Raw genomic sequence first — 72089 nt, 5'->3', positions numbered from 1 at the left:
AGTCAGCCCCTGCCATAGAGATAATGGCACAAGCTATCGCGGGCTTCGCCCGTGGAGGCCACAGGGGCAATGGTGGGAACAAGGGTGGTGCCCACCATCCTGAGGGACCCTCCTCATACTAGGACTTCCTCAAGACCCACCCACCCACCTTCACACCGACAGATGAGCCCCTAGATGTGGAGCACTGGCTACGCATCCTAGAGCAAAAGTTTTTGTTGCTCAATGTGGCCGACGAGCAGAAAGTGTGCTTTGCAGCGTAGCTGTTATTGGGGTCCGCAAGTGCATGGTGGGATACCTTCCATGCCATGCAGTAGCCTGATCATCTAGCAACCTAGCAGGAGTTTACCACAACATTTAGAGAGTTCTATATCCCTGCTGGTGTCATCAACCAGAAGCTGACTGAGTTCCTAGAGTTACGTCAGGGGAGTATGATAGTGCTGGATTATGTTAATAAGTTCAATCACCTATCCTATTATGTTGGCATTCATGTGGACACTGACGACAAGAAGAAGGACCGCTTCTTTTGTGACCTCTCTTCTATCCTTTAGGAGAAGCTGTACACGGTGAACTATCAGACCTTTGGGGCACTAATGAATGCTGCCATCGCCATGGAGGGATTTCAGTAGGAGTCCTAGGCAGAGTGGAAGAGGAAGCGAGTGGCTATAGGGACTTCTAGCCACCCTCACACTCAGAAGGTATAGGTTGTCCGGCAGGGGCCCTATCAATCATCAGGCAGGCCTTCATTTCGGCAGCCCCAGTAAACTTCTTAGACTTCTTCCACACAGTACCATGCTCCCACGCATCAGGTGCAGCCCCTATAGCCTCAGGGACAGCAGGTCCCACCTCGATAGGGATTTGGAAACAAGCCTGGTGCTTGCTTCAAGTGTGGCAAAGATGGCCACTATGCCTGAGCTTGTCCCTAGAACTAGCTAGCTTAGTCTACTCAACCATCAATGAACTCTAGGCTTGTCAGGAGGACCGTAATCAAGAAGAAAGTGCCCAGCAAATCTGGATAGGTGAATTTCATAGATGCGGAGCAGATATTGCAGCAGGAACCAGTGATGGCTGGTATGTTTACCATCAATTCCCATTCAGCTTATGTGTTGTTTGATTCTGATGCATCACATTCATTTATGAGCATGTGATTTGTAGACCGACATAACTTACCACTTATGGCTATGTTGTATGCCTATATAATCTGTACTGCGGGTTCGCAAATGTTCATCAATACCCAAACAGACATAGTAAGCTTGGTATTAGCCACCCACACTTACTGCCTACAGTTCATGGTAATGCCTAGGCAAGGCATTGATGCTATTCTTGGAATGAACTGGTTGCGGGTGTATGGGGTAGTCTTGGATTGGAAGTGAAGTGTTGAGTTACGGCTTCCTTCTTCTGAGGATAGGATGTCTCTTTTGGTACCCTCAGATCCAGTCTTACCTGTTGCTACCCATGCTGAAGCCTCTCCAGATCTTACCCCCATCCCTGTGGTATGTGAGTTCCTAGATGTTTTTTCTGAAGATCTTCCTAGGTTGCCACCAGATAGAGAGGTAGAATTCTCCATTAAGCTAGAGCCTGGTACTGCCCCTATCTCTAGACGCCCGTACCGCATGACTCTAAGGGAATTGGTAGAAATGAAGAAGCAACTAGAAGAGTTGATGGAAAAAGGTTTCATCCATCCTAGTTCTTCACTGTGGGGTTGCCCAGCCATTTTTGTGAAGAAGACGGATGGTACTCTATGGATGTGTGTGGATTACCACCCTCTTAATGCAATAACAGTTAAGAATAAGTATCATTTGCCCCACATAGATACTTTGTTTGATCAGCTAGCTGGTGCCAAGGTATTCTCGAAGATTGATCTCTGATCAGGCTATCATCAGATCAAGATCAGGCCACATGATATACCAAAGACAGCTTTCTCTACTAGGTATGGGCTATATGAGTACCTAGTGATATCTTTTGGTCTCACCAATGCTCCTGCCTTCTTCATGTATTTAATGAATTCAGTCTTTATGCTGGAGCTGGACAAGTTTGTGGTAGTATTCATTGATGATATATTGATTTATTCCAAGAATGATAAAGAGCATGCCCAACACTTTCAGATAGTACTGATTCGACTAAGGGAACACAAGCTTTATACCAAATTTAGCAAGTATGAATTTTGGTTAGATCGAGTGCAGTTTTTGGGGCATGTGTTGACACCTGACGGCGTTTTAGTAGATCCTAGCAAGGTGCAAGATGTGTTGGATTAGAAGTCTCCCAAATCTATGCACTAGATTCATCAATTCCTTGGTCTCCCTAGGTACTATCGGCGTTTCATTCTAGATTTCTCCAAGATAGCCTAGCCAATGACCAAACTGCTCCAAAAAAATAGCTAACTTTGATTAGAGTCTAGCCTATGAAGAAGCATTCCAAGCTCTAAAGACATTTCTGACCACTACTCCTGTGTTGGCCCAACCAGATATTGATCGACCCTTTGATGTATATTTTGATGCCTCAAAGATAGGGCTAGGGTGTGTGCTGATGCAAGATGGGCATGTGATAGCTTATGCTTCCCGCCAACTGAAGAAGAATGAAGTAAATTACCTCACTCATGACTTAGAGCTGGCTGCTGTGGTCCACACTCTGAAGATTGGAGGCACTATCTGTTGGGCAACAAAGTGCACATTTTTACAGATCACAAGAGTCTTAAGTATATTTTCACTCAGATAGAGCTGAATATAAGGCAAAGGAGATGGTTAGAATGGATAAAGGATTACAGCATGGAAATCCATTATCATCCAGGAAAGGCTAATGTAGTAGCCGATGCTTTGAGCCAAAAGTCACACCAGGTTGAGGAAACACCTTTGTCTCTCAACCACGCAAAGGTGTTGGCTCACATTGCATTGACCTTAGAATTGCTAGAGCAGATTATGCGGGAGCAAAAGGAAGACCCTAAAGAAATTCCCCACATCAGGAAGTTGATTGCCGAAGGGCGTGGCCCTCACTTTAGTGTTGATGAGCATGGTGTAGTAAGATACAAGGATAGGTTGGTGGTTCCATTCCATGAGAAGCTGAGAAGAAAGATTTTGAATGAAGCTCACCGTTCAAAGCTATCTATTCATCCTGGCAGCAACAAGATGTGTCATGATATGTGTCACTTGTACTGGTGGTCCAACATGAAGCAAGACATCACTCGGCACGTCATAGAGTGCAACATTTGTGGTAGGGTTAAAGCAGATCATATGCGCACCCTAGGATATTTGCAGCCCTTGCCCATTCCTATTTGGAAGTGGGAAGATATTTCCATGGATTTCATTGTGGGTTTACCCCGCACAACCAATGGCTATAACTCTATCTGGGTCATTATGGATCACCTCACCAAGTCCGCTCATTTCCTTCTAGTGAATTCTAAAGATTCTGCCAGACAGTATGCCAAGTTGTACCTGGACCGGATTGTGACTCTACACGGAGTTCCCCTCACTATCATCTCTGATAGGGGATCAGTTTTTATCTCTAGTTTCTAGGAGCAACTCCAGGAGTGTCTTGGAACTAGTCTCCTCCACAGTTTAGCCTATCACCCCTAGACTGATGGCCAAATTGAAAGGGTGAATCAAGTGCTCGAAGATATGTTGAGAGCTTATGCCATTTCTTTTCCTAGGAAGTAGGATGGATGCCCGAAGTTGGCTGAATTTTCTTACAATAATAGCTACTAGTAAAGTATCTGCATGGCACTATTTGAAGCTCTATATGGAAGAAAGTATAGGACACCCCTCAACTGGGTTGAAGTTGGAGACCATGGGTATTTTGGGCCAAGATTCATCAAGGAGGCTCATGAGTAAGTCATTCTTATTCAGAGTCATTTGAAGGTAGCCCAGAGTCGACAGAAAGCCTATGCCGACAAGCGAAGAAGGCCTTTGGAGTTTGAAGTTGGGGATTATGTATACCTCAAGGTGTCTCCTATGAGAGGAGTGCATCAGTTTGGTATCCATGGCAAGCTATCTCCCCAATATGTGGGCCCTTACAAAATCTTGAAGCAATGTAGCCCAGTTGCTTACCGTCTACAGCTTTCGGATATTCTATCTGTGGTACACAATGTGTTCCATGTATCACAACTAAAGAAATGTTTGCGGGTTCCTGATGAAGCTGTGGAAATTGAAGGACTTCCTCTCTAGCTAGATTTGACTTATGTTGAGCACCCTATAAAAATCCTGGATGAGAAAGAAAGAGTAACCAGGAACAGTGTGGTAAAATTTTACAAAGTGCAGTGGCAAAACCATTCCGAGGATGAAGCCACCTAGGAACAAGAGAGTTACCTATTGCAGCATTACCCCCACCTCCTCACCGGTTCTAATAGTTAGTTGATGTGCCAAAATATATTTCCTATCTCTTTCTCACACTAGGCACATGAAATCATGGGTCGAGATTTTATTTTAGGGGGGGTAGATTTGTAACACCCTCGGTGTTACATTGTACAGTTTTGCTAAAACACTGCATGAGCATCATACTTGTGTGTAAATGTGTGTAACATAAAGTATAAATAAATGTACGGCACTTGAAACGTTCATCCGAAACAAGAAACAAATGTTACGCCTCATGTCGCTTAATATCTTTTAGTATTCTAAGCGAATTTTTATCGAACAAAAATGCTATAGAACGTTTATGCGAACTTTGATAAAGTTTGTAGTATGAACTTCGTAGGTGACGATGAAATGCGTATGGTCGAGGACGAGGTTCGCTAGTTAATTAATCAAGGAGCTCAGAAAAGGAATTCGACGTGAAACCGTTCGAAGTTTAAGTCAGTTCGCGTAAGTTTGAAAATTGGTCGACGAAGCCATGTTCGACAATTTTTGTAGAGCGATTGGCTTAAGAAGTGGCAAGATGTCGTGGCTTAGGTCGATAACCATACGTACGCTCTTGAGTATAGAAGAATCGGTTTGGCGTTTGGACCATCGAGTAGGATTTTTCAATAGCTTTAAAAAGCATGCAAGTCGCATAGTTTAAACGAATCCAGCGCTGGTTGCGATCACTGCCTCTACTCGGCTAGCACCGCTACGGGCCACCAGCTAGCACTGCCACGCCGGCCGCGTCGCACTGTCGTGCATGTGCGGGCGCACCATGCGCCGGCCGTCGCACTGGCCGTCCCCGCCACTGTCCTCGCCCTACTGGCCACGTCGCGTTGCTGCCCTAGCACGTCACGAATGCTCCTACACAGATCGTCATTGTGCCTGCACGCGCACACACCATGTGTTGGCCCTGCACTACTGGCCAGGGTCCCCTACTGCCTTGCTCTGGCACCTGGCATGCGCACGCGCTGGGCCTGGCCATGTCTGGCTGCTCTGCCCTCCTCCAGCGTGTCCGCCCATGGCTACTGCTCGTGTCACATCATGTCACGTTGCTCGCACTGCATGCCGTCTGGCGCTGTCGTCCAGTTACTGCTCTCGTTGACATCAGCTATGCACGCGCGTGGGCTCGTCCTGCTTGTCGCGCTCTCACACTTGCGCGTGAGGCCACGCCAGAAGTGCCCATCACGTCACCTTGCAGGTCATCGATCGGCCAAGCCACGCCAAAGCCTAACTGATGCGCTGGCCCTTTTTCTTTGTATCATGCATGTGTGGTGGTCGAGTGGAAGGATGGCGTCATGCCTAACCGGCCACTGTGGTGATGGAACAAAGGGGGTGCCCATTTGAAATTCTGTTGTCATCGGCCGCCATAAGTCCTTAGGCATCGCCACTGCAATTGGCCTCACTCACTCCACTATTTTCCAAATAAATGTGCCCATTAGGAGCTCAGATAGTTAGCTTTCGAGTGAAGTCATCCCGGCATTCGTTCGGCCTACAGTGAGGTGAGGCGGGGCGTTTCCCTCATGGTGGTCCGCATTGGTCGCTAGAGCGGGCACACAGCTAGGGCATCATGTGGTGCTTTGCCGTTTCAATTAGGTTGTGCATTGCGTAATGGTTGACTTGGTGACCGTGCTCGTGTAGTGGTTTCACCGGTGGAGCCACGGGTCATCGGAGATGCCGTCGCCATGCTCGCTGGGAAACAGAGTCACCCCATTTTCGTGGTCGGCCATCTTGTCGAGCCTCGTGCCTTCACCAAGTCTATCTATCACATCGCTGGTGAGGTCTTCTTGCTTCTAGAGTAGCTAGTGGACTCAATTAGGGCCGAGGCATGCCGTAGCACGGGGCGGCCACCGGTGAGCTGGCTTTGATGCCGCTCCTATGGTCAGCTTAGTTGGGCACCATAGCTATTCAATTAGGGCTTCAAGGTGGTTGCTTTTAGGCTGCTGATGGTCACCGAGTAGCAGTAGTGGTGTTTGGGTAGATGGTTTCGCCAGCGTCGAGCTACCGTGGCCAGACCCCGCCGTGGCCACGCCTACATGGTGCGTTGTTCTATGCATTTGTTACCTCAATCGGTCATGCATGGTACGTAGATGCTCATGGGGGTGCTGGTGTGTGCCGGAGGGGGGCTGTGTCGCCGGTGTTTGGCCGGTGAGGCCGCGGCCCTGTTTGTCCGGCCAGGGGCCACGTAAAACACGAATTCAAAGAGGAGTAGGGGCCTTGATGCAAACTCTATGACTCAGTGAAATAGTACTCGATTGGGTTGTGCGAATAGGGTAAAGAACGGTGGCTTTTTCGCTAAAAGGGCCAGCCACGCGGCTCCGCTATGGGCCGGTGGAGTTGGGCCACGTCATGTGCCCTTGCGTGGGCCACGCTACACATGCGCGCGCGTCACGCCGTTGTTGGCCGAGCCGAAGCGCGTGGGCCGCGTGATAGAATTGCGTTTTCCAATTTCCAGTAAAATAGGAAGTGTTTATTCAATAAAGTTTTTAGCTAAACTTTGATAAATTGTAGTAAATTGTGTAGTTGTCCAAAAATAGTGAAACCAATTTTGTTAGGTTCACAAAAATACCATCTACTTGTTAGTGTAGTTAGATTACAGTTAGTTGTGATGATGGTAGATTCATAAATTTCAAACTAAAGAGCTTACTATTATGTAGATTAATATTTGTAGGAATATTTGTGGAAAATTGGTGATAGCTATAGATATGAAAATTTTACAGTAGGCTCACTAGATTATTAGGCACTTGCTGTAAATTTTGTAGCCCTAGAGTAAGTTGATAGGTAGAGTAGCTATTATCCTTGCTTTATCATATATAGCATAAATCAGCAATTGGAGTAAGAATACCTGTCTAGCATCGTAGTAAGAACTGAAAGAAGGAAGATGATGAAAAGGAACTGATTGCTCAACTCTTACTTGAAAGTAGAATAGGTGTTTATATAGACTGGATAGCTAATAACTTAATGCGACTAATAATAATAACATAAGTAAGGATTCACTATTAGTATTGCTTTCTGCCAAAAGAAACTAGCAAACCATAAAGCTTATCATATTCCTTGGAGTCAGGAAATTATTCCCACTAGTTGGATAAGTCTTGCGAGTATATTATGTACTCAGAGTTTATTTACCCCTGTTGCAGGTGATGCATGAGAAGTACCTTTGTGTGGAGGATTCTTCTAGTGGACACATATGGATTCTCGTTCTTATCGCTAGATATTTATTTTAAATTCTGTTATTTATTATTCCGCACTATGATATTTGGTAATGTAATAATGTACTTTTTATGAAACTCTGATATATGAAATGGACCAGTATTGTAACTCGTTCTCATTATTGGATACTTGGGAAAATGTGGATCTTTCGGGTTCTCCCTTGGGGTGTGCCCGACGGATACCGCCTGATGTAGCCTGCTTTCGGGGTGCTTAGTGTCTGGTGGAAGACGAGCATCTCTGTCAGTGTGCTATTTTGAGTGGTTCTACCACAACTATACAGTGTCCATCTGACATGGCCCAACAGCACCATCCTATAGGTGCGCAGGGCATGGTAGGGTATGGTCCTCGGTATTACGGTTGACTTAAGCACCTTACCTTATCCGCTTCGCCTGCTCTTCGGGCCCACATCGAGTGGGCATCCCTGGTCAATCGTTCATAGTCGGTCCTGGTCGTGTCGGTCGAAAAAGAGCAGCGAGCAGAGGTCCAGCGTATCCTCAGTCAAAGAAAGGGGGTCAGAGTCAGACTATGGTCCCACCACGGCCAGGCCTTCTGGTCGAGGCTCTGACCAGATCTCCTGGCCAAAGGTGCCAGTCACGGATCGGATCATGGTCTTGGCCTGTCATTATGTATCTAGGCTGGCCTAGGCGCGTGCTGTCGCTGCGCCGCCTGCTTGGCCGAGTTTTGTAGGAAAGCGGATCCATTAGGGACCCTAGGTTTATGAACCCGACACTATATGAAACGGCAAGACCAGCAATGCAGTTTCAAAGAGGTAATTTCTTGGTGGACGAGGGGGAGTATAAAAATTTGACAACATATATGCGTGACTTGCATGATTATTACATGGACCAAGCACTTGAGACGGGGCAGGCGGGTTTCGAATATATTATCCGTCCGCCGTATGTTTTCCATTATCCTAATGAAGAGAAGCACTTTATCAGTTGGGATCACTTGTTTCAGTTATTCCAGAGACACGATCTCGATACACAAATGTTGACGCTATGGACTATGTAAATACCCTACTCGCACGATATTATAATTAACTACTCTCTCGATACACAAATAGTTAACGACTGCACATTCCCCATGAATTATGCAGGTGTGTAGCAAAACATAGCTTTAAAACAAAGTATGCTCATATGTCTTTCCTGGACCCCGAGCTAGTCAATGAGAGAACAGGCGAAGGCATGCATGGAAATAAAGTGGAAGATCTGACGGAGACCATTTTCAAAAATTTCAAAATGAGTAATAAAACCAAAATACTTCTAGCCTACAACTGCGAGTATGTGTTCTCTGCTCTTATTTTTATACTTGTTTTTTGTAGTTACGATTATTCGTTAACTAGGGTTTTGTGATTGCAGCAACCATTCCGTCTTCATTGTTGTCGATATTAAAAGAAATCGTATCAAGGTGTGGGACTTGAAGAAAAAGCCACTTTCTTTGCTCGATCCCCTAGTTGAAGTGCTTAATGCGTAAACGAACCTAATAACATATTATTTTCTAATCGCACATAGCATATTCTAATGTTGCCCGTTTTCACACTTTATAATATGGCACAGTATCTGGGCAAGAACGGTCGGTGGGACGAAGGTCCCATTCTAGGTTGCACCAATGCAATTGGAGACCCTAGACCAGCCAGCGGAAAACAATGAATGTGGGTTCTACGTAACATGGGTAATGCTTCGCTACCTCGGTGTAAAATCAGAGGCAGCAGATGCTTTGGTGTGTATCATCCCCATTTCAATTATATCTGTTAATTCAACAAAACAATCTACTTATTTCTCTAACATTTCTACCTTTCGAAACTGGTTTTTTTGAATGACAGTGCAAGAAATTTAAACACAATAGGCTGTTAGAAATGGAGGTCATAGCACTGTCATCGGAGCTAGCAGCCTTCATCGTATCGGAGTGCTTAGAAAAAAAGAAACATTCTCCATTGCACAGTCCATGAAGTACAAGGCGTAGTACGGGCCAGAGCGGCTCACTGGGCTATTGTAATTTCTTTTTTATTTCAAGGGATCGAGAGCTTCATAAGTACATTTGAACTATAACCGTAACATTTGTAATGCTTAATATTGAAGGACTTGTCGTCTACGTAGCGAATATAAAGCGAAACCTGATTCCACCAAAAAAATTATAAAACAGTAAAATGTTAAAAGGAGATCACTGCCGGTTAGCACAAAACCGGTAGTTATGGTAAAGAGGGCACTGTTGGTTTATGGCACAAGCCGGCAGTGTTGGTTGAGCCATCACTGTCGGCTTGAAATCCAAACCGGCAGTGTTGCTGAAGACTACCAGCTGGCAGTGATGGCTCAACCAACACAGCCGGCTTGAGCCATGAACCGACAGTGATGGCTTGCTCAATACTGTCGGCTTGAGACACAAGCCAACAGTGTAGGCTTGCTCAACACTGTCGGCTTGAGCCAAGAACCGACACTCTTGAAGCAAATATCACTATATGTTGGGTCTACAAACCGGTAGTGTTGTTTAACTGTAGATTGCCGGGTGGAGCCAGGAACCAACACTGTTGCCTGTAGATCAGTGTCAGCTTTTAGGAACCGACAGTGATGTCAACCCTCCATCACTGTTGGTATGCCACTGTCGGTTCAAAATCCGGCAATGAAGGGGTAGTGTTGGTTCCAATGGCTATGCAGTCATGGGCCCCAAGCTTTTTCATTTTCCAAAATTAAGTTTCACATTGACACACATTTTTGTCAATAGATAAATCTATTGTCGATGATTTTAACTGTCGGTTGGTAATATGAACCGTTGTGAAAATGACCATCCATCAAATCAATGCACGCGAACACTTGGTCAATTCACTGCAATAATGTATGGTGTAGACTCTAGTTCTTCCAAATGAATAGCCAACCATTAAGATGTATCTTAGTGATCTCAAGATCTTCCAATGCCCAATGGAAGTGGATTGTGGCCTGAAATTTAAGTCTATTGTTGTTCAAGACTTGAACCTAATAAATCATGTTGAAATCCCAACAGATCAATCAAGGCCAATGCAGCCCAAATGTTGGTATCTGTAGACTTAATTAGATCAAAACTAGATAAGTTTGGCTTAGTACATAACCTAAGTCACTTAAAATATGAAATGAGAAGTAATCATTAGGAATGTGGATGACCACTAGTAATGTTATTAGATGCGGGTGGAGTAAACACTGACCTACAAAACATACTGATAACGGATAAAATTTCTCACCCTTACATGCAGGTTGAATTGATATCCCCCATTACTTAGGTCTTGTTTGGATGTCGTCGAATTCACCTCAATCCATATGTATTGAGTGGATTAGGGTAGAATTTAGTTTAAGTTCTACTCTAATCCATTCCAACACATATGGATTGATGTGAATCTACAACCAAACAAGGCCTTAGAATATAAATAAATACCCTTTGATTTTGAGCACCCACGGGTGAAATCGAAGACCTGCACCTGCACCAGCGAGAGGAATTTTGTAATTGCAACTACACCAAATCATGTTGGTTAAATTTCCATCCCTACTTCCCTTGCAATCTTAGTGCAAGTAGTATATCTTTTTTGTTTATTGTAAGTGTGTGATCTCCTAGGGTCAATCAAACTTCTATGTTGCTTCTTTGTTAATGAAATGGACATGGTCACAGGTCACATCCTCGGTTGGTTAGATTTCTTAGGGTGAAACTTGTGCACCAAGGTTTGAGTCCTTGACTCAGCACATGTGCTCACATCTTTGGGAAATTATTCTTTTAGTGGTATAGGTGGCGTGCTTGTCAACTATAAGACAATTTTCCTTGTTGATTTTAAGGTTTATATCATAGCATAGTCCTTCAAAGCCCTCACACCAATGTATGAGCATATTTATAGTATATAAGTATATCCGTATGTCTACATCTATATTATCTTTCTTTCTCATTACTTTGTTGCATGTAACTACACTATAAAAGAGCAAGTTTTTTAGGTGCTATGATCGTACTAGGATTTATTTTCCGGACTTGCAAGCGCCCGTACGTCCAATCTGGGGTGCTTGCGTCAGATGGTGCTCCCGTGGCCACGCCTGACGCACCCAGCTCCCTCATCCCACCCCCACCCCGCTCCAGAGGCCGTGCGGGCCCACGCATGCACGGGGACCACCCCAAGCCTACTCCGTTTCATGCGCCTACATGCACGCAGCAGCAGCAGCAGTACCACCGCTAGCAGGCGCGCGCGGTGGCCCATGGTGGCGCACTAGCAGCAGCAGCATATGCTTCCCCAAGATCTACTTTTGAAACATTCAAATGGAGCACTTGCAACATACGTCTGAAACAGATGAAACGCTTAAAACATGTGTGTATAGTTATAGCAACATATGCAACACCCGATCCATTTTGAAACATCTAGATGCAACACTTGCAACAAACAAAAGAGGACAGATGAAACACTTGAAACATGTGTCTGAAACACTTGCAAAAAACACGTTACAAACACTTGAAAACCATTGCAAAATATACGCAACATCAAGACAAAACACTTACAACAGATGTGTGAAACATATGCAACATCCAAATAAACACTCTTGCAACACGCGTCTGAAAACAGATGAAATATTGGGAACAGACGCTTGCAACATACATGTACAAACCATTGCAACATATGTAACATCCTGATCTACTTTTGCAACATCCGTATGAAACACTTGCAACATACCTCTGAAACATCCGAAACACTTGAAATATACGCTTGCAACATGCGTTTTCAGCAAAATCTGGCAGGCGGGGAGCACCGCAGGGCGACATCCAGCGCTAGGTCACGGTGGAGAAGGAGGATAGTAGTGGGCGAGCGACTGGGCGGCGCCCGGTAAGCGACGGTGGAGCGCAGCAACGGCAGTCGGGCTAGTGCGGCCTCACGCGGTGAGGCGCCCCTGCGCCGGAGAAGGTCGTAGCGAGCGGGTGCTGTACCCGCAGTGAGGCGCTCCGGAGCTGGAGAAGGCCGCGGCGAGCAGCAACCGCGATGGAGAAGGCGAGTGGTGGGGAACGCCGCGACAGCTGTGCGAGTTGGGAAATGACGTTTTTTTTAAGAAGCCGTGAAGGAAGGTAGAAAGGAGCAGGCTCGTTGGACTGGTAGCGCGCAGGCCCAGAAAGCGCGGTGTCCGAACGGACGGACGGACACCCGCACCTCAGCATTTCCGTTTATTTTCTCTGGCTACAGCGCATACCAGTCCTTATAAATGACATTAACTGTTTTTTCAGCAAATATAAATGACATTAAGTCAGGCAAGCTGATGTGAATTGGGCCTATATGGGCTGCCAAACGAAGATGGTCAGGTTCTGGGCCGGAGTGAGCCTTGCCACAGGGAAAGATCTTAAATGGATATCCGCAGGCGCAACATCATAGCCTGATCATGTCTTCTTAGGACTGGGAAACTGGTAATGGAGTAGACAGTTTGCTCTCTGCTCCATTGAGACCTTGTTTAGTTGTAGACGAATTTTTTTGAGAAATAGTACTGTAGCACTTTCGTTGTTATTTGATAATTAGTGTCCAATCATAGTCTAATTAGGTTTAAAAGATTCGTCTCGTAAATTTCGTCTAAACTGTGTAATTAGTTTTATTTTTTATTTATATTTAATGTTTCATGTATGTGTCCAAAGATTCGATGTGACAGGAAATCTTGAAAAATTTTGGGAACTAAACAGGCACCGAGACGGTGTCTACTTGCTGTAAAAATTTGGCACTGAACACCATCATCTTTCATTTCCATCAGACCATCACTTTGCCCCTTCTTTTTATGATTTGTCTTCGTCAACCTATCAGCATTGTTGAGTACTAGTAGCTTCCATGTATAAAGTTGGAATGCATCGGAATTTCCATTGTTGCTGTGCGGTTGCCTTTGCCTTGATTTCCATTGTTGCTAGAGGGGCGTTCTAGATTTATATTTACCTCCATGGCAAAGATTTTTACTTGCCATAGTTGAGCCTACGATTCACCATGATCTTTGGCGTGTCTGTAGTCTGCACTGACCCATCCACTGCAGCAAGTAAATTGTGAGGTGGGTGAAGGTGAATGGTGGGTGGGTGTGTACCTTTGCTTACTGCAACATTTGTAAGGCTGTATTTAGGCCCTGATTCAAAAAATTTCAACCCAAAGTATCACATCGAATCTTGCAGCACATGGAGTACTAAATATAGACGAAAAATAAAACTAATTGCACAATTAGGTAAGAAATCACGAGACGAAACTTTCGAACCTAATTAGTCCATAATTAGATACTAATTACCAAATACAAACAAAAGTGCTACAGTAGCCAAATCCAAAAAAAATGGGAACTAAACGCGCCCTTAGTTGGGTAAAATTTGAGAATTTGACTAATGTAGCACTTTTGATTTTATTTGGCAATTAATATTCAATCCTGGACTAATTAGGCTCAAAACGTTTGTCTCGCGATTTCCAACCAAACTGTGCAATTAATTTTTTTTCATCTATATTTAATGCTCTATACACGTATCGTAAGATTCGATTTAATAGCTACTGTAGCACTTTTTAATTTTTTTTTAAGCTAAACAAGACCTAAATAATGCTGCGTTTTCACCGATCAACGCATCCACCGAATGATGTGAAGGCTCTATCTATATCTATACACCAAAATGGAACTAGTCTATTTATTTGCATGGAGCTGAGCACGGCAGGGGCGGTCGCAGTGCGAATGCGACTGCGCGAGGTCAGAGAACTTGGCGTGCCGCGTGCGGCGCGTGCCTGTCCGCTGTCCGGTGCTTGACGCCTTTCGTCCGCGTCTCGGCGATCTCGTGTGGCCCTACGACTACGACGCGTACGCGTGACGGGTCCTACCGCGACGCTGCGGACCACCAGCGCCGGTGTCCGGAGCCTGGGTGCGCCTTCCGTGGCCATTTCCACCGACTGTTTCGAAATGTGGACAAAGGGGAACTGAGGCCTGTTTAGATGTGAAAATTTTTGGCTTTCAACTACTGTAGTATTTTCGTTTGTATTTAGTAAAAATTGTCTAATTATAGACTATTTAGGCTTAAAAGATTCGTCTCGTCAATTACGGGCCAACTGTGCAATTAGTTATTCTTTTTACCTACATTTAATGCAACATGCATGTGCCGCAAGATTTGATATGACGAAAAATCTTGAAAAATTTTGGATTTTGGGTAGGATCTAAACAGAGCCTCAATAAAAAGAAACATGCATGTGATCCAGAAGTCTGCAATGTGGTGTTTGGTTGTTACTCCTAAATTTCAGTCGTTGTTCCATTGAATACTTGACACATATATAGAATATTAAATAGAGACTAATTACGAAACTAATTGCATAGTTTACGACTAATTTACCAGACGAATCTTTTTAAACCTAATTAGCCCATGATTTGATAATATGGTGCTACAGTAAACATGTGCTAATGACGAGTTAATTAGACTTAAAAATTCATCTCGTAGACTACTGACAAATTATGTAATTTATTTTTTATTAATATCTAAATACTCCATACAATATTCTTCCGACACACCTTCTAAATTTTAGTCATAAAATTCAAACACGATCTTACTAAATCAAACTACTCATTACCCTCCATTAGTCCATTTCTCCCCGCATCGATCTCTAATTAAACGCGACACAAGCTCATTAATACTACTATTACTACTAGTAGTAAGAGATAATTTGGGACACTCAATCAGTCGGACAGTGTTTTCCAGTTTCTCCGTCTTTTTCAGCTTGTTCTCAGCCGAAAAGTGTTTTTCTTACAACAAAGTCAATATTTCGGCTTTTCGACGGAGCTAACGGGGCACATGAGTGAGCCTGTTCACTTGCTCGTAAATAATCGTAAATTTCTAATAAAAATAGTGAACTTAGGGCGTGTTTAGATCCAAAAATTTTTGAGTTTGGGGTACTGTAGCACTTTCGTTTTTATTTGGCAATTAATGTCTAATTATAGACTAATTAGGTTCGAAAGTTTCGTCTCGCGATTTCTCACCTAACTGTGTAATTAGTTTTTTTTTTCGTCTACATTTAGTACTTCATGCATGTGCCGCAAGATTCGATGTGACGGGTACTGCGCAAAATTTTTTGGTTTTTGGATAGAACTAAACGGGGCCTTAATCACCGGCTAGACGATCCTGTCGATGCGGACGGTGAGGTGCATCTCCCCGGGCGCCGCCCCAGGCGGCAGTGTCCGGCGCAGCACCACCAGCGACGCCGCTTCCTCAATCGAGGTCGCCCCGGGCGCGGCGCTGCTCGGCACCGGCGCCATCTCCAGGACCACGCTCTCCGCGCTCCCCTCCCCCGCGTCCGAGGGCTGCGCCGCGCGGATCGTACACGCGTACCGCGGGCCCGCCGCCGCCGCGGCGCCGGGGCGGGCGCACACCAGCGACACGACGCGGAACGGCCTGTCGCGGATCGCGCCCACGGCCAGGAAGAAGACTTCCCCGCCCTCGTCGTCGCCCGCGGCCAGCAGGCGCCAGTGCTGCGCCGGGTCCGACTCCGGCACGCGGAGCTGAAGTTTGGCGCCGTACCGGATCCCGTCCACGGGCCACGAGTGCGCGGCGCTCAGGTGGTCGCGGAGCGCCGCCGGGGTGCCGGCGAACCCGCAGCCGGGCTCCGAGCAGAGGCACGGCGCGTGAGGGCACGCGCGCTGATGCTCGGCCGCCTCGTAGTACGTCACGTAGGTGCGGCAGCCGTAGGCGTCGTGCGGGCACAGCACCTTGGCCGACTTCACGATGTCTTCCATCGCGGTGCTGCGCGCGTAGCCGCCGCCGTCGCCGCACACGGAGCACCGGCCGGCGCCGCTGCTGGTGAGATGGCACACGCCGCAAGCCAGGTGCCCGAACGCGCACTGCATGTCAACGCACAAGCCGGAATTAACGCGCAAAGAGCAAGCAAGCCATGGATTTGCTAGGCTGAACTAGAGATTCTAGTAACAAGCAGACCTGGTAGACCGGAGGCTTCAACGGGAGCGTGCAGACGGGGCAGTGGAGCCTCGCCTTGGCGATCCGGACCGTGATCTTCACTGCCGCGGCGCCGTTCACAGCCACCACTGCGCTTTCGCCCGCTGATTCCTGCGGCTCCTCCGGGATCTGGACTTGTGGGTTCGCGAGGCCCGTGGGTGACTCCATCTGCTGCTTGCTCTTCTTTCGGGTCGACCTCATCGGCCAGAAAGCGACTGGGTAGCCTCGAGTAACCTCCTCGCCTCGCAGCTGGCTGCAAGATGAAGACGATGCTGAGATCACAGACATTGGTAGCCCAAACAAGAAAAAACAGAAGATAAAAAAAAACGAAAATTGGGAGTGTGTGCGAAAAGCTTCAATGGAAAAAGAACAAGGAAGGGTCAGTAGTAATATAACAGTAGGAAGCATCACGATAAGGAAGAAGCAACTGTGGCCGAGATTCATTCAATAAACGGTGGAGCTAATGACAGCTATGCACTACAAATTTAGGAAAATAACTAATAGGAAAAGAAGGTTCGGAATAAACAATTTGCTAGAGAGAACTCAGAACTGAATAACTGATCATCTAAGCAAAAAACAGAACTAAAGCAGCTAGCTGTGGAAGAAAATGAACCTGGCAAAGAAGAACTCGGAACTGGACAACTGATCATCACAAGAAAACTACAACCAGTAGAAGCTAGCTGTGGAAGAACTTGAACCTGGCCAAGAAGAACTTGGCAGAAGAATCAAAGCAAGAGCTAGAAGAGTGTTCAGCTGAACCTCACCTCACCTCACCTGCCCCTGGACCAGTGCTTCGGAGCTGCAGCACTTTCCTACTGTACTCAGTACTCAGTACTCACAACTCCCAAGAGGTACTCTGCTAAAGAGGGAGGCTACCTGTGGTCCAGGGGATGGGCAGGTCGTCAAAGACTCGTATGCAAAAAAAAACACATTTTACCTGCGTTTTGGCTGAACGATTGAGAGAGAAAAAATACTGTTTGAACTAAAAAAAACTGAACAAACTGAATATAGGGTAAGTCGAATTGTTCGGTTTTTTTAGTCAGTATTTTTCTTTCACAACAATTTAGCCGAATCAGTGTTTTCAGCCAAGTTTCACACCAGTGAAAGAAGCCTATGGGGGTGTTTGGTTATTTAGTCGCTTCTAAAATTCATATCACATCAAATGTTTATATACAAATAAGGAGCATTAAATATAGATTAATTACAAAACCAATTACATAGATGGAGGCTAATTTGCGAGACGTTTTTTTAAGCCTAATTAATTTGTCATTAGCACATGTTTACTGTAGCACCACGTTGTCAAATCATAGACTAATTTGGCTTAAAAGATTCGTCTCGTAAATTAGTCGCAAGTTGTGCAATTAGTTTCGTAATTAGTCTATATTTAATACTCCATGCATATATCCAAACATTCGATGTAACAAAAATTTTAGAAAGGACTACGATAACCAAACATGGCCTATGTCTTCTGTCACTCGGCCCTTTATCTCTTCGATTTGATTTTAGGGTATCTAGGGCTCATGTATTTTGTTACGATTGATTAAACTCGGGCTAGAATGGTACTATCTCTGTCCGTGAAAGGAAGTAACTATGATATGTGTATCAGTTAAAGTGCTTTATATTTTATCATATTTCTAGTAAATAGTATTCACATTTATAACTCCAAATTAATTTATTATAAAAATATATTTCGTAATTAATCTAATGATCTTTATTTGATATTATAAATATTTATATTTTTTAACTATAATTGGTTAAACTTAAAGTACTAAACCATGACACTGTTCTAGAATTGTATTCTTTTGCGGACGGAGGGAGTAATTCCACCAAAGATACATTGCTATAGGCTGCTAGCTTGGAGAGTACTGTATCTGTTTTAAATTATAAATCATTCTAAGAATCTTGGAGAGTCAAAGAATCTTAAGTTCGGCCAAAATTATAGAGATAATTATAAAGATTTATGACATCAAATATATATATTATGAAAATATAATTAATAAAAAATCTAACAATATTTAGTTGTTACTATAAATGTTATTATCTTATCATATAAATTTGGTCAAACCCTAGGTGGTTTTGATAATTGAGTGACAATCCTAGGTGGACTAATTATGTTTATATGAGATACACAGGTGATTAGTCCACAAGTACATGTGTGTGAGCAACATATGTCATGAAGATGAAAATGGTTTGGAGATGTTGCAAAGCTCACACATGTGATAATGAAGGACCTTATTGCACATGAGACATGACATTAAGTCATGTGATCAAGGTGGAGAAGATCAAGACAAGACTTAGCTTGATGGACTAGTTGCAAGCGTGAAGGGCAAGTCGGAGGCTTTGGAGCGATGGACCGTGTGGCGGTAAAGCTTGAGCAAGACTTAGCGTCGATGGACGAAGGCAATGGTGAAAAGCAAGCGAAGTCAAGATCGATGAACCAATATGATCCCGTGATGATATGAAGTGGATCATATCATTGTTGATCATGTTGGTGCATGTATTGCATCGATATTGGAGGAGATGGAATGAAATGTGTTGGAATAACACCACTTGTAGATACCACTTGTAACTTATACCACTTATATTTTGTGTAGAACTTTTTGAGATACCACACATAGGATCTTTGATCTTGATATTAATTTATAGGACACCTCCCCCTATGTGATAGCATAGGTCATCTATTTGATACACTTGAGCTTTTATAGGTGAGGGATGCATTCTTTATTTGATGATCACTTAAAGTTGAGGATCACTTGTGAAACTATCGTCTTGCATGATTGATATCATATGTAGATGTGATACCACTTGAAAGAATCTTTTGGTATAGAACCACTTGTTGAATTTATCAATAAAAACTATTTCCTGAATATTTACTATCTTTATGAGTACCACTTATAGGATATCACTTGTGAGTTGACCTAGACATCACTTGTAGATTTTTGATAAAATACTTGAGTCTAGATACCACTTGTAACAAATAAACTAGATATTCATTTGTGTTGTTGTCTTGTGCTTGTACTCTTATCACTATCATAAGCTTTTATGGTTGACTTGAACTAAATTGATTTGCCTAAGCTTCCAAGTCCGGTTTGAACCAATGACAAGCTTCTACACACCTCTTGCAAGGGTTATCTTGCCAATGTTATACTTATCACTTGTTGGCAATCCAAATTAAATCAAGTACTTGGATTTACTTAGTTCATGAACAAATTCATATACTAACCACTAGATCAATTAATCATTCAAGCAATAATGGTAGGCTATAAATTTAAACATTTTATTTGTTATTCATGATCCTATGAAGTATGAACTATATGCACTAACCGCATACTAGTAAGGGATGAAATAATCATGCACATTACAATGATACATTTGCTATATTGAAGTAGAGGATAGTCACATAGATTTCAATTCATTACTTCAACAGCAATATGAAGTCTAATTATAAGCTTGGTGAAGACCAACAGATACCATTTTGAATTCTATTCTTCACACATATGAAATGAATACCACTTATGATCAAGTGCACTTTCTTGTTGTGGATGGCTTGCTTTATCTTTTGATCTTTGCTTGTATGAGAGAACTATTTGGAATACCACTTAAAATATTATGACAAGCTCTCTTTTGGATGTTGCTTGCTTTTCTTGATCAATCCTTTTGGTTTCTTCAACTAAGCATTTCAAAGGTCCCTCAGATCACCACTTCTATGTTAGCCTTCTAAGTACCACACTTGGTTTACCTACACATAGGCGGCAAGCCTCTACACTAGGGAGAAGTGACCTCTCTCCAAAGAACCATTCTTGATACTCACTTAAAATAGCTTGATTGATTAATCCAAGTGATGGACTTAACTTGATGAGTATCCTTGATTCTTTTTTTAAGTCATTTTCTTTCTACTTGTTTAAGTCCTTATCTTTCTACCAAATAGTCTCCAATCATATCTAGAACTTAAACTCCATCTTTAACTTGAGTTTGATCTTGATCTTCATCTTGAGTACTAAAAGTGTGCAAAATATACTCCACAATCAAATGGCCTTGTACTATTTGCTTGTCATGCTTATAGATCATCTCAAAACCAAACTTAGGTACCTCAATTACTTGTAAACATGTTTCCAACTTGAGGATCTTTCAATCAAAGTGACTCTAGATTAATCCAACATTTGTCATTTTTGACAGATTCTGTACCCTTCAAAGAAATAAGCATATCTTCCAAAGTACAAATCCAAATACCACGAAATTTGGTGGATATGTGCTTCACTAAGTTATATGGTAGCTGTAAAAATTTGAGCTTCATTGGACTTCTAGATTACTACCAGATTTTAATTATTCCACCACTACTACATGTTAAAAACTGCTGCACTATAGCGGACAAGATCCACTCCAAAACCGAAATATTTCTTATCCAATTCTCATGAAATTTATACAAAAACATATACCATAAGTCTAGAGCATGTGTATCATTTTTATGACAATCCAATAAGTTTTGATCACTCAAACAAGGCTAAGATCACAGCTCACACAGATTTTTAATATAGGATAGATTTCAATCACTTGAGCTATACTTCATCAAATATGAATCAATCTTGAAACTAACTTGTTTGAATACTTCCATAAAATATATATCCATTCAAACCACTTACTAAAAGTCATCTCATGAATTTATCTAACACAAATCAATCCAAACTTGATTACTAATCAATTATCCATTCAATCAACTTATAGCAAGTAACTTTACATATTTGTCCAATTCAATCAACTCATATGCACCCAAATGAAATGATCAACAAGAGATATACCTTGGCTAGCTCATGATCATCCAACTAGTAAGCTTCAACTCAATTATTTATAAGTCATCAAATATATCCAATGAATCACCAATAACTTGAATTATAGCACTTGTATATTGATAGCACTTGGACTTCACTCAATTTTCATTTGATATTGGATTTGGATGTGCACTAAGCTTCATAACTTGACTCAACATATGATGATCAATATGAAATCAATTGAATCAAGTCTCCAATGTTGATGGTACCTACAATCAATCATCCACTTTTGATGGTACCCAAATAATTTTGGGTCCTCTCAAGTTAGGTGTAACATACTTCGGCATAGTCTTAGTATGAATAGTGGGATATTTTACAATAGCGACCATAGAGATACAATTACCACCCTTTCTAAGCATAGAATCATTATTAATTGAAATAGGCTTAAGGGTGTTACCTAGGGGACATGAATGTGTCATGTGTCCCCTTTCTTGGTATAAGTAGCACTTTCTCTTTATTTGAGCCTTCTCTTCCTTGCTCATGTGGTGCTTCTCATTGGCTTGCCTCTCATGGATTGCTTGAGCCTTCTTCTCAAGCTTGGTAGGACACTTAGAGGCAAAGTGTCCCGTATTTCCACACTTGAAGCACTTGATGTGAGCATAGACTTTCTTCTCATCTTGTGTCTTGCTCATCATCTTGGCATTTTGAGTTTGCATTGGATGCCTTGCCTTTTCACTCCTTCTTGTTTTCTTCTTCTTCATCATCAAGTCACTATCATCTTCATGATTGATCTTAATTTGCTCTTGGGGTGTCTTCTCTTGCTCAACTTGTGGCTTTGGTTGAGACTCTTCTAGTTGCTTCACCAATTGCTTGGTTGGACACATTGAGGTAAGACGACCCCATGTATAGCACTTGAAGCATTTCGCATGCTTGAGCATCTCTTCTTCTTTTATCTTCTTTAGCTTCTTAATGTTAGGGCAACCATTTGCAAGGTGTCCCGCTTCATGACACCGGTAGCACATGGTATGAGAGAGTTTTCTTTGTTGTAGCTTCTTTATCTTTCTTTCTCTCTTCCTTTCACCCTTTGTCATCTTCTTCTTGAAGCCAAGGCCACACTTGTCACCATAGTTTCTTTGAGTCTTCAACATGTGCTCAAAGGTGACTTTTAAGTTGTAGCACCTCTCTAACTTGTTGCTCAAATTCTTCACTTTATTTTTAAGCTTATTATTCTCCTTCAAAAGGTTAGTCTCACAAGACATAGAAGTAGAACAAGCATGGCATTTCTAATAAATCATCACAAGAGGAGAATACATGCTTCTTGCCTATATCACAAGGGTTAGCAATAATATGTGATTGATCAATTGACCCAAGTGATGAGCTCTCATTATTTTTAAGTTTTTTTGTAAACACTTTAATGAGAGAAGCATGTTGTTCTAATAATTCATCATGAGATGTAAGTAATGTCTCATGATTTAATTTTAGCTCATCATGTAAAGATTTAAAAGCATCAAATAATTTTTAATGTTCTTCACAAGAGTTCTTTAGAAATGAGTTTTCATTTTCCAATTTCAATGTTTTAGCTTTCTCATTTTCTAAAGATATGGTCATGCTATCAAGTCTACTAACAAGCTCATCATATGAATCAACATGATCAACCACATTATCATTTGATACCTTGGTGTCACCTTGTGACATGAGACAATGTGGTGTAGCTGGAGAGCTTGTAGTAGTAGCATCATCATAGCTTGAGCATGAACCAACATCACCATCAAGTGTGCATGGGATAGCATCATCATCATTTGCAACACTTGTGGCATTGTCATCAACCTTGTCAAGTGATCTTGTGGTGTGATCATCATTATCATCACTTGACCATGAGGTGGAGCAATCTTTCACAATCACCAAATTATGATCATGCTCGACACACTATGCGCCTCCTTCTTGGGTTCATCCTCCTTCTTGAATTTGCCATTATCCCATGTGGAGGAATCACCGAAGGTGCCCTTGATGGACTTCCATATCTCACGAGCGGTTCCCGTGATGTTTACTTGTTTCATCAAATCAAAACTCAAAGCATCTATTAGAAAACAACAAGCATGTGCATCAAGTTCATAGAGAACTCTTTAAGCTTTGGTAAGATTTCTATGATCCAATACATGGGTGAGACCACTACTGACAATCCACCAAAATTTAGGTCCCTTTGCACGAAAATGATCAAGCATGTGATTTTTCCAAAGTGCAAAGTTTGTACCATAAAAAATGTGTGTCTCACAAATATCTAACCCATTAGACGCCATCCTCTCGGGTCGGTAAAGACCACAAATGAGAGACCTAGCTCTGATACCACTTGTAGGGTCAAGATGGCGGACTAAAGGGGAGTGAATAGTCCTTTCTAAAATTAATCGTGTTGACTAACCGAAACAAGTGTGGAATTAATATTATCGGTCTAGCCAAGACTACACCCCTCTATCTTTGTTCTCTAGCACCTTACAAAAATCCTAATTAAGCAACAAAGGTGTTGGGCTAGCTATAGCTCACCTAATCAATTATAGAAGCAAGGTCACACAAACATATGCCACTAGTACTTTAACCAACGGGGAGCTCCTACACATGCTATTAAGCAAAAGCACAAATCCAACTAAGCTCACTAGCAATGCTCAATAACAAGGCAACCAATGCTAAATTAGAGAGCGCAAATACTTAGCTACACAAACTAAGCTAAGTGACTAACAAGGTTACACAAACTAAATTAGTCATGCAAGGGAGCTACTTCTATGCTACATAAGCAAGAAGGTAACTAGTGAGCTATACAAACAAACTAATTACAAGAGCAACTCACAAGCATAATGTATATGAAAGTAATTACAAGCTTGTGTAAAGAGAATGCAAACCAATGGGAAGAATAAAGTTGACACGGTGATTTTTCTCCAGAGGTTTACGTGCTTGCCAACACGCTAGTCCCTGTTGTGTCGATCGCACACTTGGTGTTTCGGTGGCTAATTGGCATCACCTGCCAAGCCCACACGTCGGGCATCACAAGAACCTACCCCAAAAGTTAGGGTAGCTCAATAACACGCTCAACTAGAGTTGCTCTTTGTGGCTCCCACGGGGCGAGCACAATGCCCCTCACAAAGCTCTTCTCCAGAGCACCGCATAAGCTTCTTGCAGGCTTCGACAGAGACCACCACCAAGTCATCTAGGAGGTGGCAACCTCCAAGAGTAACAAGTACCACCGGCTTGCAAGTCGATGCAACCTCACGATGCAATCGCACTAGAATCGCTCTCTCACACAATCGAATGATCACTATCAAGCATATGTGAGACGGAGGGCTCTCAAGCACTCTCAAGCATGGACACAAAGTCCCCTGAGGTGCTCAGCACTAGCCATGGCTGAGACCACCTTCTATTTATAGCCCCATGGGCTAAACTAGTTGTTACCCCTTCACTCGGCAAATTTCGGGATGACCGGACGCTCCGGTCAGATCGACCGGACGCAGGACCTCAGCGTCCGGTAGCTCGATGCTTGCCACATGTCATCGGCTTCAAACTTTATTCACCCGATCTCAACGGTCAAGTGATGATCGGACGTAGCTGCTCAAGTGACCAAACGCACCAACACCAGCGTCCGGTCATTTCTAGTAAGCATCCAGTCATGACCGGACACGTCCGGTCAGTCACGATTGGACGTAGCATCAGCATCTGGTCCTTCTCCAACTTCTCTGCATCGCCTACATCATCGTACGTCAGCCTAACCAGACGCATCGTGCCAGCGTCCGATCACTTTTAGCGCCAGCATCCGGTCGAAGACTGACGCCTACGCATTCTCTGCTGCCACTGACTAGACATAGGACCCCAGCGTCTAGTCACCACATGACCAGTGTTCGATCCACTCTATGAGACCCTATCTTTTCTATATAGGGCACCGGTGGTACCGTCGGACTGTCCGCACTCCACCAGTGGAGTTTCGAACCTTTCTCGCCTCTATTTCATCGCTGAGTTGATCCACATCAACTCCAACTTTATCTCCTTTATAAATATGCCAACACCACCAAGTGTACACCACCTTGTGTATGTGTGTTAGCATTTTCACAATCATTTTTCAAAGGATTAGCCACTCAACTTGCCACGCCACTTAATCCTAACAACGATGTAAAGTTAGATCACTCGAGTGGCACTAGATGACTGATATGCAAACAAGTTTGCCCCTCTTGATAGTACGACCATCTATCCTAAACCTAGTCATAAACTTCTCTACACACCTATGACCGGTGAAATGAAATGCCCTAGGTCATACCTTTGCCTTGCGCATTTCATTCCATCTCCTCCAATGTCGATACAATACATGCACCAACATGATCAACAATGATATGATCTACTTCATATCATCACATGATCATATTGGTTCATCGATCTTGACTTCACTTGTTTTTCACCGTTGCCTTTGTCCATCGGTGCCAAGTCTTGCTTAAGCTTCACCGCCACGCGGTCCATCGCTCCAAAGCCTCCAACTTGCCCTTCACGCTAGCAACCGGTCCATCAAGCCAAGTTATGTCTTGATCTTCTCCACCTTGATTATATGACTCAATGTCATGTCTCATTTGCAATGAGCTCCTTCATCATCACATGTGTGAGCTTTGCAATATCTCCAAGCCATTTTAACCTTCATGGCATATGTTGCTCACACATGTACCTGTGGCCTAATTACCTGTGTATCTCACATAAATACCATTAGTCCACCTAGGTTGTCACTCAATTACCAAAACCACACAAGGACCTTTCAGAGGGGCATTGTGCTTGCCCCGCGGGAGCCATGAAGAGCAACTCTAGTTGAGCGTGTCATTGAGCTACCCTCACTTTCGGGGTAGGTTCTTGCGGTGCCCGACATGCGAGCTTGGCGGGTGATGTCAATTAGCCGCCAAACCACTAAGTGAGCGGTCGACACAACGGGGACATAGCGTGTTGGCAAGCACGTGAACCTCGGGAGAAAATCACCGTGTCAACCTTGTTCTTCCCATTGGTTTGCAATCCCCTTACACAAGCTTGTGATTACTTTTATATACATTGTGCTTGTGTAGTTGCTCTTGTAATTAGTTAGCTTGTGTAGCTCACTAGTTATCTTCTTGCTTGTGTAGCATAGAAGTAGCTCCCTTGCATGGCTAATTTGGTTTGTGTAACCTTGTTAGTCACTTTGCTTAGTTTGTGTAGCTAAGTATTTGCGCTCTCTAATTTGGCATTGGTTGCCTTGTTATTGAGCATTGCTAGTGAACTTAGTTGGATTTGTGCTTTTGCTTACTAGCATGTGTAGGAGCTCCCTCATTGCTTGAAATAGTAGTGGCATAGGTTTGTGTGACCTTGCTCCTAGAATTGGTTAAGTGAGCTCTAGTTAGCCCGGCACCTTTGTTGCTTAATTAGGATCTTTGTAAGGTGCTAGAGAACATAGATAGAGGGGTGTAATCTTGACTAAACCAATAGTTTTAATTCCACACTTATTTTGGTTAGCCGACGCGATTAAGTTTTAGAAACGACTATTCACCCCCCTCTAGTCACCATCTTGACCCTTCAAGTGGTATCGGAGCGAGGTCTCTTATTTGTGGTCTTTACCGACCCGAGAGGATGGTGAACTTTGGGCTAGAAGTTGTTTGTGACTCACATATTTTTTATGGCACACACTATGCATGGTGGAAACGTCATATGCTTGATCATTTCCGTGAATTGGGTCCTAAGGCATGGTGGATCATTGTTGTTGTTTTTTCTCATGATGCTTTGGATAAGGACAACTGAACCCAAGCACAAGAGGATTGCTTACAACTTGATCATCGTGCTCTTTATTATCTAATGTGTGCTTTACATAATGATGTTTTTAGACGTGTGTGGGACTTGGAAAGTGCTCATGATATGTGGATGGCACTCCAAGCCTTCTACGGTGACTCCTCCACAAGTGATGATGGGAAATTCAAGAAGGAGGATGATCACAAGGTGGAGGCACATGAGTGTGTTGAGCATAATCACAATTTGGTGATTGTGGAAGATTGCTCCACCTCATGGTCAAGTGATGATGATGATGATCGATCCACTACAAGTTCACTTGACAAGGTTGATGATGATACCACAAGTGTTGCACATAAAGATTCTACCTCAAGCACACTTGGTGGTGATCTTGATGATGATGGTTCATGCTCGGGCCATGATTGTAATGCTACTACAAGCTCTTCTACATCACCACATTGTTTCATGTCACAAGGTGACACCAAGGTATCAAATGATGATGTGGTTGATCATGTTGATTCATATAATGATCTTATGAGTAGACTTGCTAGCATGACCATGTCTTTAGAAAATGAGAAAGCTAAAACAATGAAATTGGAAAATGAAAACTCATTTCTAAAGAACACTTGTGGAGAACATAAGAAATTACTTGATGCTTTTAAATCTTCACATGATGAGCTAAAATTTAATCATGAGATACTACTTGTATCTCATGATGGATTATTAGAACAACATGCTTCTCTCATTAAAGTGTTTACAAAGAAACTTAAAAATAATGAGAGCTCATCATATGGATCAAATGATAAATTACAAAATGTTGCTAACCCTTGTGATATAGGCAAGAAGCATGTATCCACCTCTTGTGATGATTTATTAGATATGTCATGCTCTTCACATATAGATGCTTGTTCTACTTCTATGTCTTGTGAGACTAACATTTTGAAGGAGAACATTGAGCTCAAAAGTGAAGTGAAGAAATTGAGCAACAAGTTAGAGAGGTGCTACAACTCAAAAGTCACCTTTGAGCATATGTTGAAGACTCAAAGAAACTATGCTGACAAGTGTGGCCTTGGCTTCAAGAATAAGATGACAAAGGGTAAAAGAAAGAGAGAAAGAAAGATGAAGAAGCTATAACAAAGAAGAGAAAATGGAGAAGACACCCCAAGAGTAAATCAAGATAAACCATGAAAATGGTGGTGATTTGATGATAAAGAAGAAGAAAACTAGAAGGGGTGGAAAAGCAAGAGACAGAACAATGCATCCAAGGATGAATCAAGATACAAAGCAAATGAGCAAGAACAAAGAAGAGAAAATGGAGAAGATTGCTCACATGAGATGCTATAGTTGTGACACATTGGGCCACCTAGCTTCGGGTTGTCCAAACAAGCTTGAGAAGAAGGCTCAAGCAAATAAGGACAAGCAAGGTAATGAGAAGTACAACATGAGCAAAGAAGAAAAGGCTCAAGCAAAGAGAAAATGCTACTCATGCCGGAAAAGGGGACACATGGCATATTCATGTCCCCTAGGTAATACTCCTAAGATTATTTCAATTGATGATGATTCTATGCTTAGGAAGAATGGTAATGGTACCTCTATGGTTGCTATTGCAAAATATTCCGCTACTCATACTAAGGCTACGTCTATGTATGTTGCTCCTAACTTGAGAGGACCCAAAATTATTTGAGTACCATCAAAAAGTGGATGATTGATTATAGGTACCATTGGCATTGAAGACTTGATTCAATTGATTTCATATTGATCATCATATGTTTAGTCAAGATATGAAGCCTAGTGCACATCCAAACCCAATGCCAAGTGAAAATTGAGTGAAGTCCAAGTGCTATCAATATACAAGTGTCATATTCAAGTTGGGGTAATTTATTAGAATATTTGATGGCTTGCAAAAATATTTGAGTTGAAACTTGCTAATTGGATGATCATGAGCTAACCAAGGTATATCTCTTGTTGATCATTTCATTTGGGTGCATATGAGTTGATTGAATTGGATAAATATGCAATATTGCTTGCTATAAGTTAATTGAATGGATAATTGCTTAGTAATCAAGTTTGGATTGATTTGTGTTGGATAAATTCATGAGATGATATTTAGTAAGTGGATTGAATGGATTTATGTCTTGTGAAAGTATTCAAACAAGTTGGTTTCAAGTTTGATTCATACTTGATGAAGTATAGCTCAAGTGATTGAAATCTGTCCTATATTAAAAATCTGAGCTAGCTGTGATCTTAGCCATGTTTGAGTGATCAAAACTTAATGGATTGGCATGAAAATTGGTGTACATGCTTTAGACTTATGTTATGAGATTCTGTAGAAATTTCATAAGAATTGGATAAGAGATGCCTCAGTTTTAGAGTGAAACTTGTCAGCTATAGTGCAGCAGTTTTCAGCATGTAGCAGTGGTAGAATAATTAAAATCTGGTAGCAATCTAGAAGTCAAATGAAGCTCAAATTTTTACATCTGCTAGATAACTAAGTGAAGCACGTCTCCACCAAATTTCGTGGTATTTAGATTTGTACTTTGGGAGATATACTTATTTTTTTGAATGGTACATAATCTGCCAGAAAAGTGACAAATGTTGGATTGATCTAGAGTCACTTTGATTGAAAGGTTCTCAAATTGAAAACATGTTTAAGAGTAATTGAGGTACCTAAGTTGGTTTTGAGATGATCTAAAAGCATGACAAGATATGAGTACAAGGCTATTTGATTATGGAGTGTACTTTGCACACTTTTGTTACTCAAGATGAAAATCAAGATCAAACTTGAGTTGAAGATGAAGTTTAAGTTCAAGTGATGATTGGAGATCATTTGGTAGAAAAAAAAGGACTTAAACAAGAAGAAAGAAAAGGACTTAAAGAAGGAATCAAGGTTACTCATCAAGTTAAGTCTATCATTTTGATCAATCAATCAAGTTATTTCATGTGAGTGTCAAGAATGGTTCTTGAATAGAGGTCACTTCTCTCTAGTGTAGGGGCTTGCCATCTATGTGTAGGTGAACCAAGTGTGATACTTGGAAGTCTAATATGGAAGTGGTGATCCGATGAACATTTGAGATGCTTAGTTGAAGCAATCAAAAGGGTTGATCAAGAAAAGCAAGCAACACCCAAAAGAGAGCTAGTCATGATATTTCAAGTAGTATTCTCAAATTGATGCTCTCACGCAAGTAAAAATAAAAAGAAGCAAGCCAACCACAACAAGAAAGTGCACTTGATCATAAGTGGTATTCATTTCGTATGGGTGAAGAGTGAAATTTAAAATGGTGTGTATTGGTCTTCACCAAGCTCATAATTGAACTTCACATTGCTATTGATGTAATGAATTGGAATCTATATGACTATCCTCTACTTCAACATAGTAAAGGTATCATTATAATGTGTATGATCATTTTATCCCTTACTAGTATGCGGTTAGTGCATATAGTACATGCTTCATAGGATCATGCATAATGAATGAAATGTTTAAATTCATAGCCTACCACTATTGCTTGAATGATAAATTGATCTAGTAGTTAGTATATGAATTTATTCATGAGCTAGTAAAACCAATTACTTGACTTAATTTAGATTGCTAACAAGTGATAAGTACAACATTGGCAAGATAACCCTTGCAAGAGGTGTGAAGAAGCTTATTATTGGTTCAAACTGGACTTGAAAGCTTAAGCAAATTAATTTAGTTCAAGTCAACCATAGAAGCTCATGGTAGTGATAAGAGTACAAGCATAAGACAACAATGCAAATGGATATCTAGTTTGTTTGTTATAAGTGGTATCTAGACTCAAGTATTTCATCAAGAATCTACAAGTGATGTCTAGATAAACTCACAAGTGATATCCTATAAGTGGTACTCATGAAGATAGCAAATGTTCAAGAAATGTTTTTTATTGATAAATCCAACAAGTGGTTCCATACTAGAAGATTCTTTAAGTGGTATCACATATACACATGGCATCAATCATGCAAGACGATGGTTCCACAAGTGATCCTCAACTTTAAGTGATCATCAAATGAAGAATGCATCCCTCACCCATAAGAGCTCAAGTGTATCAAATGGATGACCCATGCTATCACATAGGGGGAGGTGTCACACAAATTGATATCAAGATCAAAGATCCTATATGTGGTATCTCAAGAAGCCCTACACAAGATACAAGTGGTACAAGTTAAAAGTGGTATCTTCAAGTGGTGTCATTCCAACAATCAAGTGATGTCCATAAAAACGCAAGATTCAAGCCTCAACCATCTACCCCAAATGCATTCATTTGCTTCAATGAGAAGCACACCTTTTATGAAATTTGATGACAAAGGGGGAGAGATTATACAAAGATATGAAAGCTTTAAGATTGAGATTATATATATGAAAGCTTTGGGAGAAATTGAAACAAAGAAGTAGAGGTTGGATATGGACATGGACAAAGAGGGAGCAACATTAAAGAAAAGAGATGGATCAAAATTCTTGGACAAGAGAAGCACACAAATAGGGGGGAGCAAGCTCATGAACTTTGATTGATTGCATTTGATATGTGCATATTCATGTGCTTGCTTGCATTGCATAAGTTCTTAAATTCAATATGCATGCTTGTGTGAAGTATGCTAGTTGTAGAATTTGATTAATGAAATGAAAACTAGCATGTATAGGATGATAGCTAGACACTTGGTATGCTTTTCAAGTAATGCTAGTACCTTGATTTTAATGTTGATCTCACGAGGTATCTAGTGATTTTATTTCCAAGTGACATCTAGCTAACCATGGTGCTAAGGATGAACTTAAAGGTGCAACTCCGATTGGTATCACGCTTCAAAGGTTTACTCTATACACCTCAGCATCATTTAGTAGTAATTACTCTCCCACAATTTCAATCTATGCATATGTGCGAGCTTCCAAACAAACACTCTAGCACATATGTAGGGGGAGCTAATAATACCATTTTGGGTTTATGATATTTGTCCAAAATCATTTACACATGGTAAAATTGCTTGGGCAAGCAACGTGAATCCAAAAGAGCTTAATTTCCATATCTTTGTAGAGTTATCATCAATTACCAAAAAAAAGGGGATTGAAAGGTCCTTGTGTGGTTTTGGTAACTGAGTGACAACCCTATGTGGACTAATTATGTTTATGTGAGATACACAGGTGATTAGTCCACAAGTACATGTGTGTGAGTAACATATGTCGTGAAGGTGAAAATGGTTTGGAGATGTTCCAAAGCTCACACATGTGATGATGAAGGAGCTTATTGCACATGAGACATGACATTAAGTCATGTGATCAAGGTGGAGAAGATCAAGACAAGACTTGGCTTGATGGACTGGTTGCAAGCATGAAGGGCAAGTCGGAGGCTTTGGAGCGATGGACCGTGTGGCGGTGAAGCTTGAGCAAGACTTGACGCCGATGGACGAAGACAACGATGAAAAGCAAGTGAAGTCAAGATCGATGAACCAATATGATCACGTGATGATATGAAGTGGATCATATCATTATTGATCATGTTGGTGCATGTGTTGCATCAATATTGGAGGAGATGGAATGAAATGCGCAAGGCAAAGGTATAACCTAGGGCATTTCATTTCACCGGTCATAGGTGTGTAGAGAAGTTGATGACCGGGTTTAGGATAGATGGCCGTACTATCAAGAGGGGCAAACTTGTTTGCGTATCGATCATCTAGTGCCACTCGAGTGATCTAACTTTGCATCATCGCTAGGATCGAGTGGCGTGGCAAGTTGAGTGGCTAATCCTTTGGAAAATATTTGTGAAAAGCTAACACATATACACATGGTGGTGCACACTTGGTGGTGTTGGCATATTTGCAAAGGAGAAGAAGTTAGAGTTGTCGTGAATCAACTTAGAGAGGAGAAAAAGGTTTTTCGGTGTACTCCGAACTATAGGATGGTCCTTGGATTGGAATATTGTTTTGATCCATTGTGATTTGTATCAAGTATGCATGTGGGATGTGTATCCCTTTAAGTAAGCTTTCCAAAATGTCCCAGATCATCGAAATCGGAGTTCAGAGCTAAGAGTTATAGCCGTTTTAGCGCTGAAAGGTCTGTGACCGGATGCTGCCGTGAAAAACGACCGGACGCTAGGGTCCAGCATCCGGTCAGCACCTACGAGTCCGGTCATAGCATCCGGTCAGTGTTTTTAGCGTGTCCAAAAGCAATCGGATGCTGGGAGAATCCGATCAGTGATGACTGAACGCGTCTGATCGCTGAAAAATGTCGCTGGAACCTCTCTGTAAGTGACCGGACACTGGGTTTCAGCGTCCGGTCGTTATGACCTGCGTATCCGGTCAGTACGCGCTTTGCACAGTGAAGGGGTAACGGCTATTTTAGCCCTTGAGGCTATAAAAGGAGTGTGTGGCTGGCCTTGGGCTGGTCGCTTAGCACCCTCACGCCTATGTGGCTTGTGTAGGAGTGCTTGGATGCCCTCTAACTCACTTGTGCTTGCAAGAGTGTGAATCGATTGCGTGTGAGTGTGATTCTAGTGCGTTGCATTGTGAGATTGCATCGAGTGGCACTAGGTGATCGAGTTGCAAGCCGATGGTGCTTGTTACTCTTGGAGGTTGCCACCTCCTAGATGGCTTGGTGGTGGTCTCCGTCGAAGCCCGCAAGAAGCTTGTGCGGTGCTCTAGAGAAGAGCTTTGTGAGGGGCATTGTGCTCGCCCCGCGGGAGCTACGAAGAGCAACTCTAGTTGAGCGTGTCATTGAGCTACCCTCACTTTCGGGGTAGGTTCTTGCGGTGCCCGACGTGTGGGCTTGGCGAGTGATGCCAATTAGCTACCGAACCACCAAATGAGCGGTCGACACAATGTGGAAGTAGCGTGTTGGCAAGCACGTGAACCTTGGGCGAAAATCATCGTGTCAACCTTGTTCTTCCCATTGGTTTGCAATCCCCTTACACAAGCTTATGATTACTTTTATATACATTGTACTTGTGTAGTTGCTCTTGTAATTAGTTAGCTTGTGTAGCTCACTAATTACCTTCTTACTTGTGTAGCATAGAAGTAGCTCCCTTGCGTGGCTAATTTGGTTTGTGTAACCATGTTAGTCGCTTTGCTTAGTTTGTGTAGCTAAGTATTTGTGCTCTCTAATTTGGCATTGGTTGCCTTGTTATTGAGCATTGCTAGTGAACTTAGTTGGATTTGTGCTTTTGCTTACTAGCATGTGTAGGAGCTCCCTCATTGCTTGAAATAGTAGTGGCATAGGTTTGTGTGACCTTGCTCCTAGAATTGGTTAAGTGAGCTCTAGTTAGCCCGGCACCTTTGTTGCTTAATTAGGATCTTTGTAAGGTGCTAGAGAACATAGATAGAGGGGTGTAATCTTGACTAAACCGATAGTTTTAATTCCGCACTTGTTTTGGTTAGCCGACGCGATTAAGTTTTAGAAACGACTATTCACCCCCCTCTAGTCGCCATCTCGACCCTTCAGCGGGGTCGGACGAGCGTGCGTTAGAGGGGAGGAGAGATTTTGTGGCAGCAGAGGACGCCGTAGGGGTACGAGATCGAACAAAAAGGATGGAAATAATGTTGACCTTCCCAAACGTGTCACACGTATTTTCTTTAGCCCTCGATATACTCATAGACTTAATTTCTTCTTAAGAAAGAGTTTCCTCATTTCATCTTTCTCTCTCTTTAATAAATTACTTGTCATATTAGCAAATTGTTTACTTGGCAGTACAATTAATCCACATTGAGACTACTGTAGTTCCTGCATTAAGAGTGTCTTTAGAATTTAATAAATATATTATCAATTATGCTCACCAATATGCTATTAAAATTTAAAAAGCATGTTAAATATACTAAATAAACATACATATATTTTGACAAATTAATAGTTAAAGTTCACAATGTTTGACTTTTGTGAATTCTAATACACCATAGATTTTGAAATGGAAGTAGTAGTGTTTAGGGTTCATATGTTATACTACTACTAATTAGAGATCGGATATAGCGAGAATCTACCATATATATATTGGGCTAGTTTGGAGGGCAGGATAAGCCGGCCGAAGCTTTTTTTTAGTGTGAGAGAAAAATACTATAGATGGACCCAAAGTCTTTTATATCATACTGGCAAGAGATGAGTCTAGCTGCATGTGAGCATGTCCAGTCCAACCAGCTACCACCACCATCACTAGCTCCTGCTTGCCAGGCCCATTGAAGGCATCTTTCAACTTTCATCGAGGAGTGCATATTGGACAGAACTGATCGAACAGCCTTTGCTTGCTGTTGCATGCCTCTCTTGAGCTACCTAGGCCAAGTAGAAATATCGTTCACGTGTTGCTGATACAGAGTACATGTACATCATATATTCATATGTTCCTTGATTACTTGGTTCTCTGAGGGATTCTTTAATTTACATGCCTCCTAAATCTGCTTTGTTGTTTATTTAAAGCTAGCTCCTAAATGCTTTCGAGTTTGAAGAGGGGATTGTTTGCGTCAAACTGTGAAGACGAGACTCATCGATGCATCACCTTTTTTTTTTTTTTTTTTTTTTTTTTTTTTTTTTTTGCCGCGGTAGATGAGCTTAACCAATGGAGCGGTCCAATCCGAAGTTTGCAATTCAACTAACGTGTAACACCATGTTCATGTTCTCCACTTGCCATGGAAAGCTAGCCTTGATCCCACGATGCAATGCATGCCTTGAACAACGGCATGTGAAACAAAAGTGGTTGAATTTCCTCCGAAGTCATGGCATCACAATTTCCAGGTTGGAGGGGAAGCTTCTATCCTTGGCTGCTAGAGCCATGTTATGATGTTAAGTAAAACGTGCTTAGATAGTATTCTAGTATATCTGCTCTCTTTTATCAAATTGTCCAAATGGGCAATCAGACCGCTAAACATCCATATGGCTAATTATATGTGGAATGACTTTGAAAACAGCCATAAGTATCATCTAGCAAATTTTGAGTTAGTGTCAATGTGTAAAGTTACGGGGGTCTAGGTATTCCAAACCTAAGGGATTTGAATATTTGCCTTCTAGCTTCTTGGCTAAAAGGTATAACGAAGACAAGGATAAACTCTGGAAAGAGTTGATAGATTCTAAGTTTGATGCTAATAAACCTAATGTGTTTCTATCAAAATCTGTAGGGGTTTCTAGTTTTTTTAAAGGTTTTACGTGGGCATACCAAGCTGCTAAAATGGGACATTGATGGAAAGTAGGTAATAGGGGGGGAAAGCCAGGCTGTGAGAAGATTGGTTAGGTTCTTCAAGTCTTGTAGTTTAGTATTATTGGCCATTATATAGAATGATCATTGAGAAAAATGGCTTTATAGCAGAGCTTTGGGATGGGGAAAGTTTGAAATGCACTTTTAAGAGAACAGTAAATGAGGAGTTGTTTAATACTTGGCTTGAAATAGTTTTTGTAGATAACTTGGCTTGAAATAGTTGAGTTAGTTTCTACCATTGAGCTGACTAAGGAAGAAGAAGCTCTAATATGGTAGCTTTCTTCCAGTTGAATATTCTCTTCACAGTCTCTTTACAAAGTTATTAATTTTAGAGGTATTAAAATTGTTCATTTGTCGGCTTTATGGAAGATCAAAATCCCACCTAGAGTGTACTTCTTCCTCTGGTTAATCTCTAATAATAAAGTTCTAACTAGAGATAATTAATCTGGCAAAAAGAAGAGAGTGGACGAAAGTAGTTGTAATTTTTGCTCTAAGTCTTATTCTGTGCAACATGTCTTTTTTGATTGCGTTGTAGCAAAGTAGTGTTGGTGTACGATCTATAATGTTGTTAATGTGAAAGTAGGAGAATAACCTGATAGAGATAGAAAAATTTGGCTTAGCAATAAAAAAACATGGCACTCTGAATATTATTACTTTTGTAGTTTTATGGGGTATTTGGAAACTCAGGAATGAGATTTATTTTCAGAAAACTGCATGAAAAAACATGGAGATGCTACTAAACAGGATTGCTGGGCTTCTACAGAATTAGATAATTTTGTGCCCACTAGAAAAGGACGAGATGTTGAAGTCCATTTTTTAGGAGATAAGTCTTCGGCAAGAAGGGTCTTGTGGTTGCACAACTGAAGCAAGATCTCTTGGAGATGTCTTAGGTCCTGTTTAGATTCTAAAAAATTTCACCCAAAAGTGTCACATCGAATCTTACGGCATATATATGGAGTACTAAATGTAGACGAAAAACAAAACTAATTGCACAGTTGGGTGAGAAATCGCGAGACGAAACTTTCGAACCTAATTAGTCCATAATTAGACACTAATTGCCAAATACAAACGAAAGTTTCATGCAGCATGGGAGGATCAAAATTTATATGAAGGGAAAGATGAAGTGTCTGGAGAAAAGTGGTCAACGTCTTCAGGATTGTGGTGGAAGGTTGTTAACAATAGCATGGCCTGCATGGGATTGGTGTAAGGTTCTTTAGTTTTTCTTTTTCAGGGGTCATGTGGTTCTTCTGTTGAGCTTTGATGAGCTATCATCCTATACGGTGTAATGACCCTTCTATCTTTTGGATTTAGTTGAAAGACAGCATGAGCCCCAAAACTCTTTTTTTAAAAAACAAAATTTTATCCCTTCATTACTACTTCTATTACATTCTATTTGTTTTCTAAGTACAATATGTGTATAATTGAGGAATTGGCATTTGTGCCCTTATTAGACTTACTAAAGGGGCCCACTCCTAATACAACATTATTTTCTCCAATCCAGCATATTCTCTCCTCATTTTCCTATACTTGCCCCATCCAACTTCTCCTCCCTATCCCTAGCTGATCAGGCGAAGGCGGCGAGCCAAGCGATATGTTGGATAGACCACCAATGCAAATGCTAGCTATCTGGTTAGCATTGCATTGCCCACTAATTTTCCTAATATGTTTGCAACATGTTCTATTTGAATGTGATCCATACATTTTTGTCCGGTACTTTATGCCGAGGTATTGTTGTACTTATAGAGCCTGTTTGATATTGCTCCACTTCACGTTTTTATGCCATGTTCATTTGGGTGACAAGTCATGGCTGAAAGTACTGTTGGCTAATTTATTGTGAGAGAAAAATAATGTTTATTGGCTGAAAAAAGTATTGCTTATAAGCCAAGCAAACAGGACGTTAGTTCGGCTTCATGTTTTTTCAGCCAAATATATAGGTGTAGCTTCACAAATTTTGTTGTAAGAAATAAAATGTGAAGTTATAAGAGCACCTAAAACAATGCTCTAAAAATAAGATTTTTGTGAAGATCTGCTCTACGGTGGAATTTGTGGACCAGTTCCAAACAGCCCCAACAACAGTAGGGAAACAACCAAAAAATTTACATCATTCCACTAAAGTGCATATAAGGCCTTCTTCAGTGGCCGCACTTTGCGCTGACTTGTGAGCTCATAAATCGATTCATCATCAGTGGAGACTGGAGAGCAACCGAATCTAATTCTTAGGGAGAAACTGAACCCAAAATACTGAAATAGAAACTGGCTCCTATTTATTAAAAAATTTATTTATGTGAGAAGAAAGGAGAGAAGAAAATCTAAAATAGGAACAGGTACCTACTTATCAAAAAATTATTTTTGTGAGAAGGAAAGAGAAGAAAGCAGATGCAAAACTGAACCCAATTATTCTCTCCTCCATGACTTTTTACCGGGAATCGAATCCACCATTAGAGTAGGCCAAATGAGCCTGTCAACGAAGGTCTTCTGCGCTTGTCTGAATATGTATACCCCCTTTCCCTCATTTTCTAGAAAAAAAATGATCTTTTTATCAGATAGTTTTACGGCAATATTTTGCCGCTCAACCAACTTAAAATCGGTTTGTGTCCCTCGTTCTGTAGTCATGCACTCATGCTTTTCCTGGCGTTCAGCGTACCCACCAACGTTCTATTCTATGGACTGGATAGTGAATATAGGCGTTCAGTGGTTGCGAGTTTTTGCGGCGACTTCCTTATAGTGGTTGCCCTCTGCAGTCTGCAGTCTGCAGTCTGCACTGCAACCAAATGGAGAGAGTCCAGCAGCAGAACACCAAGAAGCCGAGGGTGGAGTTAACCATGCGTGAAGTGAAGCAAGAAGTGGAGGAAGGGCAGGCAACCGCCGGAGCCGGCGCAATGGTGGCCGTGCAAGTCGCCGCCCCGGTAGTGGATCTCGAAGTGAGGATCGAAAAGGCCAAACTTGACTGCCCCCGCTGCACCATGCCCTTCAAGCCTCCAATCTTCCAGTTCCAGGTATGCTTCACCCATCACCATTAGTACCGGCAAGATCCATCACTTGTTCCAGCATTCTAATCGCGGAGTTGATCTTGCGCAGTGCGAGGCCGGGCACTTGGCCTGCGGCACCTGCTACGCCTTCCTCCCCAAGAACAAGTGCTACTCGTGCCACCGGGACGGCGCCTACTCCCGCAGCACCCCTCTGGAAGGCATCGTCGGCTGTGCCAAGGTCCTCTGCCCCTACGACGTCTACGGCTGCCGGACGTACGCCACCTACCACGAGGCCGGCGACCACCAGCGCGAGTGCCCCTGTGCGCCGTGTCGCTGCTCGGAGCCCGGCTGCGCCTTCGTGGGCTCGCCGCCGATGCTCCGCGACCACCTCAGGGACACTCACGCCTGGCCCGTGGACAAGATCACCTACGGACGCGCGCACAACATCCGCCTGCCGGAAACGTGCCCGTCGCGCCTGCTCCAGGCGGAGGACGACGGCCGCGTGTTCCTCGTGTCCGTGGGCGCGCACGGCGCGCGCATCGGCGTGACGGTGGCGTGCGTGAGGGCGAGCGCCGCGGCGGGGCCGCGCTACTCCTGCAAGCTGTGGGCGACCGGGAACCCGGGCGCGGAGACCGGCCGGGTGGAGATCGCCACGGCGGAGGCGGACGTGCCGAGCAGCAGCTCGGTGCCTGGCCCTGGCGACGCCGCCACGGCTGCGGCGCCCTTGTCTGTGCGGCGCAGCATGCTGCACGGGAAGTCCATGGAGATGATGCTCAGCATCAGGATTGACAAGACGAAGAACTGAATGCGGCGACAAGTGAGATTTATCGGGAGATCGAAGTCTGGGTTCTTCTGTCCATGGTCATGGCTACTAGTGAGATTTCCAGTATGACTTTGGACTCTTGGTGGTTGTCAGCTCTGGGCCTCTCTGCCTGTTTTAGTTTGTGTGTAGTTATGTCAGTACTAAATCAGAGGATTACATGTAGTTTCTCTTGGTTAGGAATGCTGAAATTTCCATCGGTTTGCTCTGTGAACTGCAATGCGTAGAATGGTATAGCACTGGCTGCTGTAGTTTGTGTGTAAATTTATCGGGGATGATTGACTAGCATTGTGCGTTAAACATCTAGTAGTAACTCGGTCGTGCTTACCATGGCAAACGAGGTGCTAATTAGCTGATGACAATGCTTGTTGCAGCCACACCACATGGCCTATTCATTCTGTAGCCATTTTCAAATCTATGTATATTGCCAAGCTGCAGATTCATCACCGGAAGAAATTGCTGATGATTCATCTTATCTGAACAATGATCTAGGGTTCTTTGGCGCGCATCCCTGCATGATTCATCTGATCTGATGATCTCATTGGTTGATAAACCGGTTAATGTTATTTTAATAAGCCGAGCTGATAACGGGCCGTCGGAAATGATGGTGCTGGGAAAGCTGGAACTGCAACCAACATGTGCTTCTCAACCGGCTACCAGAGGTCAAATAAAGAGTTACAGTACATAGTAGACAGAGATGAGGAAACTTGCAAACTGCAATTTGCAGGTGTACTAGTGATCTTTACCCAACCTACAGTATGTCACACCACCCAGGAACACTGAAGGGCCCTTTCAAAACGTACTCCGTATGAATTTTATAAAATTTTATTTACAGGATACAGTTTCGTTTTCACAGAGAAGACGTACCATAGAAAACAGAATTGTAAGGACCTAAAAACCGTGGAGAAAATGGTGATGGCAATTTGGCAAATTTGTGTCCTCACTCGGACACTCGGTCACTCCTCACCTCTCAGAGCTCAGATACACCGCATGGTCCAAAAAAAAAAACGGTAAGTCTCAAGTGGTACTCTCTCTGAGTCTTCGTATAGTGAAGAATGTAATTACGGGATTCGTATCATCAGAGTAGCTTAAGTTTGACTAAGGGGATGTTTAAATTAGAGACTAAATTTTAGGGGTGTCACATGAAAATGTCACATCGAGTGTTTGGATAGTGATAATAAAATAAATTACAAAAGTCATCAGTAATCAGCGAGACAAATTTATTAAACCTAATTAATCCGTTATCAGCGCATGTTATTGTAGCACCATATTATCAAATCATAGACTAATTAGACTTAAAAAATTCGTCTCGCAAATTAGTCTCAATCTATGTGCACTTAGTTTCGTAATTACTTTATATTTAATACTCCATGCATGTGTCCAAACATCTGATGTAACATGGGCTAAAGTTTGGAAGTGGAAAATAAACACAGTCCAAGTTTATAACAAATATTATTAATATTTATATCTTCAAATAAATTTATTATAAAAATATATTCTATGACTAATCTAACGATACTAATTTTATATAAAAAATATTAGTATTTTTTATATAATTTTGATCAGAATTTAAACTGATTCACCTCTCCGGACAAGAATTGCATTCGGAGGGAGTAGTGCTCCCACCAGCTGCTTTTTTCCGCGGAGGAAGGGGCCCAGTGCCAGGGTTTGCTGCGCGACGCGCCCAGAGACGGAGAGATGCCCGACCTCATGGTCCGGATTGACATTCGTCCACTCTGGGCGCGGCGTCCGCGGTGGCGGCGTCGCTGGTGTGCGTGCGGGCGAACGCGAACGGCGACGACGCGAGGGTCACGTTCTTGGCCGTGCCGCCGGGGCTGCTGCGCGAGCGGCCGAGCGCGACGCCATGGTCCGGATTGACAAGGTTGCTTGCCCTGCTGCCAACGACCGTTGCGTAGCTGCGTGAGGTACTGACGTACTTGTACGTATTAGATGCCCCCAAGTGCAGGTGTTGTAGGGCGTACTGTACTTATTCAAAATTTTTGCGCAAATTATAAAATAAATAAATTATTATTTAAGTATCTCTAATGATCAAATAAATTATAACAAAATAGATAATATTTATATAAAAATTTTGAATAAAATGAATGGTCAAACAAGATTTATCTCTACAACTAAAACATTTATAACTATTTCGTCCACAGGTGTGACACCAAAACACGGCGTCGCGCACTAGCTCCATGCGATCAGACCAGGAAGGCAACGCGCACTCGCTCCATGCTATCAGCTCAATCCCTATAACAGCCGCAGCAAATCAGAAAGGCAAAAATCAATTGCCGTAACAATCGTGATCAATTCCGCGATCACCCACGCCACCAATCACGCGAGATCGCGCCGTCACCTGCACCGCGACCTCCCTGGCACTCTGCAGTTGCACGGCACCGCGTCCTCACCTCCTCGTGCCTAGCCCTCGCGCCACCTTCGCCACCGCACACGTCGTCCGCCGATCAACGCCATCGTTCAATCGCGCCCTGTCCACATCCTGCCTCGTACTGGCCCCGTCTGATGCCCCGTCTTGTCCCCGTTGCCTAGACGCCCCTGGAGCGCCCGTCGCCTCGCCGCCCTGCCCGCTGACGCTGGCGTACCCTATCACGACGTCGAGCTAGCGACGAGCACCCACCAGGTACGTCACCAGGACCCTATATCCCCATCTGTCTTCCCTTCCAGCTATGCGAAACGAAACACCCAAACCCAAATCCTAACAACAGCACATGGGCGAAGACGACCACGGCTAATCCTAGCAGAAGCACATGGACGACGACAACTAGCGGAGTCGTCGCCGAATCGCCCCGCTCAAGTCTCCGTGGCGCCGCGCCCTCCCCATTGACGCTGCTGCTTTGCGCCGCCGCGGCCTCTGGTCTCCACCGCCGCTGACACACGCCAGGCACGTGAAAACAAAGACGTCGCTCCGATGTCCGTTGCAACAGATCGTTGATCTCGCCACCTGCAGTCCACGGAGCCTGCAATAGATCGGTGATCATGGCGAGCGGCTGAGCTCCTTAGCGTGAACCACCAGCCCACCACTACCAGCTGGGCAGCACAAGCATCACGACCGCGAACTCCTATGCCACACTACCATTGCCCGGCGTGAGCTCGCTTCAGGGAACAGCCAGTCCCGGCCTTGCTCCTCCGCCCTTGGTAAGACACAGGTGAGCTTCCCCACACCCCTGCGCTCCTTCTCCATGCACGCGCGCGCAAGGGACACTGCGCAACCGTAAGCTCGTGTTGCTGGGAAATGGCCACCGAGCACCGGGCGTGCTCTGTTCCGTGCTCTGCTTTGAACGAGCGTTCCTAGCTTGTTAGTTTGATGACATCAGGATGACATGTCCACACTTTCTTGCGTTTTTCTTCAGAAGAATAAAAGAAGAAATACATTGAAAATACAAGGACCCATATCCTTCAACATGGACTCGGTCCATGGTGGACCGCTCACACACCACACCGTCGATCCATGGTTCATTACACCATGGTCAACTACTCATCTTGAAGCTAAATGTGCTCCTTTTTTTTCTGTCTCTGCAATATGGCAATGCTTTAGATTTAGTGCATTTTGGATAGTTCAGAGTGAGCTCATTTGTTTGAACAAGAACATATGTTGTGTTGTTTGGGTAATTTGCAGTGAGTTTGTTTGGCTTTAGTCCATTCATTTTGGTTGGAATTTTGAGCTTTTTGCACTGCCCGATGATCGTCAATTCAGTCCTCATCCTGCCATGCAAACCACATTTCATTTCTTTTGCCCACAAAATTTGCTCATACATAGGTATTAGGCATGAAAAAACTAAGTGGAATAAAACTTTTTTTCGTAAACACCTGTTGCTATTTATTTGCAAGTTCATAGAGTTGCCTTGATGATATGCAAATACGGATCGCTCGTGTCATCTTAATAGGTCCGTTGGGACAGCGGCCACAAATAGCACCTAATGATCGAAGCACGATAGAAAACTGGTTGTTGAGGCCTTCCCTTAGGGAAAGGCTCCGATGACTGCAATAAGTCTTCTCTGTTGAAATTGATTTTAATCCAAACTTATGATCACTGGCAAATTAGTAGTTGTTAATATAACTCATCTGCCCCGGCTGTTGCAACCACCTCTAAAAAATAAAAAAAATCAGCCATGCTTTTCTATGGTTGGGGATGGGTAGGTTTGAAATCTATGGTGTTGTTTAGATCCTCAATTTTTTGTCAACTTTTTTAGGTACTAAAGTTACTTTGTTTTGAAGATAAGGAAGTTCGATTCTCTGCCCCTAACCCTCCTAAACCTAAGAAATAGAGGGACTTTATACTGAAGTTAAAAAAGATTCTCGATATATGATCCATTCGTCTTTTGACCATTTTAATGTAATAACCGCACATATTTATACTTTTATGTATTTTCTTTCAATCTAACTGGAATCAGAAATTACGTGTTTCAAATGTGTAGAGGTACAATATTAAACTTATGAGTATTAGACAATTCTCATACTGATCACATGTACATATGAGTGCATAGGTACATGCATAAAATATTATTTCTAATTTAGCAAAATAGGGTATATCATCATTTTGTTTATCATTTGAGAAAATATGTCATCATTTTGTTTAACTTGCTAGTATGAAATAATTTATAGCCGCTTTGGTTTTACAGTTTATTGTTTACAACTGTAAGAACGATCATAATTTTAGAAGATCGTTATTTCTATATCTAAAAGATTATTTTCTTTTAAAAAACTGTCTTCGTGTATTTTTAGACCTCTTCATGCATAGAGCCTAATGAAAATCACAGTTGTCGCATGCCATTGAGAGACTTGTCAAACCAGATAAATGAAGGTAAATACTGATGCCCATGTGTATATGTTTTTTGAAAATTTTAACATATGATAATTAATGGTGTTAAGTCTATCTTCTCAAAAAAGCAAACGTTGAAAGTGGATCTAATCCACTTACACAAGTCTCCGATCCTCGGGAACTTAAAAGGCAAAGGGACAGAGCAAGACTTGCGAAGCGTCGTGCGGCAATGACTGAAGAACAACGGAGCGAAATTAATAGAAAGCGACATGAAGCATATCATAAGAAAAAAGCCAATTCTAAAAACAATAAACTATCTATAGGTAACATTCTTAGCTTTATTATGTCACACTACCTGTAATGCCCGTGGGTTTAATATTAATAATCTAAAATAGCATGTACCTTGTTTCTAGATGGTGACGTTGCAACTGACATTGAAAACAAAGTTGACACCGAGAATAATGATTGGCTCCATATTAACTAGTCGTACCAACCTGTGCGAATTGGTAAGGAGAACACAATATTGCAATATGTGTGTGTGTGTGTCTAGGATAATGGTGTCACCTCATAATAATGAACAAAATTTCTTATGTAGGTGAATGCTCGGTGATGAGTGTAGATAACAGTAGCATCATTGACTTGAATAAAACACCATGTACAAAAGATTGTGTAGACACCAATCTGAGTCATGATTATGGTACCCCTGCTACTTTTAATAAATCATGTCAATAGTACTTTAGGGAACGATATGTAAATATGACACCAGAACAGAGGGAGGCTTGACGCGAACAACAACGAAAAAGTTATAGGACGCCTGGGTGAAAGGAGGTCAAAGTAGCAGGTAATAAAAGATGAAGGGAGGTGCAAAAGGACACCCTACATCAAGATTCTATTACCATGGAGAACCCGTTATTTGATCCTGAGCTTGTGTGGCCCACTGTAAGCGCATCTAGGGCTCATGGATCCATGGTGAAATCCAGTGATTGGGTTATCTCAGAGTCTAGTGCAACACCTCTTTATATTCCTCCACCTCATGAGGAGGCTGATGATGAAGGATGTGATGAGTTATTGTCTGGCCATATGACAAAAATATCGCATGTTCCATCTAGACAAAGACATGCGTTGTTCATGCATCGTAACACGATGTTTGAGCGTCGCATTGGTTCGAACACAAGGGCATCTAATAAAGATGGTGACTGCATGGCTGAAGACCAAGTGGGCGTTAACACACCCTTGCCTCAATCAATCATGACCAACAATAATATATACTGATGCCTCATTATCCCATTTAGGGGACCTATATACCATATTATACCTAATCGATCCATGTTAATTCCATGATTAACAGAAAGGGCAGGACCCAACATTCAGACTACATCATCCACACCGACGAAACCACTATTTGATGATTGTGAATGCATGGCTGATGAATACCCGAATGATAACACACCCTTGCCTCAATTAGTCCTGACCAACAACGGTAAATATTAATGCCTCATGACCCCATTTAGGTGACCTATATTGTATACCATATTATACCTAACTCAACCATGGTCATTACATGATTAAAAAAAGGATAGGACCTAGCCCTCAGCCTACATCAGATGCACCGATGACACCACTATTTGATGATAGTGGTAATTTACACTATTTTGTAACATTCTATAAACTATTTGAACTCCTTTGTTTATTTTTACCCGTAGTTCTACTAACTCACGTATCTTTGACGGCCATAGATGATGATGAGGGAGATATATTTGAAGAGGATGAGGAAGAGGATGAGGGATACCTATTTGTTGGGCAAGGTATTTGTTTGAAAGACCGAATATAAATCAAATCTTCCACTACTTTATCTAAACTATTATGGCTTAAATGTTATTTTAGAAGAGGAAGAAGATGATGATGTCCAAGACAATGACCTTGAGGAAGACACGACTTCTGTCCCTAAAGTACCTGACCGATATGATGAGGTGTATAGTAACATGCCTACAGATACCCATATGTTAAAACATGTTGCAAATTGCGAGCACTACGATGCGAAAAGGTTTGAGCATGAACCACGTGGGTTCTGTTATCGCGACAAAAAGGTCGAGCTCAATGAACTGAACATACCTAATGAGCTTATGAGGCTTTGGTCAAGTAATGATGCTGATGCTAGGCACTTTCGTAACAACATTAGGTTTTTCAATGGCCATTTCTCTTTCACTTCTCTATATTATCGCCTTGATAGCGCTACTGCAAGCTAGAAGAATAGTGGCATATACACATTTCGTGCACATGGCTAGATCTATCACAACATAAGGTCATTTGGCAGAGAAGAGGGTAAGAAGCCAAGACATCTTGAGCTTTACTTCTACAACGATGATCCAAGCCTTGAGCATCGCTATCGACGATGTTGTGAAGAGAAATGCCAAAAAGACAAGGAAGTCATTAAGAGGCTTGTGGCCATCATTCATGACAACCCATACTCACAACATCTTAGGAGTGTGGGCTAGGCTCACCACCTCGAGGACTATCATGTCACACTAAACCTTGACCAGAGGCTGGACCAGAGAACATACAATGTACCATCAACTTTAGAGGTGGCTGTTGTTTGGATCAAGGGAAGCGAACTCCTTAGTCAGTTCCAAAATAGTGTTGTCCTGCATGGGAAAGATAGAAGCAGACACGGCATCCACTCATATCATGGATGTTACGATGCTCTTTCATACCCTCTATTCTTCCCTAAGGGTGAGCTTGGGTGGCACATGGATATTCCGAAGAAAGGAGTTAGTATGGAAGAAGTCATTGAGTATCGTGCCCTACAAAAGGCTCGTAGTGGGTCAGAAGAAGAAATATGTTTGTTATTCTTCTTATTTAAATACTTCACATACATGTACCTCAGTGGTTATTCTACAAACAACTCTAATTCATGGCTATTTTTTGTAGACTCCCCTGGTAGACTATGCATGTTTGTGCATAACTACTACTGCTACAAGTTTCAGATGTGTCTAGAAATATTTAACCCTATACTGTATGGCAAGCGTCTATTCCAGCAGTTTGCAGTCGACACATACATCAAGATCGAGAGTTCTTGATTAGATTATATACACAACCATCAAGATGATATGAGGTCTGACCTCTACCAAGGATTGGTTGATAGCCTACATGCTGGTGAAGGTAGAGCAGAAGTTGTTGGGAAATGGACAGTGATGCCTTCATCATTTATTGGAGGCCCACGTGACATGAGGCGTCGGTACATGGATGCCATGGCTCTAGTACGGAGGTTTGGTAAACCAGACATCTTCCTAACTATGACATGTAACCCAAACTAGAATGAGATCAAGCATGAACTCTACCCTGGCCAGACACTATAGGATCATCTAGATCTCGTTGTTCGGGTCTTTAGAGCAAAACTACAAGAGCTGAAGGATAGACTACTAAAAAAGGATATCTTTGGAAAGGTGCGAGCACATGTTTATGTTGTGGAGTTCCAGAAGAGGGGTCTGTCGCATGCACATTTTTTGCTAATCATGGATAGGAAGTACAAGATCACATGCCTAGAGCAGTATGATCGCCTCATCTCAGTTGAGCTCCCGAACAAGAAGTACCCAGTCTTGTACAAGATGGTTACCAAAGATATAATGCATGGCCCTTGCAGACTGCTTAATCGCGATTGTCCATGCACAAAGGGGCTTGATTCCTGCAAGAACCGTTACCCTAGACCTTTTTGCGATGTCACAGTACAAGGCAAGGATTCATATCCAGTTTATAGACAACGTGAAGATGGCCGAAAAGAAAAAGTTTGTGGACACGAGCTTGACAACAGATGGGTCATGCCTTACAACTCATATCTCCTCTATCTATTCAACTGCCACATCAATGTTGAGGCATGTGGGAGAATCAAGGCAGTCAAGTATCTGTTTAAGTACATTTACAAGGTTCATGACCGAGTGTCTATGGCTTTGAGAGAGCCTGACAAGGAGGATAGTGAAGGGAACATTGATGAGATCAATGTAACAGAATCGACCAATTATACGAAATTAAGTAAGAAAATCATCCACCAGAGCAGACGATTTAGCAAACTTAAGCTCGTATAACCCGGTAGTCTGTGAAATCACGAAGGATTTCAAACCAACTTCCATTCCAGCCAAGATCGTAATAAGTTTAGCGGTCACCATTACATATTACATAAAAGTTCACAATCTCAGATACATCAGAGTTTCAACATAGTTATTACAAAACAAGTTTGAATAAAAGTAGCGGAAGCCATTTGTTCAAACCACACACACACTCACGCGGAGTTCAAATATAGTGCCAGCAAATGATCATCTCCAACAAAAGCATCAGACGAGATGTAAGGAATGACCATGCCCATGGTCCTAAGCATCACCCATCACAAGATAAAGACAGTTGATACAATAGCTGTAATACATCTGCCCATCTGCAACAAGTGGGAATAAAACCCTACGTACGAGAAGGTACTCAGCTAGACTTATCCGACATAACCGAAAATAAGTGACACCAAGGATTATGAAGGGCTTTATAGTAGGGTAGCTGACTCATTTGCAAAAGAAGCATTTTTAGCATTCAAGACCCTTTTTAAAGCATTATTGTCAAGTTAATTGTTATTAACCTGTCGACTAGATTTGCACCTATACTAGAGCAAACACATGATTAAGCAGATAATGATAACCAATGATCATTAAACAACTTCCATACTGTCATATTCACTATAACTGTCCAAGTGTTCCATAAACATTTACTACGATGAAGTAACTCAAGTCAAGTGCTCACTATCCAGGAGCGATGGCGATTCGAATCGATTCCTAACCAGCTGGTGATTTATTCCTTACACAAACCTCACTCACCTGCTAAAGTGAGATATTGATCACCGAGTCAACTATCCAGGAATCTTGAGTTTGCCAGGAACCACATGTACCCGGGGCCGACTGACTGCACTTTGGTCTTATCATCTTGCCCCCGTGTCCTACCACACCTGCTCCGGCACAGTGCGCTACGGGCAATCTACTCGGCCCGAATAATCTCCCAGCTTCATGGTCGGAAGGTACTTTATCCGGCCAGCTAAATGTAAGGCATGCGTTCAACATGACTCGAGGCCCAACAACGGTCGGTTCTTAATCGACACAGACGGAAACACTACAGTCCAAAACTCTGCAAGTCTCCGTCCGGTCTCAATTTCATTTAACACTTAGTTATACCATGACTTCACAGTCATCCAAGCAGATCCAGGTAACCACCTATAGCTCGTAGGTGACAGGAAATCACCCGACTTCTACCGGTCTGAGCCAGCTAAGCATTGACTCGATTGCGGATACCCGGGTAACAAGGATATAGTATAACAAAGGTAGACAAGGTATAATGCAGCAACGGTTGCAAACAACTCCTGAACGTAATGCATCAATTAAAGTAAAGCATTGAATTAATAATTGCAAACCGGGAGAAAAATGCTCCGGGGCTTGCCTCTCTCGAAGAAGCTCGGACGGTGATCGGGGCACTCCGGAAGTTCCTCAACGTCCTCCTCGTCAGCTTCGGGCACTTCCTACGGCTGCACCTCGAACTGCTCCTCGGGCTCCTTGGGTATGATGACTGGGTTCTCGGTTTGTGATCATGTATGATGCAATGTGCATAAGTGCTTATGCAATCGGTGCATCGGATGAGATGAATACAATGGATATTTTTGAATGCAAGGTAGTCAACATCATCCAAGAAAATATACTACAAGCACATGTCATCTACTGCATTCTCTTCTACTACTAATATGTTAAGTCAACATATCTTATTAAATGCTTCAAAGATACACCAAAGCTTCACTAATTTCTTAATCACACATAAAGCAACACTTAATTAAACCTTAATTAATAATAGGTTTGAATAGCAACCTCTATTTTTCTTGCTTAGAAAAATCTTAGAAAATTATCATAGCACATTACTACCCTAAGTAGTCTATTATCACATTTTCATGGTATTTGAATGAGTGGATTAGCGTACACAAAAATAACAAGCTATGGCAGGATTATGAACATAAAAAATACTTTGAACTGTGAAAAGTGTCAAACAACAGAGTTAGTATTTTTCCTAGGTTCTTCATAGCATACAATGACTATACAAAAATTATCACATGCATGTTTTATACAAAGTTTGCTCTCTAGCTAAAATAACAAAAATCAGCCATTAAAGGTACTTGAACTACACCTCAAAATTTTCCCACAACACATGCATGAAACATATTTTTCCTAGGAAGTACATGACAAAAGAAGATTAACAAACTTGGAATCATATTTTTCTGAAGCCTATAGATTTTTCTATATATTTTTCAAGTTATCAGCAATATACATGATTAAATAAAATTCTATAGCAAAGTATCTCAAAAATGACATGCAATAATTTTCCCAAGTAGATCTGATGATAAGTAACCTAGACAAATTTATTTCAACTATTTTGGAGCAAATTTGAGTACCCAAACATTTTCCAACCCATTTCTATTTTCAAATAATAAAGAAAAATGAAAAACAAATCATTCAATCGCTACTGGGCCAGCCTGCTGGAAGCACTCGGCCCACGGCCACATTTGGCCTGCATGGCCCGAGCGGAGGGGAAGGGGGAGACGGCTCGGCAGGGCGTCGGCCCACGGCCTTTCGGCCTGGCTTGGCTGAGGCAGAGGCCACGCCAGCGCTGCGACGTCGCAGCGGCGCGGCTCGGCCACGAGGCCGGCGGCCATTGCCGGCCGTGATAGGGCGAGTTAGCGGGAGCATGAGGTTCGTGAGAAGATGGCAAAGGCGGGAAGGTAGCTAGGCAGGGTTGGAGAAGAGGAGGAAGGTGACTTCCATGGCGGCCGAGCACGGCGACGCCATGGCCAACGGTGGCAAGGCTCGAGACGTCACTACCTAAGCTCAGCAGGCGGCACAGGTGTGAGCACGACGTGACGGAGAGTGAGGCAGAGCTACGGGCGCATGATCGCTGGCCACGGTGGAGAAGGCACTGTGGATTTTGCCGGCGGGTGCGGTGGCGCGGCGAGGAGGAGAGCGAGTGCGCGCGGTGCTTGCGGAGAGGAGAAGCAGCGCGGGAGTGAGCGAGCAAGCGCACCGGCTTCGGCAGGAATAGGCGGGTGCGTGGGCGCGGGCGTAGGCCAGCTGCGATGCGCAGCGGCGTCGACGGCGCATGGCCTCCACGCGGCGGGCAAGCTCTGCCGTGGTCGGGCGCGGCGCGGCGCGTCAATGGGCAGGCGCGTGCGGAGGCAAGCCAGGCGTGGCGTTGGGCTGGGCTAGGCCAAGGCGAGGCGCGCGGCGCGGCGAGAGGCTGGCTGGGCTGGCTTCGGTCATGGGCCAGAAGCGAGGCGGCGGCCCGCGAAGGAGAAAACGCCCTTTTTCATTTATATTTTCAAGGAATTTTTAAATGCCAACTTTCAAATATTATTTTGAGCAAGAAAATGACATCTTTTGAAAATGTACCAAAAATGAAAGTTTATTAGAATTTAATTCTCTACAAGTTTGTTTTTATGACCAAAGCCAAATTCTTTCTAGATTTTGAATTGTAAAATCAAAGTCCATGTTTAACTCAAAACCCTAATTTTTGGGAAATTACTTTGGAAGCAAAATTTTGAATTAATTTGAATACAAACCTTGCTCCAAAAATTGAGCTAAATATTTCTAGATGATTTACCATGATAGCCAAACATGTTTTACTAACTAAGCAAGCAAAATCAGGGCAAAACAATTCTAACAAAGGTATGCAACATTCAGGTTTCACAACATGTTTCATATGTTTCGAAACAGTGTTTCAGTTGTTATTTACATGGTTAGGCATGTATGATTAGGATGCTTGATGATGCATGAGATGTATGATTTGTAGTGCCTAAACGCAGACATAACACCGGGGTGTTACAGCCCTCCCCCCTTATAAAAATCTCGTCCTAAGATTTGGGTTACGAACCATTTGTTATAAAAATCTTCATAAGCTTTTTGTAGATACTCTCCTGTTTCCCAAGTTGCATCTCCCTCATCATGATGATCCCACTGTATCTTGTATGTTTTCACCACACTATTCCGAGTAGCACGTTCCTTAGTGTCTAACACCCGGACTGGTTGCTCATGATACACCAAATCTGATTTGAGTTGGATACCTCGAGGTTCTATTCTTTTCTCCGGAACACGCAAACATTTCTTGAGATGTGATACATGAAAAACTGGGAAAACAGTACTCATTGTCTCAGGTAACTCTAACTTGTAGGCTACCGGACCTCTTTGTTCTAGGATCTTGTATGGTCCTACGAATCTCATGGCAAGCTTTCTTCGAACTCTGAACCTTTTCTTCTTCATTGGCGTGACTTTCAGATAAACATAGTCACCAACTTCAAACACAAGGGGCCTCCTTTTTCTGTCTGCATAACTTTTCTGACGTGATTGGGCCGCTTTCATATTCTGCTGAATAATATGAACTTTCTTCTTGGCTTCTTCTACAAAGTCAATGCTATAATACCTTCTATCTCTAGGCTTGACCCAATTCAATGATGTTCTACATTTTCTGCCACATAAAGCTTCGAAGGGAGCCATCTTGATGCTTTCTTGATAACTATTATTATAAGAAAACTCAGCTAACGGTAACCATGACTCCCATGATCCCTTAGAAGACAATACACAGGCTCTTAACATATCCTCCAAAATAGCATTCACTCGTTCAGTCTGACCATCTGTCTGAGGATGATAAGCGGTACTGCGAATCAAACTAGTTCCTAAGCCTTTGTGTAAATGTTCCCAAAAGTGAGCCATGAACTATGAGCCTCTATCAGATACTATGGTCTTTGGTATACCATGCAACCTCACAATCTCTGCGATATACTTCTCGGCATATTGAGGTGGTCGATAATCTATTTTGACAGGCAAGAAATGAGCGGTCTTGGTAAGACGGTCCACAATTACCCAAATCGAATCATGTCCTTTTTGAGTAGTGGGCAAACCCGTGATAAAATCCATACTTATATCGTCCCACTTCTAACCAGGGACTAATAAGGGTTGCAACATACCGGCAGGTTTCATGTGAATGGCTTTCACTCGACAACATGTGTCACATCTGACAATATATGTTGTAATTTCTTTCTTCATTTTGGTCCACCAATAACGAGATCTTAGTTCTTGATACATATTACTACTTCCAGGATGGATAGATAGCTTAGAAAGGTGAGCTTCATCCATGAGTTTATTCCTAAGCTCTCGATCCTTGGGAACCACAAGACGGTCGTCAAACCACAACATGCCCTGTTCATCCACTTTAAAGTGTGGAGACGACTTTTCTTTTATTTTCTCTTTGATGTGGAATATCCCCTTGTCGGTTTTCTAGCCTTCTATTATCTTACTCTCCAAAGAGCAACTAATATGAATACTATGTAACACAGCAGGATGCATTAGATCAAACCCATCTTCAAGTAATGGCTGCACATTTAAGTAATGTGACTTTCTGCTCAAAGCATCTACCACTACATTGGCCTTTCCAGGATGATATTGCACATTCAAGTTGTAATCCTTGATCAATTCCAACCATCTGCGCTGTCTCATGTTTAGCTCTGGTTGGGTAAAGATATACTTAAGACTCTTGTGATCTGTGAAAATGTTGCACACATTACCAAGTAGGTAATGTCTCCAAATTTTTAGGGCGTGCACAACTGTAGCAAGTTCAAGATCATGTGTTGGATAGTTGACCTCGTGCTTTCTCAATTGACGTGAGGCATAGGCAATGACTCTCCTTTCTTGTATAAGAACATAGCCTAATCCAGTTTTCGATGTGTCGCAAAACACATCAAATGGTTTCTCGATATCTGGTTGTGCGAGAACAGGAGCAGTGGTCAACAGTTTCCGCAAAGTGTGGAAAGCTGCTTCACACTCCTCTATCCACACAAACTTGTGATCCTTCTGTAGGAGACTTGTCATCGGTTTGGCAATCTTCGAAAAGTCTGGTATAAAGTGACGGTAATAACCCGCTAGTCCTAAGAAACTTCTAATCTCAGGAACTGTGGTCGGTGCTTTCCAATTCATAACTTCTTGCACCTTACTTGGATCGACTGAAACCCCATTCTCTGACAGAATATGACCAAGGAAAGGAACTTCCTTCAACCAGAATTCGCATTTGCTAAACTTAGCATACAGTTGATGATCCCTAAGTCTGGTCAAGACAGTTCTCAGATGCTCTTCATGATCTTTCTCGTTCTCGGAGTACACCAGAATGTTATCGATGAACACTACCACAAACTTATCCAATTCTGGCATAAAAACTGTATTCATCAAAAACATAAAGTATGCAGGAGCATTTGTCAAGCCAAAGGACATGACAAGATACTCATACAACCCGTATCTGGTGGAAAATGCAGTTTTCGGTATATCATGTGGCCTAATCTTGATCTGATGATAACCGGATCTCAAATCTATTTTTGAGAACACCTTGGCCTTGGATAATTAGTCAAATAGAACATCAATATGAGGCAAGGGATACTTATTCTTGATGGTCACAGCGTTGAGTGGCCTATAATCTACGCACATTCTCAACGTGCCCTCTTTCTTCTTTTTCACAAACAAGGCGAGACATCCCCATTCAGACTTGCTTGGCCGAATAAACCCCTTTTTTGATAAATCTTCTAATTGCTTCTTCAGCTCAGCTAACTCATCTGGAGGCATCCGATAGGGTCTCCTTGAAATCGGAGCTATTCTGGGGACTAACTCAATTCCAAACTCAATCTCCCTATCCGGCGGAAGACCAGGTAGCTCATCCGGGAATACATCCGGAAATTCACACACTATCGGAATTTGATGAATAGGAATGACTGACATAGCACATGTAACACTTATAAGGTCTGTTCTTCGAGGCAATGGTACTTGGAAAGTACCCTCACCCAGGGGATCCTTAAGGGTAAGTACTCGACTTCCAGTATTTATGACTGCTTCCCAATCCTTCATCCAATTCATCCCTATAATGATATCCAAAACTAATCTAGGCATAACTATCAAGTTTACTCGAAACTTCCTACTACCTAATTCAAAGGTTGCCCCTCGAACCATCCGGTTGGTCAAAATATCAGCCCCTGCTGAACTTATACGGTACCCATAACCCAATTCTATGCATAGTTGTTCATGTTTCTGTGCAAATGCTTAACTCATAAAAGAATGCGATGATCCAGAATCAAATAGAACAACTGCAGGGTTTTCGTTAACAGGAAACTTACCAGCAGTGATGGGCTCTCCCTCAGGAATTTCATCCACAGTCGTACTATGCACTCTAGCATTATAAGTCTGCTGCTTCTTCTTGGGCGGGTACGGACAAAACCTCAAAAAATGGCCGGGTTGATCACAGTTATAGCAGGGTCCTCTCACTGTCCCAGCAGATCCCACAGCTCCCTTGGAACTGCCTTGTACCATAGTTGCGGCTGCTTTGTTGGGCTGTACTGCCATCTTGTATGGCTTCTGAGGTCCATGGAAATTCTGACTTCTTTGCTGAGGTGGCCTGAACCTAGCGCCCGATGTCGATGGGCGATATGGAGGATGACCTCCCATAGGTGCTCTAGCTTGGGAAGGACCACCTTCAAGGGCTCTCTTGCGTGTCTTGGCTGTGGTGCTGGCGTTATTATTCTTCTCTTGCTTCAGACAGTCGCTGATGAAGTCATTGAATCTGACGCGGTTGTTGGTACCAACATGCTTCATCATTTTTAGATTGAGTCCCCTCTTGAAACTGGCTATTCTTTTAGCATTTGTGTCAACCATGTTGGGAGCATAGCGACACAAGTTGTTGAAGGCATGTAGATATTGCGTCACGATCTTGGTGCCCTGGTTCAACGCTAGAAACTCTCCCAACTTCATCTCGGTCAGCCCGGGTGGAATATAGACTCCACGGAAGGCCTCAGTAAACTCTCTCCAAGAAATCTGAGCATTTGGAGGGAAGGTGGTGCGATGGTGCTTCCATCACATTCCCGCTGGTCCTTGCAACTGAAGTGCAGCATACTCCGTTTTCAACACCTCAGTCATCCTCAACACACGGAATTTATCTTCCATCGTATTGATCCATTCCTCAGCATCGAGTGGCTCTGTTACTTCCTTGAATACTGGCGGCCTGGTGTCCATGAAATCTTTGAAGCTGCTGTATTGGTTCACTCCCATGCCACCACCTTGATTGTTACCACATTGAACGTTGTTGGCGATGGTGCGCAGAAAATCCTCCATGTTCTTCTGAGATTGTTCCACGTTGCGCTGACTCCTGAGCAACTGTGCGAGGAACATCTCGGGGGTAAATGGGGGAGGAGGTGGCAAATGCAGTTCATAGAGAGGTTCATTATTGTTGCCGTGGTTTCCACCACCACCACCACCATCGGTCCCTGCACCGTTAGCACCGGTCTCAGTGGCCTCATACGTGGTTCGGCGAGTGTTTGTCATCTGCATATTTCAGCAATAAGTAATGATTGAGTGAAGCTGTAATAATTACGAGTGAAGGAAAAATTATGCCGTACTGAATTTACTGGAGAGAATAAATTCATACAATAAAACAGAGGCACAACAATCGCATCCCAATTAAAACAACAACACTTAATCAAATTACTTCAACGGCAAACATCGCGTCCATACAATCAAATTGCCAGCATACATACACTGGACTTTTTATGCGTTCAGATATCGCATTCGAAATCAAGTTCCAACCACATGCCAAGTCTCATACGTTCGAAGCAACATACAATAGGTTACATGCCAACAAAAGAAAGGTCATTGCGACAGGACCTAGATACTAGCGCAAGGCAACTAGTCTACTCCTCGGGGCCATCGTCGGGATCAGAGACGTCACCATCGCCCCTAGGTGAAACTATAGGCTCATCCTCGTTGTCGTCGTCGATATCCATGCCAGCGACGTCTGGTGGAGCATATGGGCCAACCCCATTATAGAGCATGTGAAACTCCTCGTGCAGGTTGCCGTTGTATTCCTCTAGCTCATCGACCCTCTACAATAGAAGGTCCCTCTCGTCCCAGGCTTCATTCCTTTCCTGAACCAACTGTCCAATCATGCGGTCTGCATTGTTATTGGCTTGAGTCAACGTATGCACCCATTGCATAGCTCTATCGCCTCTCTCAACCGCCTGATCTCGCTGTAAGTTCATATCAGCCAACTGCTCCTGCAAACTAGTTATAGCACATGCCTGTCTCTTCTTCTGCTTTCTCCCCTTGAGCTTATCCTAACCACATAGGCCAGTCAAAGTCCAGTAGGTACTCTCGAGACCCTCATATGCTCTAATGGCGGCGAACATAGCACTCATTGCGTGGTTGTCGCTAGCCTGTCCCTCAGCTGGACCTCTGACCAATGCACTTCCCTGAGGCTGAACCCAAATGGCATCACGAGGATCATTCCTAGGAAAAGTGCCAGCTAGAGCTGTTGCAAGCTCACTGGGAAATCTGCTCATAATGTCCCTGATGACACAGAAGGCTGCTCCCTCTGCACCCTCAGCTGGAGTGCGACCCTCAAACTCCAAATGCCAACCATCCCAATCTGGAGCATCACCGAGAGCAGGAACCGTGATCTCCACCACTGCGAGTCCATTCTCTGCTAACTGGCTCTCATTCCAAGAGTACACCGGCTCTTGACCCTCTGGGTACCCCACATCATGGAGCACTCTCCAAAGCAAGGTCAGCATGCCAAACTCGCTCAAGAAGGTGTCCGTGGTGCGGTGCTCCCTCAGGGCCAACGGACGTCGAGGTGCTCTGATACTAGCTGTAACAGAACCGACCAATTATACGAAATTAAGTAAGAAAATCATCCGCCAGAGCAGACGATTTAGCAAACTTAAGCCCGTATAATCCGGTAGTCCGTGAAATCATGAAGGATTTGAAACCAACTTCCATTCCAGCCAAGATCGTAATAAGTTTAGCGGTCACCATCACATATTACATAAAAGTTCGCAATCTCAGATACATCAGAGTTTCAATATAGTTATTACAAAACATGTTCGAATAAAAGTAGCGGAAGCCATTTATTCAAACCACACACACACTCACGCGGAGTTCAAATATAGTGCCAGCGAATGATCATCTCCAACAAAAGCATTAGACGAGACGTAAGGAATGACCATGCCCATGGTCCTAAGCATCACCCATCACAGGATAAAGGCAGTTGATACAATAGCCGTAATACATCTACCCATCTACAACAAGTGGGAATAAAACCCTGAGTACGAGAAGGTACTCAGCTAGACTTACCCAACATAACCGAAAATAAGTGACACCAAGGATTATGAAGGGCTTTATAGTAGGGTAGCTGACTCATTTGCAAAAGAAGCATTTTTAGCATTCAAGACCCTTTTTAAAAGCATTATTGTCAAGTTAATTGTTATTAACCAGTCGACTAGATTTGCACCTATACTAGAGCAAACACATGATTAAGCAGATAATGATAACCAATGATCATTAAACAACTTCCATACTGTCATATTCACTATAACTGTCCAAGTGTTCTATAAACATTTACTACGATGAAGTAACTCAAGTCAAGTGCTCACTATCCAGGAGCAATGGCGATTCGAATCGATTCCTAACCAGCTGGTGATTTATTCCTTATACAAACCTCACTCATCCGCTAAAGTGAGATATTGATCACCGAGTCAACTATCCAGGAATCTCGAGTTTGCCAGAAACCACATGCACCCGGGGGCCGACCGACTGCACTTTGGTCTTATCATCTCGCCCCCGTGTCCTACCACACCTGCTCTGGCACAGTGCGCTGTGGGCAATCTACTCGGCCTGAATAATCTCCCAGCTTCGCGGTCGGAAGGTACTTTATCCGCCCAGCTAAATGTAAGGCATGCGTTCAACATGACTCAAGGCCCAACAACGGTCGGTCCTTAATCGACACAGACGGAAACACTATAGTCCAAAACTCTGCAAGTCTCCGTCCGGTCTCAATTTCATTTAACACTTAGTTATACCATGACTTCATAGTCATCCAAGCAGATCCAGGTAACCACCTATAGCTCGTAGGTGACAGAAAATCACTCGACTTCTACCGGTCTAAGCTAGCTAAGCATTGACTCGACTGCGGATACCCGGATAACAAGGATATAGTATAACAAAGGTAGACAAGGTATAATGCAGCAACGGTTGCAAACAACTTCTGAACGTAATGCATCAATTAAAGTAAAGCATTGAATTAATAATTGCAAACCGGGAGAAAAATGCTCCGAGGCTTGCCTCTCTCGAAGGAGCTCGGACGGTGATCGGGGCACTCCGGAAGTTCCTCAACGTCCTCCTCGTCGGCTTCTGGCACTTCCTGCGGCTGCACCTCGAACTGCTCCTCGGGCTCCTCGGGTATGACGATTGAGTTCTCAGTTTGCGATCCTATATGATGCAATGTGCGTAAGTGCTTATGCAATGAGTGCATCGGATGAGATGAATACAATGGATATTTTTGAATGCAAGGTAGTCAACATCATCCAAGAAAATATACTACAAGCACATGTCATCTACTGCATTCTCTTCTACTACTAATATGTTAAGTCAACATATCTTATTAAATGCTTCAAAGATACACCAAAGCTTCACTAATTTCTTAATCACACATAAAGCAACACTTAATTAAACCCTAATTAATAATAGGTTTGAATAGCAACCTCTATTTTTCTTGCTTAGAAAAATCTTAGAAAATTACCATAGCACATTACTACCCTAAGTAGTCTATTATCAGATTTTCATGGTATTTGAATGAGTGGATTAGCCTACACAAAAATAACAAGCTATGGCAAGATTATGAACATAAAAAATACTTTGAACTGTGAAAAGTGTCAAACAACAGAGTTAGTATTTTTCCTAGGTTCTTCATAGCATACAATGACTATACAAAAATTATCACATGCATATTTTATACAAAGTTTGCTCTCTAGCTAAAATAACAAAAATCAGCCATTAAAGGTACTTGAACTACACCTCAAAATTTTCCCACAACACATGCATGAAACATATTTTTTCTAGGAAGTACAAGACATAAGAAGATTAACAAACTTGGAATCATATTTTTCTGAAGCCTATAGATTTTTCTACATATTTTTTAAGTTATCAGCAATATACATGATTAAATAAAATTCTACAGCAAAGTATCTCAAAAATGACATGCAATAATTTTCCCAAGTAGATCTGATGATAAGTAACCTAAACAAATTTATTTCAACTATTTTGGAGCAAATTTGAGTACCAAACATTTTCCAAACCATTTCTATTTTCAAATAATAAAGAAAAATGAAAAACAAATCATTCAATCGCTATTGGGCTAGCCTGCTGGAAGCACTCGGCCCACGGCCACATTTGGCCTACGTGGCCCGAGTGGAGGGGAAGGGGGAGACGGCCCGGCAGGGCGTCGGCCCACGGCCTTTCGGCCTGGCTCGGCTGAGGCAGAGGCCACGCCGGCGCTACGACGTCGCGGCGGCGCAGCTCGGCCACGAGGCCAGCGGCCATTGCCGGCTATGACAGGGCGAGTTAGCGGGAGCATGAGGTTCGCGAGAAGATGGTGAAGGCGGGAAGGTAGCTAGGCAGGGTTGAAGAAGAGGAGGAAGGTGACTTCCATGGCGACCGAGCACGGTGGCGCCATGGCTGACGGTGGCAAGGCTCGAGACGTCACTACCTGAGCTCAGCAGGTGGCACAGGTGTGAGCATGACGTGACGGAGAGCGAGGCAGAGCTACGGGCGCATGATCGCTGGCCGCGGTGGAGAAGGCACTGTGGATTTCGCCGGTGGGTGCGGTGGCGCGGCGAGGAGGAGAGCGAGTACGCACGGTGCTTGCGGAGAGGAGAAGCAGCGCGGGAGTGAGCGAGCGAGCGCACCGGCTTCGGCAGGAATAGGCGGGCGCGTGGGCGCGGGCGTAGGCCGGCGGCGACGCGCGACGGCATCGACGGCGCATGGCCGCCACACGGTGGGCAAGCTCTGCCGCGGTCGGGCGTGGCGCGGCGCGTCAGTGGGCAGGCGCGCGTGGAGGCAGGCCAGGCGCGGCACTGGGCTGGGCCAAGGCGAGGCGCGCGGCGCGGCGATAGGCTGGCTGGGCCAGCTTGGCCGTGGGCCAGAAGCGATGCGGCGGCCCACGAAGGAGAAAAGGCCCTTTTTCATTTGTATTTTCAAGGAATTTTTAAATGCCAACTTTCAAATATTATTTTGAGCAAGGAAATGACATCTTTTGAAAATGTACCAAAAATGAAAGTTGATTAGAATTTAATTCTCTACAACTTTGTTTTTATGACCAAAGCCAAATTCTTTCTAGATTTTGAATTGTAAAATCAAAGTCCATGTTTAACTCAAAACCCTAATTTTTGGGAAATTACTTTGGAAGCAAAATTTTGAATTAATTTGAATACAAACCTTGCTCCAAAAATTGAACTAAACATTTCTAGATGATTTACCATGATAGCCAAACATGTTTTACTAACCGAGCAAGCAAAATCAGGGCAAAACAATTCTAACAAAGGTATGCAACATTTAGGTTTCATAACATGTTTCATATGTTTCGAAACAGTGTTTCAGCTGTTATTTACATGGTTAGGCATGTATGATTAGGATGCATGAGATGTATGATTTGCAGTGCCTAAATGCAGGCATAACACCGGGGTGTTACAATCAAGCAGTACAAAGATGCTAGATGAGTAACCCCACAAGAAGCCTTGTGGAGGATATACGGGTTTGATTTGAGTGATAGGTACCCTTCTGTTTTGTCCTTATAGCTACATCTTCCAGACATGCACATGGTGTTATTTCATCGGTGCCAGGAGATTCGACGAGTGCTTGATCGTCCAGGTGCTGACAAGTCAATGCTTACAGCGTACTTTGAGAAGAACAGGATAGATGAGACAGCTCAAGGTATATTGTATTAGGACTTTCTTGAGTTTTATACATGGCAAGCACAGGGCAAAGTTTGGCAAAATAGGATATGTCATGATACATTATGATAGATTGGAAGAATCGTGTCTACCAATCCAGCCAAAGGGGAGCGTTACTATCTTAGGGTTCTCCTGAACCGCGTGGCAGGTGCAACCTCCTTTGAGTGTCTAAGGACCATGGATGGCAAAATCCTACCAACCTTCTGTGAAGCTACAGAAAGAAGGGGCTTAATCGAAGAGGACAACACGTTGAACGAGAGTCTCGCTGAGACAACCATGTGGATGATGCCATATGCGCTGCGAAGGCTCTTTGAGACAATATTGGTATTTTGTGAGCCTAGTGATGTGTTTGGACTATGGGAGAAACACAAGGAGGCAATGTTAGAGGACTATAGGTGCAATAATCAATCCACCTTCATGGTGGAGCAGATGGTCCTCATGGATATTCAAAAATTGCTACAATCAATGCAAAAGGATATAAAGATGTACCCACTTCCTGATATCGATGACACATATGACGCCTCTCATGATATTCCTAGAGAGATTTTTGAGGAGGCTAGCATTGAGGCTAACGAGGATGATGTGTCTCTATTAGACACCCTTAATGAGGAGCAACGGGCTGCATACAATGAGATCATGTCCTCGATTGATACTAAGGATGGGGGTCTCTTCTTTGTGGATGGTCCTGGTGGGACCGGAAAGACTTATCTATATAGAGCACTTCTCGCTACTATACGTAGTCAAAAAAAGATTGCTATGGCAACAACTACATCTGGTATCGCAACCTCAATAATGCCTGGTGGTAGAACCACCCACTCACGCTTCAAGATTCCCCTCACCATTGATAATGGCCCCTTTTGCACCTTCACGAAACAGAGCGGTACTACCAAGCTGCTTCGAGCATCATCTCTCATTATTTGGGACGAGGCTAGCATGACAAAGAGGCAGTCCGTCGAGGCGCTGGACAACAGTCTCTGTGATAATGGACGACCGGAGCTGTCATTCGGTGGGAAGACCGTGGTGTTCGGTGGAGATTTTGGACAGGTTCTTCTCGTTGTTCGGAGAGGGTCGAGGGCTCAGGTGGTTGGTGCCTTGCTGCGTATGTCATACCTTTATGATTCCATGCGACATCTAAAATTGGTGCGCAACATGAGTGAAAGCATCTAGGCCCTTAGTTGGGTTTCAGTGATTAATGACAATACATGATTACTATGACTAACGTGTGTTTTGCAGAGGCAATTAAGTTAGGTCATGGTAATGGAGATCGATTGGGCTATCATGGTGGTCATGCCCATACAATGGATATCATTTTAGTTTTCAAAGGATGAATGACAAGGTTAAGGATGGACTAGTTCTAAGTGTCGATTAGAGTTGAAGAGACACTTAAAGTAGTTTAGGACTTTATTTTTTCTTTGGCCATACTATTAAGGGGGGCATGGACGGGTAGCTTGACATAAGTGAGTCTAGTGGGTTAGGTGTGGTGTACACTTGCTAATCCTAGCACTAGGTAGCTCCTAAAAAGCCCTTAGATTCATTGGAGCAAATTTCATTCACGTACGTTCGAAAGTTGGAAGTGAATGGAGGGTCAAATACTGACCGGATGCTGGCTCCGGTGTGACTGAACGCTGGCTCAGGGTCCGATCAGTTCATTTGACCAAAGTGTTTTTGTCTGGTACGACCGGACGCTGAGAGGTCAAGTGACCGGACGCTGAGGGTCAGTGTCCGGTCGACTCCAGTAAGGTTCCAGAGAGGGAAAATCTCGACCGGACACGTCCGGTCACACTGTAAACACTGGAGTTCGGGGTGAACTGACCGGCGCGTCCAGTCACCCTGCAGAGGCACATAACGGTTCGTTTTTTCAGCCCATGTTATAAATACTTCCTCTATTCATGTGTGGGGGTACTTTTGCTCATTTAAACAGCTGAGAAACATCTTTGAGAGTGCCAAGAAGAGCAAGGTCCTAGTGAGGTGATTGAGATTTGAGAATTTCAAAGAGAGCCCTCATTAGTGAGATTAAGAGTAGCAAAGTGCGCATCCACCCTTCTCATTAGGCTTGTCGTGGTTAAATGAGAGTTTCTGCTTGTTACTCTTGGTGATCGCCATCACCTAGATGGCTTGATGGTGATTGTGAGATTGGTGATCATCCGGCGGTGTTTGTGGATGACCCAACTTAAGTTGTGAGCGGTTGTGAGAGTATATTAAAAATTGTTGTTGGGATGAACGATGGAAGTTATAATGAAAGTTATCATGAGGATATTAAAAAATGTAGTCACATGATGATTTGAACATGCCTACTTTTGTTCCTGTTTCACCTTTTCTGTACTACAGCCTGCTCTAGGCTCCGTTCGTTTCGCTGAAAAAACAAATCGAAATACTGTTTCGGCTGATTTATTGTGAGAGAAAAATATTGTTCCGACTGAAAAAACAAGCTGAAAAAGATATATTATAAGATAAGAGAACAGAGCCTAAATAAAACTTTGCATTCTAATTTGTTATTTAGATGTATATATGAGGTATATATGAGGCGCTCTTAAGCACATTAGCTGCTTAGAAACAAAAATATATTTTGAATTTATGGTTTTGTTCTAACTTAACTTTTTAATTTAATTGTTCTAACTTAACAGTGCGGGCACATAAATGCATGTAGTCGCGGAACTCATGGATGGCTTGAGATGGAAGGAATGCCTGCAAGAACAAGGCACTAGAGTTTTTATCTTGTTTGCTTGATCGTTTCTGTGACTTATAAGTCGGTTGATGCTGTTTTGTTGTAAGAGAAAAATACTATATCATAACTGATAAGTATAGTTGATACGATCAAACGAACAGGTACTTACCATGAAAGGAACCTGTTGATTTATAGGGAAAAGGCATGACCAAAGGCATTTTAGGGAGCAAGGCCTTTGGAAAGACGGGAAGCAAATCCTAGAGGGCCCGATCTTTCCCATGACAAAAAAGAGTTTGCTTGGACCTGTTCGGCTGATATGTCGGTTAAAACTGTTTTATTGTGAGAAAAAAATACTATAGATTTTAGTTGATAAGCCGGCTGATAAGTTTAAACAAATAGGCCCTCGACACATGCACTCACAATCTCAAAACACATGCACTCACACTCCTAGGGCTCCATTCGTTTGTCTTGTAATCTATACTTTTTAGATTATTTTTTAGTTAAAATAATATTTATCTTTCATAACAAATCAGTTAAAACAGTATTTAACAAACTTATTTTTTCAAACGAACAGGGCAGTCCTTCCGTTTCTAACAGGTTCCTCCCAAAGGCTCCAGGCCTTTCCTCTTCATTGCTATTCCTTCCATCAGAAGCCATCCACGGGTAACTTTTAACTTACAAAGTTACAGAGTTACTGCAACTGCAGGTGTACTAGGAAACAGAATTCTCACTCGGTCACCCCTTGAGAGCTCCACCGCGTGGCCAAGTGTTACGCCTGGTCTCATTTGTCTTTTCATATCCCATCAGCTGTTTTTTTTCCGCGGTTTCTATTTCTTTATCGGCCCGGTTTAGTTTAAAAAAATTTCACCCCAAACTATCACATTGAATTTTATGGTACATAAAGTATTAAATATAGACGAAAAAAACTAATTACATAACTTGGTTGGAAATCACGAGACGAATATTTTAAGACTAATTAGTCCATGATTAGCCATAAATGCTACAGTAACTAACATGCGCTAATGATGAACTAATTAGGTTTAATAAATTCGTCTCGCAGTTTCTAGGTGAGCTATGTAATTAGTTTTTTTATTAGTATCCGAAAACCTCTTCTAATATTTTCGAAACATCTGATGTAATATTAAAAAATTTTATTTCGCGAACTAAACACAGCGCAGTTACCGGTTAAATTTTTGGGGGCATCGTATCGGATGCGACGTTGAGTCCAGATGTTCGAATATTAATAAAAAAAATAAAAACATAATCCATATATTACCATAGCACTTTATTATTAAATAAGAACTAATTAGGTTTAAAAGATTTATCTCTCAAATTAATCGTAATCTATACAATTAATTATTTTTAATCTATATTTAATACTTCGTATCTAACATTCAATGCGTCAGAGCTTAAAATTTCGCTGTGGAAACTAAGGTGGTGTTTGGATCCGGTGACTAAAATTTAGGAGGTGTGTCGAGAGATTGTTGTATGAGATATTTGGATATTAATAAAAAAAATAAATTACATAATCCGTCAGTACTTCACGAGAAGAATTTTTTAAACATAATTAATCTGTCATTAGCATATGTTTACTGTAGCACTATATTGTCAAATCATGAACTAATTAGGATTAAAAGATTCGTCTTGTAAATTAGTCGTAAGCTATGCAATTAGTTTTATAATTAGTCTATATTTAATACTCCATATATGTGTCTAAATATTCGATGGACAGCGACTAAAATTTAAAAGGTCCACCTAAACACCACCTAAACAAGGCCTTGTTATTATCCGTGCCAGGTTCAAGATGGCAACGGGTACGTACCCGATGGGTACTGGCCACCCGTACCCACACCCGCCAGATCAAAATCTTACCCGTCGGGTTACCCGTACCCGTAGGCGGGTAGAAAATTCATTCCATACCCGCACCCGATAGGTAATTATTACCCGACAATATACCCGAGTTCACACACCAAAATATAATAGCTTCCAGCAAAACAAATCAACAATAGAGCAGCAAAACAGAAATATGGGCTGGTGGAGTGGAGTGAGGATGAGGATTAGGGTTTAAGGGAGTTCTGGAATATATATACTCATATGCTTATATTGGCCAAATATGGACTATATGCTTATATAAGCTAAAATTGCAGAGGTTGGATATTATTTATGCGGGTTTTTTTTTACCCGCAGGTATGCGGGTATGGGTAGTATACACCCACATCCGTATCTGCATACCCGATGGGTATAAGAATTCGTCCAATAATATATCCGCGGGTGCAAAATGTCTTCTATACCCGCCTCTTTATCAGGTAAAAACCGTCGGGTACTCGGATTTCGGGTACCCGTTGCCATCTTGATGCCAGGTTCTTCTCCCTCGTCACCCGCTCTTTCGTTTCCCTTTCAGCACGTCACGGCACGGCACTTGCCAGGAAACGAGGAGATGGGCAGAGCTCGCTGCTGCACAATGGCCAGCAGACCCTGAGCGCCAAGAAGTCAAGGAACCAGGCTCCACCCAGCCGCGTCTGCATAGTCAAGCAAGAACCAGAAGAGCGAGAGGAAGGAAAGGTGAGCCCCGTCGTCAGAGGCACGGGTGCTGTGGCGGTGGAGGAAGCCATGGATGAGCCGCAGGTCAAGCTGTCGTTCCCAGTGTCCTTGTTCCACTGCCGTGCTTGCGTCCGCCCCCTCAGACCTCCAACCTTCAGGGTGAGCTCCATCTTTTGCTATGCTATGCTACTACCGATGTTCCTCGAGAGTCGAGCCGAGACAGATGATGGATGCTGCAAAGCTCTGTGTGCGACTGCGAGCAAAATCTTGTGTCTTCGTCTTGTCGCCTTTACGATCTTCTTGCCATGGTTTCTGTGTGCTCGCAGTGCGCGGCCGGGGACTTGGTGTGCGGCGCCTGCCGCGGCATCCACGGCCAGGCGTGCGACCGCGCGGCCACCGTCGTGGCCAGCCCCGACGTGGACGTCTACGTGCGCAGCGCCAGGCTGCCGTGCACCAACGCGGAGTTCGGCTGCGAGAGCTTCCCCGTCTACTACCAGGCCGCCGACCACGAGCGCGCGTGCCACTGGGCGCCCTGCCGCTGCCCGGACCCCGCCTGCGACGCGTCCACCTCGCCAGCGAGGCTGCTCGCCCACTTCGCGGACCACCACTCGTGGCCCGTCACCGGCGTCAGCTACGCGAAGCCGCACCGGATCGCGCTGCCGCGTCCGCCGCGGGGCCTGCACTTCCTCGTCGCCAAGAAGGACCACGGGCGCGTGTTCCTCGTCTCCACGTCCGCGCTCGGCGCCGCGTCCGCGGTGGCGGCGTCGCTGGTGTGCGTGCGGGCGAACGGCGACGACGCGGCGGGGGCGGTGCCCCGGTTCAGGTGCACGCTCTGGGTGGAGGACGCGCGCAGCGGCGGCGGGGACGTCGCGAGGGTCACGTTCAAGGTGGCGAGCAGCGACCTGTCTGGTGGGTACGTGGCGGCGGCGGAGCAGGGCATGTTCTTGGCCGTGCCGCCGGGGCTGCTGCGCGACGCGCGCGGAGCCGGAGACGGAGAGATGCCCGACCTCATGGTCCGGATTGACATTGACAAGGCTGCTTGAGCTGCCCGTTGTGTAGTTGCGTGAGGTACTGACGTTACTGTACGAACTAGAGGCCACAAGTGTGCTAGGTGCTGTAGATGTACGTACAGTAGTCTTGAAAAAAAAAGGGGCAGGCACCTTTTCCAAATCACGACCTGGTGTGTCCTGAGATCAGCTCCGAGAAATCATCCGAGTTTTTGATGATTCTGCATTCTTGAGTTTTTCTGTTAACCAGCGTTCCTGAGCTTGGGAATGCATTTACCAGTACTGACTGCCAGTGCCTACTGGAGCTTTGTTCAAGCCTATGCCTAGCTTGCTACAGTTGCTGCAGACTTTAGGTGGTGTTCGTATGGAGTCGTAAAGTTTTGGTGCGTATCATCGGATGTTACAGGGTTGTCCGCATTGGCCCGTTCGTTTCGTTGAAGAAACACCGTTCCGGTTTACCGTGAGAAAAAACATGGTTTCGGTTGAAAAATTAAGCTGAAAATGACGGATTATAAGAGATGCGAACAGGGCCATTGAGTGTTCAAATACTAATAAAAAAAAATAAATTACAGAATCCTTCAGTAAACCACGAGACGAATCTATTAAACCTAACTAATTTATCATTAGTATATGTATGTATTGTAGCACTTTATTATCAAATCATGGATTAATCAGGTTTAAAAGATTTGTCTCACAAAGTAGTCGTAATATGTGTAATTAGTTATTTTTAGTCTATATTTAGGGGGTGTTTGGTTGCCCCTCCTAAATTTTAATAGCTGTCCCATCGAATGTTTGGACACATACATGGAGTATTAAATATAGACTAATTACAAAACTAATTGCATAGTTTGCGACTAATTTGCGATACGAATCTTTTAAACATAATTAGTCCATGATTTGACATGTTTTGCTACAGTAAACATGTGCTAATGACAGGTTAATTAGGCTTTAAAAATTTGTCTCGTGAAGTACTGACGGATTATGTAATTTGTTATTTTATTAGTATTCGAACATCCCATGCAATATCTTCTCGACACACCTCGTAAATTTTAGTAGCTAGATCCAAACATTCTCTTAATATTCTATGTATGTATCAAACATTCGATGTGATATGATGTAAAGTTTTAACGACCTAACAAGGGCTTACTCCAGTGCTCATCTGTCATCTACTGCGGTGGTTCCTCTTGAATGAAGAAAGAAGAAGCGGGCCCGAAACAGTTTGCTCTTGGGCCTATTTAGTTTCCAAAATTTTTTACGTAGTATCCATCACATCGAATTTTGTGACGTATGCATGGAGTACTAAATATAGATGAAAAAAAACTAATTGCACAGTTGGGTAAGAAATCGCGAGACGAAACTTTCGAACCTAATTAGTCCATAATTAAACACTAATTATCAAATATAAACGAAAGTGCTACAGTATCCAACCCCAAAAATTTTTGCATCTAAACGCGCCCTTGGAGCAACTACGAGCAGACCATGCGCTGCAGGCCGGTCATCGTTTCAATCTTTGTTCCCTTTTAACCGCGTGTTTTTAAGGGATAAAATGGTCCTGTTTTCTCCTTATTCGAAAGGACGAAGGGGAATGAGATGGATAATACTCAGGCTTCCATCCTAAAAAAACATCCGTCAGCGTGATGAGGCCTCGTGCGCCAGGTGTCCCTCCACGTTGGAAACCGATAGACTCACATTTTCGCCTCCAGCTCCCTTGCCAGCTGCCACCGCGGTTTGGACGCTGCTCGGTGCCTGCTCCAGTGAGGATTCCGTTGACCGACAATGCGAGATCGGCTTCAGCACGTCCCCTCCTGCTTTGGGTGTCGTGGGGGTTCTGCTCTGGAGACTGTGGCTGTCAAGAAACACACTCGTGTTTGAAGGTCAGCGCGATAATTCGTTTGATTATAAACCGTACTTTTTCAATAAATAAATAATATTTTTCTCTTAAAATAAATTAGTCAACAGTGTCTTTAGTAATGGTTTATCGAACGATACAAATGTCGTGGACGTCATCAGGCTCACAGTGCGGGACCTGGGCTTGTGGAGCTGCCGATACAAGAGTCTGGTTCAAGACTGATTTTCTTTGTTTTTTCTATCTCTTCTCCAATTTTGGGCCTCCGCTGATGTCGTGTAATTTTAGAGATACAAATGTTATGTGTATTTTCAACGCATGCACGCCGACGACGAGCAACAGCCATGACTCCATGAGCAGGTGTGCCGCGGCGCCGCCATCTACTCGCCGTGCGTGGAGGTGGACGCCTTCGTGCGCGACGCCAAGCAGCCCTGCGTGTACGAGGAGTTCGGGTGCAAGAGCTCCGTGGTCTACTTCGAGGCGGCGGACCACCAGCGCGCGTGCCAGTGGGCGGCCTGCTCGTGCCCGGACCCCGGCTGCGGCTTCTTCAGCTCGCCGGCGAGGCTGGCCGACCACTTCGCCGGCGCGCACTCCTGGCCCGTCATGGAGGTGAGCTACGGGAAGCCGCTCAGGGTCGCCCTGCCGCCGCCGCAGGGCTGGCACGTCCTGGTGGGCGAGGAGGGCCGGCGCTTGTTCCTGGTGTCTGCGTGCACGCTCGGCGCGGCCGCCGCGGTGTCGCTGGTGTGTGTGAGGGCCAACGGCGACGCGGTGGAGGGGGCGCCCCAGTTCAAGTGCAAGCTCTGGGCGGGGGCCGCCAGCAGCAAGGATAGCGTGGCGATGATGATGTCCATGGTGCGGAGCAGCAGCATATCCGGCGCCGGTGGTGTGTTCTCGGCCGCCGACCAGGGCATGTTCCTCGCGATGCCACCGGAGATCCTGGACGACGCGTCCGTCGGCGAGGCTCCCGTCCTCATGGTTCGCATCGACAGAACAGGCGCTGCTGCCAAGTCGACCACGCTGCCACCGAGGAGCTCTAGCTCTAGGAGGCTGCTGACCTGCAGTGATGGCTAAGGATGCTACCGTGGCTGCCATGACTGCTTGGAACACAATGATGCATGGCAAATGCAAGGGAGACGAGCCCTTGGCAGCTTGTGACTGTTTTCTGGGGAGATTTGGCCTGTGATTCAGTGATTGTTGTTAACCTTGATGTTAGCATACCGGGTTTGGTATTCAAGAAATTCATTAGGCTATAAGGATTAAGTGGATCATCATAGGAAAAGAGAATGGCAACCTAGAGGAATTAATAAAATGCCTCTCCGTCAGAGCTTTTATCGTCCAATCATTTCTTCAAAAATCAATCTACCATTTAGACCTTGGCCTTGTTTAGTTGGCGAAATTTTTTAGGAAATGATACTGCAGCACTTTCGTTGTTA

At 43.3% G+C, this 72089-nt stretch overlaps 3 protein-coding genes and 1 pseudogene across 6 annotated transcripts; 3 read left to right on the top strand and 1 right to left on the bottom strand.

Annotated features, from left to right (window-relative positions):
• Nucleotides 1-15011: 15011 nt before the first annotated feature.
• Nucleotides 15012-17258, bottom strand: LOC136457863 (E3 ubiquitin-protein ligase SINA-like 3). Of its 4 annotated transcripts, none has more exons than XM_066457868.1 (3): nucleotides 17216-17258; nucleotides 16434-16704; nucleotides 15012-16339 (listed from the first exon to the last, which is right to left on the bottom strand). In XM_066457868.1, the coding sequence occupies exons 2-3, from the start codon at nucleotides 16650-16652 to the stop codon at nucleotides 15614-15616; spliced, it is 945 nt and encodes a 314-aa protein (XP_066313965.1). In that variant the 5' UTR covers nucleotides 16653-16704; nucleotides 17216-17258; the 3' UTR covers nucleotides 15012-15613. The 4 variants fall into 4 exon arrangements, with proteins under 4 accessions (XP_066313965.1, XP_066313967.1, XP_066313966.1 ...); XM_066457870.1 differs by having other exon boundaries at nucleotides 17221-17256; XM_066457869.1 differs by lacking the exon at nucleotides 17216-17258 and adding an exon at nucleotides 17065-17209.
• Nucleotides 17259-38930: 21672 nt separating this feature from the next.
• LOC136457862 (E3 ubiquitin-protein ligase SINA-like 10) lies at nucleotides 38931-40210 on the top strand. The gene is made up of 2 exons (XM_066457866.1): nucleotides 38931-39155; nucleotides 39238-40210. The coding sequence occupies exons 1-2, from the start codon at nucleotides 38931-38933 to the stop codon at nucleotides 39931-39933; spliced, it is 921 nt and encodes a 306-aa protein (XP_066313963.1). The 3' UTR covers nucleotides 39934-40210.
• Nucleotides 40211-44957: 4747 nt separating this feature from the next.
• On the top strand, nucleotides 44958-47805 carry LOC136460360 (uncharacterized; annotated as a pseudogene).
• Nucleotides 47806-70586: 22781 nt separating this feature from the next.
• On the top strand, nucleotides 70587-71727 carry LOC136460359 (putative E3 ubiquitin-protein ligase SINA-like 6). Its single transcript, XM_066460091.1, has 2 exons — nucleotides 70587-70676; nucleotides 71017-71727. The coding sequence occupies exons 1-2, from the start codon at nucleotides 70587-70589 to the stop codon at nucleotides 71725-71727; spliced, it is 801 nt and encodes a 266-aa protein (XP_066316188.1).
• The last annotated feature ends 362 nt before the right edge of the window (nucleotides 71728-72089 follow it).

Source organism: Miscanthus floridulus, chromosome 6 (assembly GCF_019320115.1).
Source record: "Miscanthus floridulus cultivar M001 chromosome 6, ASM1932011v1, whole genome shotgun sequence".
In the NCBI taxonomy this organism is placed as follows: domain Eukaryota; kingdom Viridiplantae; phylum Streptophyta; class Magnoliopsida; order Poales; family Poaceae; genus Miscanthus; species Miscanthus floridulus.
Note: the sequence above shows the minus strand (reverse complement) of the source record. Positions and strands in the feature narration are given on the sequence as shown.

Bases quoted from the DNA above. Each gene is read 5' to 3' on its own strand.
- LOC136460359 (XM_066460091.1), top strand. From the start codon at position 70,587: ATGCGAGATCGGCTTCAGCACGTCCCCTCCTGCTTTGGGTGTCGTGGG. The intron at 70,677-71,016 runs GTTTGAAGGTCA...CTCCATGAGCAG, and splicing joins CTGTCAAGAAACACACTCGT to GTGTGCCGCGGCGCCGCCAT.
- LOC136457862 (XM_066457866.1), top strand. From the start codon at position 38,931: ATGGAGAGAGTCCAGCAGCAGAACACCAAGAAGCCGAGGGTGGAGTTA. The intron at 39,156-39,237 runs GTATGCTTCACC...GATCTTGCGCAG, and splicing joins CTCCAATCTTCCAGTTCCAG to TGCGAGGCCGGGCACTTGGC.
- LOC136457863 (XM_066457867.1), bottom strand. From the start codon at position 16,895: ATGAATCTCGGCCACAGTTGCTTCTTCCTTATCGTGATGCTTCCTACT. The intron at 16,340-16,433 runs GTCTGCTTGTTA...GTTGACATGCAG, and splicing joins TGAAGCCTCCGGTCTACCAG to TGCGCGTTCGGGCACCTGGC.